The sequence below is a fragment of the Paramormyrops kingsleyae genome, chromosome 25 (genome assembly GCF_048594095.1).
Source record: "Paramormyrops kingsleyae isolate MSU_618 chromosome 25, PKINGS_0.4, whole genome shotgun sequence".
In the NCBI taxonomy this organism is placed as follows: Eukaryota; Metazoa; Chordata; class Actinopteri; order Osteoglossiformes; family Mormyridae; genus Paramormyrops; species Paramormyrops kingsleyae.
Genome location: NC_132821.1, coordinates 17804848 through 17876936, shown reverse-complemented (window position 1 = coordinate 17876936; position 72089 = coordinate 17804848). Strand labels below are relative to the sequence as shown.

At 42.4% G+C, this 72089-nt stretch overlaps 2 protein-coding genes across 5 annotated transcripts; one reads left to right on the top strand and one right to left on the bottom strand.

The window, feature by feature from the left end:
- Positions 1 to 25655: 25655 nt before the first annotated feature.
- On the top strand, positions 25656 to 46164 carry LOC111845777 (polycomb group RING finger protein 1-like). 4 transcript variants are annotated; one of them, XR_011985769.1, is made up of 10 exons: positions 25656 to 25764; positions 26791 to 26896; positions 27723 to 27875; positions 28925 to 28996; positions 29083 to 29182; positions 34666 to 34711; positions 37039 to 37125; positions 39297 to 39467; positions 39929 to 40009; positions 45964 to 46021. XR_011985769.1 is itself a non-coding variant. In XM_023815438.1 (9 exons), the coding sequence occupies exons 1-9, from the start codon at positions 25678 to 25680 to the stop codon at positions 46012 to 46014; spliced, it is 780 nt and encodes a 259-aa protein (XP_023671206.1). In that variant the 5' UTR covers positions 25656 to 25677; the 3' UTR covers positions 46015 to 46164. The 4 variants fall into 4 exon arrangements, 2 of the variants coding, with proteins under 2 accessions (XP_023671206.1, XP_023671205.1); XR_011985768.1 differs by having other exon boundaries at positions 39297 to 40009; positions 45964 to 46024; XM_023815438.1 differs by lacking the exon at positions 39297 to 39467 and having other exon boundaries at positions 37042 to 37125; positions 45964 to 46164.
- Positions 46165 to 47700: 1536 nt separating this feature from the next.
- Positions 47701 to 50190, bottom strand: LOC111845815 (transcription factor LBX2-like). The gene is made up of 2 exons (XM_023815495.2): positions 49675 to 50190; positions 47701 to 48650 (listed from the first exon to the last, which is right to left on the bottom strand). Exons 1-2 carry the CDS (start codon positions 49994 to 49996, stop codon positions 48193 to 48195), a joined length of 780 nt encoding a protein of 259 aa, XP_023671263.1. The 5' UTR covers positions 49997 to 50190; the 3' UTR covers positions 47701 to 48192.
- Positions 50191 to 72089: the final 21899 nt, after the last annotated feature.

Below are 72089 nucleotides of genomic sequence, written 5' to 3'. Positions count from 1 at the left end.
GGGTACCACTCATCTCCACTACAAAAAGGAAAAAGAGGCTACAATTTGCACGAGCTCACCAAAATTGGACAGTTGAAGACTGGAAAAATGTTGCCTGGTCTGATGAGTCTCGATTTCTGTTGAGACATTCAAATGGTAGAGTCAGAATTTGGCGTAAACAGAATGAGATCCATCATGCCACTGTGCAGGCTGGTGGTGGTGGTGTAATGGTGTGGGGGATGTTTTCTTGGCACACTTTAGGCCCCTTAGTGCCAATTGGGCATCGTTTAAATGCCACGGCCTACCTGAGCATTGTTTCTGACCATGTCCATCCCTTTATGACAACCATGTACCCATCCTCTGATGGCTACTTCCAGCAGGATAATGCACCATGTCACAAACCTCGAGTCATTTCAAATTGGTTTCTTGAACATGACAATGAGTTCACTGTACTAAAATGGCCCCCACAGTCACCAGATCTCAACCCAATAGAGCATCTTTGGGATGTGGTGGAACGGGAGCTTCGTGCCCTGGATGTGCATCCCACAAGTCTCCATCAACTGCAAGATGCTATCCTATCAATATGGGCCAACATTTCTAAAGAATGCTTTCAGCACCTTGTTGAATCAAGGCCACGTAGAATTAAGGCAGTTCTGAAGGCGAAAGGGGGTCAAACACCGTATTAGTATGGTGTTCCTAATAATCCTTTAGGTGAGTGTAAGTGATGGCACAGCATCAGCCTGATGCTACAATGACAATGTTCTAGGCGTGTTCTAGGTATGGGAAAGTGTAGAACTTCAGTTTTGCAGTTAAATTCTGTGGTACCCTTTAAAATGATATTTTACAATAAAATAAAAGCTGGTAATGGCATGGTAATTCTTGTTAATTACCTTTTTGGATACGCTGAAAACTGATTCACAGAGGTGATGATTTTATAAGTATGTGAATAACCCGGAATTTGATATGAATCGTATGTGGATCCAGGTGTGTTCTTTGGAGCCCTTGTATATAATTTACATGATTAACTGAATGAATTGAATGTGGTGTACAGCTTATGCCGTGTAAAATGAATAAACTTCAGGTCACATGACATGCAGATGTGATGTGATTTAAAAAGCATGTAATGTGACTTTAAGAAGCCTATGATGTGCCTTTAAAAAGTATGTCTTTCTCTTAAGGTAACACGTGAGATGCAGGTGTGGCCCTGGTTCAGATTTAAGGGGGAAATTTGCATGCTGTTGCTCTGTGGTGTGTGCTGCTGATCTGTCATGTTTATAATCCTGTTCATTCATTGGCAATTCCTCTGACTGGAATCTCCCTTCCCTGTGAAGGCTGTGTATGCAATCATAACTATGAAAATACCATTAGCCAGATCATCTTAGATCATCTTATTGCACTGGCCAGGTAATACACTCATAGGCATTTCCCCTGCACAATGATGGCAGGCTGCTTGCGTTGAGGTATACCTGTGGAATAGTAGGCCATGTAAACAAGTTTCACAGGACACATGATTAATGTCATAATTTCTCCATTACCCTTGTTACAGTATCTTTTGTGATGTTTGTATTAGTTTCGGAAAGAAAAAAACGTAAATCTAACGTAATTTTAAATACCACTACATTGTATTAAATCAGTACACATTGACATGCAAGGTGATACTGACAACAGTGGAATTGATAGGAAGGGATTCTGGGAGATGGGGACTCTACCTGAACAAGAACAAGAGTTTGACAGTAAGTGACCTATATGTTTCTTTAACAGAAGCCCAAATCTATCCCTTTGGTCCTCTAACATTGGTAAAAATGATAAAATGTACTCCTTTTAAAAACGACAAAAGATTGGCTTATCGCGGGTTTCTCAAAGCCCTCCCCTGGTCCCTCAACCAAGGACGTGACTTTCCAATGCTGAAATTGGCCTCTAAAATGCAGTCGTATCTTTGATCCAAGCAGAACTTTGGAGTCAATGTGTTTTAGCAATATAATACTCAACTTACATACAAAGGAGGAGGAAAAAGCGAAACAGCACACACATTTCACACACTTGCAAAGCTGACAGCGTTAAGCTGCTATTCTCTCTTCCACGTGCCTCCTTTTCCACGGAAAGTGATATAGTAACACATTGTTTACAGGTTGGTACCTTTTGTCTGGCGCCATCATAGTTGCTCCATGTTTAGGCCAGTTGGTTGGATTCTTTGTGCAGTGGGGATACACAGTGGCTTTTATGTGCACTGACTCGGATCACTGAACAGGAGGGCAAAAGAGAAATAAATACTTTATTCTCCCCCCCAGTCTAGGTTCTTTTGACTTCTGATGGATTCTTCTTGCTACCTCATGTATGGAGTCTTTTCAGAGGCTGAGCCGGTGCTTCTTAGCAGAAAAATATTGTCTGACAAGGCCTTACGCCTTCAGGATCAGGTTATAAAATGAAGTTGGTAATTTACAATCAGGTAATCTCCCTTTTTGTTATTTATAAGCAGTTGTGCTTAATTTTAATAGCTCATTGCTGAGTGTCCTTCATATTATAAATGCCAAAAAGCAAAAACAGTCTCTCTTTTCTGGGATTTTCCATGTCTGCTTTTAGCTTAACCTCTTTTTTCCTCTCCCCCCCCCCCCTTCCTCATGTCAATCAGGTGTAAATTTGCTCACCCCCAAATAGACATTGTCATTGAAAAAAAGTGTAATTGATAATGAAAGAGCAGGCAATAATAAAATTCATTGTCATGGCAGAGTTCCTTTCATTGAAAGGTTCTATTGCCCCAATCCCAGCAGTCCCAAATGACCTTATACAGTTCAGGACTACATGACATTTCCCATTGTGTCCATATTATTCCCATTGTGTCCATGTTTTAAGTCCTCAGAACCCACATTTTTGGGACACGTGTGCAGATATCAAGCCAAAACATCTACCATGTGTAGTGGTTCATCCAAATCCCATGTCCTCGAACAACATCCCTCAGAGAGGACTGTGAAACTTGGTTCGCCACTCAGCTCACAATCAACAAGACCAGATTTGTCTAAAACTAATAAAGCTGACTAAGCAGGTCAGTAATTTTGCAGAGAACCACCAGCGACCTTTCTGCAGTGCCGCAGACAGTCAGCGATGTGGCCTTAAATGCTGGACTCTTCCAGCCCACCTTCTTGTCCACCTTCTCCCTCCCTTCTCCTTTCATCAAAGAGAATTTGCTCCCACAATCAATTGCTGGCCAGAGCGGGAATGTCTCCATACTGGAATGCTCTTTCACTCCTTGGCAGAATTCCCATGAGTGCCAATGAGCTAGAGCAGGGGTGGCCAATCTTATCCGCAAAGGGTTGGTGTGTATGCAGGTTTTTGGGATAACCTTTAGGTCAGCTGTTCAATCAGAGGTGTGAGGACTCTTCAGCCAATCAGTCCTCTAATTAGTAATCTAATTAGGGAATTGCAGCAAATTCCCACATACACACCAGCCCCTTGCAGATAAGATTGCCCACCCCTGAGTTAGAGGGTTGCAAACACAATTCATGGTAATTTATGTCAAAAATTACAAGGAGGGATTGTCACACACAGTCTACTGCCAGGCTAACCAGGGATCAGATTTTCTCCTGTCAGGTACTCAAGTAAGTTTTTTTCCCCACCAAATGAGATATTTTGGGTAGCACAGTGACTCAATGAACAGCATTGTTGCCTCAGAAATCCAGCGTTGGGGGTGTTAAATCGTACCTTTGTTCTTTGTGTATGGAGATTGCATGGTCTCCGTCTGTCACACACGATAGTCCAGATACATGCAGTTGTTGGTGTTTCTAACTTGCTAGTAGTGGCAGATTGTGAGTGAATGTCCTGCCTTGCCTGGGATAGACTCCGGACCTCATTGCGACCCTGACAAGAATAAGCATTTGAAAAATACCATTTTACAACAGTTTTTAAACTGTTGTCTGTTTTCATTTCTTCAGTAGGAATCTCTATGTAGGTAAAACCATGAAGGTTTATCCTTGCTTCCTGGTCAGCTATTGCTGTCAAATATTTAAATTTACCAGGTACACTTGCGTTGTAAATAATTATGGGATGTCTTGGTTGCTGGTATTTTCTAAGGAACTCTACCAAAATTTATATTAGGGTAATAATACTGTAATTATGATATGCACTGTGAATATACCACTAGCACTTTTTTTTACACATTTTACAGTCTGCTCCAGGAAAGGTTTCTATATTATTTCAAGTGTAAAGAATTAATAATTTTTATTTATAAATCTCATTAGTTACCAATGGAACCAGAGGTACAGAGGAATACAGTGAAGTACAGTGCCCACTGACAGACTTCACTGCTCTTGGCCATTTTCCTCACCATCAGGGAGCATGAGTGAGGAATTTTACAGTGATAAGGGAGCTACTTTTGTAGACATTATACCCAGCAACCTTGAGATAACGCGCGCAATCTAGGTTTGTTATTTTCCTGCAGAAGACTTCCTTCCCACTCAGTAGCTCCTCCCAGCACCAGCCTAAGTCAATATATACATACACCCCCTACAAGTTAACCTCTGCACTATTATTTAGGTGCATAGTGGTGACAGTGGATATGCACGTGTCATAGCAATAACCCGACAAGTAGTTTGTGCTTTTTTTCTTAGTTTTTGTTTCTGCTTTCGAGATCTACGCCTCACTTTGCCATGTCATCAGCAGCATGTCTATTTTGAATCCTCTTACAACACAGCAAAGTTGTTGGACATTTAACAAAGTATGACAGCCGAAGCAGATTTCTGTGTGGGCATGGTGCCGTCATGGTTACAGTAAAAAGCCGGGGCTGACAGGATGCATGTGGAATGACAACAACAGCAAATATATAAATATATACTCGACCATCGTTTTATTACTTTAGCTTTATGTACCTGCTCATATTCAGCTGCATTCACTGATTACTAAAACTGTCTCATTTAGGCAGGAGAAACAAGACTGTAAAGAGTTACAGGGGCATTGCTTTGATAGGCTGAATCATTTTGGTATTTAGTGATTGACCAAAGGTCTAAGTCCTTGGCCTGAAGCACTGATGTTGTATGAATAACTTACAGCAATTTCCTTGCTTTTATAATTTCCGTTAAATAATGTTACTTAGAATAAAGGATTATGATCGCGCATTGATTTATTGCAGTGATTCGCCCGGCCGGCACTACGTGTGTGGTTACAGAAAATTAATCAACACCCTTCAGATTCGAGAACTCCACAGTACCCTTGTATAATATTAATTAACTCTAATTAGTAAGTTAATATCACATGACTTGTCCAAATGATTTGTACCTCCAGGCTTTGAATAAGATCCAAAAGAAGGCGTAATGACAGTGATATATTGGTTAGACCTAAGAGAGCCATGACAACTTCATTGCTATAAGGGACAAACAAACTGAAGAGTATGCAGCCTCTTCATGTGGATGTCAGCAGGGCTGCTCTACATCTTACATCTGTCATATGTTTTTGATATGTGTTCACCCGCCCATTCCCCCGTAAAAGTCATAGTAAACAGTTGATCAGGGCTGCTAAATGAGCAGTTACTATAGTGTAACCAGGAGCTCCAGGGCAAACCACATTGAAGCACCTGTGTTTTTCATCTGCGGGAGCATCTGCCTGCACCACTAAAATGTTGCGAAAAAAAAAAGAGCTAGACTGATAAAAAAGCGATACTTCACACACGGTAGCATGCTGAAAAGCGACCTATGTCTACCTGCCGCTTTAGCTGCCACTCATGTCAAGCTGCAATTATTCTAGTCTGTTTTAACGGAGCACTGGCAAGCCGAGATGTGTTTTACTGTCTGGAAGCAATTTGAGGCTGCCTCTGTACGGCGGTAAGCCCCTCTGCCTGCAGCTGTTTCATTAGCGTTTGCTCCTCTTGCTTTTCCAAATGTTAAACAGACACACCTGGTAAGGTCATGCGGGCAGAAGGCACATGGATCTGAGATGAGCGCACCAGTAACCACTGGGCCAGTGCCTCGCTTCACATGGAATGATCCAGAGCTGAATTTAGTCAGGGACAAACTCATTAAATACATTTCTGGAGCAATTGAAGAAATTGTTCTTTATCCCTTTCATCTTACCTCCAAAGAATAATGCTTTGTTCTGAAGGCATTCTCTATGCTGCGTCTGTTTTATGGTGTTGCCTTTGAAACATTACGAGTTGTTTTTGTGGATGTAACTACAGAAACATTTATTTGGCTTGTTAGTTTATGGTTGAATGCCCACTTACACCAAATTAAGGTTCTTGTTTTGCTTCATAATGCTGACAATAATTCCAATAACAAAGATCTATTTGCAGCTGACACGTTCTTGCGTGTCAGATACTTGGTTCATAAATATTAAAGACCGTCTGTACATCTGAGAGCGATAAGGATGAATGAGGATTTTCCATTGATCTGTACAATGATAATGGGCAGTCCGAGTGGCTTTCACAGCAGCTCATGGCAGTCCGACTGGTAAATGTGAGTTTTACTAGCAAGTGTAGCACTTTGCTGTTTAAATGCTAAAATGTTCACATGAACTATTACAGAGGGCAAATTTATTCACAACATTACAGAAAAAGTACTGGGATTTGTATCTTGTTCAAGGGACCCACCATTCAGCACTTGTATTTCAAAATGCCTTTTCTTTAATGTTCTTTGACTCTCTGTGACATCTGAAATGGATATCAATAAGCTCTCTCACACGTCTGTGTCACATGGCTTTTCAAGCTGGACAACAGCCTCTGGTGAGCAGCAGGACAGTGCTGACCTGGCCGTGTTGGGGTACGCTGGTGGACGGCATTCCGAATCCCGGTGGAACCGCTGTCCTGCTTCTGCCTCATGCAGCAGGGGCCAAAGGCCAAATGTCAAACTGATTTCCCCATTTAGGAATGTGGGGCACACATAACCACAGCTGGAGGGCAGAGGGACCCTGGAGACACATAGGAGCTCTGTATTTCTCTCAAAGCCAATGAAAAGCAAGCACAGACAAAAAGGTCTGAAATCCAAGTGTCAAAATCCAAAGTCTTTACTTTTACCTGCTATGAAATTTGAAATGTGGAAGTATATCACAGCACTGAGGTCAACTAATTGTCCTCTCTTTAGTATTTATCAGATGTGTGAACCCTGATATGCATTATTTAAATGCTGTAGAAAAACAAAGGCTATAAACATTATTACTGCTAGATTATTTTGAAGACATAGAAAGTATTGGAGAAAATTAATGTTTTGTGCAACGAGTAAAGCATACAACAGCATTCTGCATAACTCAAGCTGTGGATGGTAAAATGGCCCCCAGGCTAGCTGGATTATTGGCGGTGTAGACAATATTGTTTGAGATCCACAAGATTTTCTATAGGTAAAGTCAACAAGATCAGCCCACAGGCACACTGTGCTGGAAGATTCTGATCTTGTTATGTTATGGGAAATATAAATGTTTCTAGCAACTGAAAAATTGCATCACAGTTTTTTTCCCCAGACACGTAAGACGTATCTGTGCACCACTTAAGACAATAAGTATTTGATGTGTAGCTGTTCACTGTGGATCTACAGGTAATACGTTTATTTTTATTATTAATAATTTCTTTTTGTTATGAAGATTAGTAGGCAGTATCAATCGAATTTAAATGATTACATACAGTATTTCAGAAGAAAATATGCTTCTGCAAATATCCTACCAGCAGCCTATTGCACTGGATATAAAACAATGGTCTTATTGTCAGAAGGAAACCATAATAGTCTTGAGGTAAAAAAAGTATGAGTTTGTTTCTTGGCATCCTGTAGAGACAGGAAAATCCCTCATTTGGGATGTGTTTCTGCAGTGAAAAGCTCTCTTGAAGTACTCTGATGATGCCCTTAATTAATGAGTACATCAGGAGTATCACTGTTCACCCATGTGCCCTTCTGTTCGTCTGCAGGGATGTAGCATTATTACTTGATACAAAATAATCTAGAGAATAATGTTGATACAAAAGCAACCTAATGTTTAGTATTGTTAAATAAAAAAGCATGTTGATTATGCAATCATCTTGCTTCTTTTTATGTGTAAAATTTTCATAAAAAATACACACACACACACACACTCAATATATATCAGTTATCCATACCCAGTTGCCCTACGCTGGGTCCCAGGAAAAAGGGCCGAACGGTAAAGGATAACCCAGGACAGAGTGCCAGCCAGTCGTGGGGCACACACGCCATTGTCACACGCCATTGTCACACGCCATTGTCACACGCACCATTGTCACACACGCCATCGTCAAACACACCATTGTCACATGCACCATTGTCACACGCCATTGTCACACATGCCATCGTCACACATGCCATTATCACATACGCCATCGTCACACGTGCCATCGTCACACATGCCATCGTCACAAGCGCCATTGTCACACACGCCATCGTCACACATGCCGTCATTACACCCGCCATCGTCACACACGCCATCGTCAAACACACCATTGTCACACGCACCATTGTCACACACGCCATCGTCACACATGCCATCGTCACACATGCCATCGTCACACATGCCATCGTCACACGTGTCATTGTCACACATGCCATCGTCACACATGCCATTGTCACATACGCCATCGTCACATGTGCCATCGTCACACGCGCCATTGTCACACACGCTATCGTCACACATTCCATCGTTACACACGCCATTGTCACACGTGCTACCGTCACACATGCCATCGTCACACTCTACACTCCATAGTAAAACCCTTGATTTCAGAATGAGATGTTGGACAAGCTGGTATCCACATACTATAGGCCATAGAGTTGTTGCAAATATTTAAACACAATTAATACATGACAAAAAACAGCTTTTTAAAAGGTAGATTAGCTTAGCACTACTAGAGAGAGAGGTCAGCTACCATGTTTGCTTGCTATTAGGCTATAAAAGACAATTGCTACATCTGGTTGCTGTCAGTCTACAGAGGAAAGCTACTACATTTTTTTCAGTTTTTAACCTGCTTGTTTGTGAACTACCAGACATTCCAGTGTGGCACAGAAGAAAGCTTCCCGCTGAGCTCTCTGATGAGGACTCCTGGCCAAACTGCTCAGCAGCTGAGTCTGACGCCATCCAAACATTTCTCTCCCACGCAATGTCAGAGTGATGTTGACAATTAAGGGCCAAAGTAGGGGCATTTGAAAACACTGTTGCTGATTATCCATCAGAGGTTTTCAGGATGCCAGAATCTTCGTGCAGCATCTGTTCAAAAGAAGTGCAGACTAGGTGTGCCTAAGATGAATAAGTAGGTGCAATGCCGATGATATTTTATTTGTCTTTTGCAGAATTGCACGAGTATTTTTGCATATGCCAGGTTACTGGTGCATAAGGCACTCACCAATTCAGGTAAGAGTGAAGCTTTGGGTCAGAGCACAGGGTCAGAGGACCTATGGAGCAGAAGTACTGCCTGGGATACACTGAGAAGGTTTAAGACCCTTGCTTAAGGGCCCAACAGTGACACTGTTACATTGCTAGCCATGGGATTCAAACTGATGACCTTCTGGTGAGGGGCACAGTCCTGAACTTCACACTGACTGCCCGCCCCCCCAAAAAAGTATAAGAAATAGCTGTCTTCCATAACCACTTATTCAGTGCAGAATCATAGTGGGCTGGTAGGGTATCCCAGGAAGATTTACTCCAATGTTAAAGCTACAAATGTGACAAACTTAAAACCAATCAGTAAGGCCTATTTATGGTAATGAATAATACTTCTTATAAAGTCTGCAGTAAGTTCTGTGGTAACTATAGAAACTATAACTAGTACACTTTACATTAACAGCACCTTCATAATGCATTATATATGATTATATAATGTTTGTTATTAATGTAGGCATATACGAAAGCTGTTGATGTATGTTATGATGTTAAGGTTTACTTACCGGTACATGCTGCTTATGAATGTTCTATGAATTCATTGTAAAGGCATTAATAATGTGCATTTAATGTAAGGCATGACCCTATAACCATATAACCAGTTACTTAAATTGGCTGTTTGGAAGAGATCAAAGTGTGTTTCATTGTGGAATTCTAAAAATCTGCAACAGCAAGTGTATTAAGACGTACTTAATATGGAATATGTGATTTCATTATATTCGTCATTATAAATAAAATTCTTGTAAAATTCTGTTTGTATTTTTAATCTATAAATACTATAATCAAATAATATTTTCTGCTATTCTATTACATAAAGTTTGTCTAGTTATATAAGTGTCTACAATTGCTATACTATTTTAGCTGATTCCTTGACTTCTGTAACTCAGCCCCGCGTTACTATAGGTCATCTCCTTAACTTTTCTCATTTTCCTCCTCCAGCATATTCTTATAACGTGTTTTTATGAACTTTTGAAGTATCACACAGTTAACCTTTACTTAATTCACTTTGTTGCCTCTTTAAGAAGAATCATTTCACAATAGCCTTGTGAAAGCGTATATGTACTTTGTTCATATGGAAACATTCAGTAGGAATTGTTGTGCAGTTAAAATCAAAGATAAAGACGCAATCAGAGGAGTGCTTATCCTGATGAGAAATTACAGATTAGTCTGAGAAGTCCCATCACAGCCAAAGTCCCGCAGTGCTAAAGAACTCTTTGTACGATTCTCCCTTTTGTTTCTTTTCTGGATGATGAATGAAGGTGTGCTTCATTGTCAGATGAAGCTGAATGAAGGTTTGAGTTCCATCTAGTGAAAATGAGTCCAGCCCTCTCTTCACAGCAGCATGGACTGTGGCCCTCTCTCCATTGGCCAGCTCCTGCACACGCCATATTTAAAGGCTACCGATTAGAAGACAAGATCTCTAGACTGTTCTGAACAAAACAAGGATGAGCAATACATATTTCCATATTCCATAATATCAATATAACCCCCAAAAAGCCACTCTCTCTTCCGTTTCATTCGCTCACATCTCCGACCATACTGCCACCATCTCTCTTAGCTATCAGAGCCCTCATAACAGCCTGCCGCTTTTATCAGAAGGGTGACATCTCTCATGCTACCTCAGGTACAAACTCTATGGAAATGGACCACAGCTGAACAAAGGAATTTCCCATAAAGCAATAGCTACAGCTGTCTGTTTTTAACAACTTTTAGTTGGAAGTAAGCCAATAGTTAATGTGATGCCCCCCACCATTTCCAAGCTATTGATTTAAAGTGCTATTTTGCCTCAGTACCCAGCTATGGTTTCTAACTCACGGCTATAGCTTCTGAATGTAAGCAGGGCCGTAACCGTCTCTAACCCAGGAAAATGAGCCCCTGTCATGAGTACTGCTTGCCTGACTTCACTCCTGGCAGGAGCGCACTGCTGTCAGCTCATGTTTAAATGGTGAGAGGTCCTGTCCCGCTTTACCCTCATCCATCTTGTAGTTCCTCTTTACGCTCCTTCACTCCATCAACTGCGCTGCGTCTGAACAGAACTGCTGTGACCCCCGCTGACCCTTAGCTCTCTAGACATCAGGGAAGGTGCTTGAGTTCACCGGGGCACCTGAAGCCCCAGCCAGCCATAAGCCTGGGAAGATCCACCCTCCCAGAAGTCTGCCAGCTTGGCCTCGCTCCAGAGGCCTGACGGCCTGAATGGAAAACACATTGTCTTTGGCACCCATCTGGCCGCCTGGTGATCTGCACCTTCCCCGTCAGGCACTCCCACCTGCTGACATGCTTCGAGGGGTGAGGTGAGCACCCTCAGCCCCAGGCGTCCCGGGCAGGCCTCATGCAGGCGGCGGGGCGCGGCGTCTCGGCTTTCTCAGGCTTTTCAGGGAGCTTTCATTTGAGAATTAATACTTCACCTCATGTGTGTCTTAAGAAAGATGGAAGTGGGTTTTTTACTTTGTTGTCTAAAAAGCCAAATGCTGTGGTTGCTTTACTCTGGATCAATCAGTGCTTGAAGTAGGGAAAAACAGGTGTTGGTACTCCCCTTGTTATTCAGTACCAGGTGCCGTTACTACCTTTGTTATTCAGTATCAGATGCCGGTACTCCCCATGATATTCAAAACCAGATGCCGGTACTCCCCTCATTATTCAGTAGCAGGTGCCGGTACTCCCCATGATATTCAGTACCAGGTGCCAGTACTCCCCTTGTTATTCAGTATCAGGTGCCGGTACTCCCCATGATATTCAGTACCAGGTGCCGTTACTACCTTCGTTATTCATTATCAGATGCCGGTACTCCCCATGATATTCAGTACCAGGTGCCGTTACTACCTTTGTTATTCAGTATCAGATGCCGGTACTCCCCATGATATTCAAAACCAGGTGCCGGTACTCCCCACATTATTCAAAACCAGGTGCCGGTACTCCCCTCGTTATTCAGTAGCAGGTGCCGGTACTCCCTTCGTTATTCAATACCAGGTGCCGGTACTTCCCATGATATTCAGTACCAAGTGCCGGTACTCCCCTCGTTATTCAGTACGAGGTACCGGTACTCCCCTCGTTATTCAGTACCAGGTGCCGGTACTCCCTTCGTTATTCAGTACCAGGTACCAGTACTCCCCTCGTTATTTAGTACCAGGTACCGGTACTCCCCTCGTTATTCAGTACCAGGTACCGGTACTCCCTTCGTTATTCAATACCAGGTGCCGGTACTTCCCATGATATTCAGTACCAGGCGCTGGTACTATCCTCGTTATTCAGTACCAGGTGCCGGTACTCCCTTCGTTATTCAGTACCATGTACCGGTACTCCCCTCGTTATTCAGTACCAGGTGCCGATACTCTCCTTGTTAATTAGTACCAGCAGATATTTAGAGGTGCTGGTACTCTGAAGAGAAAAACTATGTACCAGTGAGTACTGGCCCACATCTAACACGGAGTTTAAAGTCAAATGAAGTTAGGAGAATTTTATTATTTTAACCTTGGTGTATGTCCTCACTTTTTTGAATTAGTCAACATACATACAAAACATAAAGTACATTATTGATTGAATTGGGTTTTATGCAAACAGATTACACTGTTTTCCATGGGAAACCTCATATATTGTAACATTCCGGTCAATGTTAACATATGGATTGGCCTGTGACTCAATGCTGCCACTTTACTTTGCATACCCCAGGTGGACCTCGTTTTAGGAATAATTTCAATAAGTCAGAGAAACATACATATGTTTAAATTAAAATGGTATTTACATCACTTCTAAGTACCAAGCCATATTTCTTGTTCCAGTTAATGAAAGACATTGTTTTCCAGTCATTAAAGGTCATGTGCTCTGCAGAACACAAATGAGTGTGAAATGCGTTGAACTGCCTGAACTATAGATTATTAATTATAAATGTTCAGAGAACACCCAGGATAATCCCAGGCCATCATAGGCTACACCCAGCCACACTCACACAGGCAAATTAGAGTCACCAGGTTACCTAAGTGCATGTTGTTGGACTGCAGGAGGGAACCTTAGCATGGGAAGAACACGCAAACTCTGGGATTCAAACCCACAACCCTTGACATGTCCGTGCCATTTCTCCAGTGCTGTATAACGCATAAAGGACACATATGGCGAACTAGCTGAGACTGAGAGTGCTGCGACCGGAGGCGTTTGCAGGCGCTGCTGCTTCAGCTGTGTGACACCAGCCCACCGGGCCCTTGCATGCTACTCTGCGAGATACCTCACCGAGATTAAAGACGCCAGCGTGTAGGGTCTGGGAATGACAGCAGACAGTCTGAAGTATATCATCTCCAAAACAATGTCACTATTGACAAACCTCAGGCCATGAGGGCTCTTTTGCAAAGCTCTTCAAAGTGCTTCTCCCCGCCCCCAGAAGTAGGCCAAACAAAGCGCCTGGCATAACGCCGGGCATTATCTCCTGCTGACTTTTGTTACATTTCTGCTCATGTCAAGCCAGTGGGTTTTATCAGGCTCCCGCCGCAGGGCGGTCTATGTCTCCTAGAATCTTCCTGAGAATGGCCTGCCAACTTCCGGAGCCCTACCTGCATGCTGCGGGATCTGGCCACCTCACCGGCAGGCCTTATTTTGGTTATGCCGCCATTTCACTAAATACCCATGAAGATCATATAGATGTGGCACTGAAGAGGACTTCACGCCAATAGATAGGATTTCATGATACAGCTTTACATGTTACTTTCCATGGGACACAAATCCATTCATTGATTAATTAAAGTATAATTCGGAAACCTTATGATATTCGCATTGAAAGCAGAAAATTTAACGCATAGACTATATCGGTACATGCTGCCAGTGTTATACCAGAGATTCATAATGTGTTTGAGCACGAGGTGGACATTTCAGGTCCAGACAGTATAAATCCAGACCAAGATTTTGTTTCAACCAACCAGTTGTGTATAAAGAGTTACAGTCACAGAGTACTTAACTGGCTGGTTGAATCAAAATGGATTTGTACTCTGTGGACCTGAAATCTCCACCTCTGTTGAGGACACAATCCATCAACCAGACTAATGAATTCTTCCCTCCTATGCTGATATGGCATCCATCAAAAAACACCTTCCAAGCTACACAGACCACAATGTGCCATCTGCAGGAATGTGGGCATGGCTCGATGGGTACCTCTGTGGTCTCTTGCTTCCACTGCCCCACTTTGTGTGTGTGGAGTTTGCATGGACTCCTGTAGGCATATAATGATATATCATCCATCCATCCATCATCTACCGCTTGTCCGGGGTTCGGGTCGCGGGGGCAGCAGCTTCAGGAGAGGCACCCAGACCTCCCTCTCCCCAGCTACCTCTACCAGCTCCTCGGGGGGGACACCGAGGCGTTCCCAGGCCAGCCGAGAGATATAATCCCTCCAGCAAGTCCTGGGCCTGCCCCGGGGCCTCCTCCCTGTAGGACATGCACGGAAAACCTCTCCGGGTAGCCGCCCAGGAGGCATCCGCACCAGATGTCCAAACCACCTCAACTGGCTCCTTTCGACGTGAAGAAGCAGCGGTTCTACTCTGAGGCCCTCCCGGATATCCGAACTTCTCACGCTATTCCTAAGGGAAAGCCCAGACACCCTGCGGAGAAACCTCGTTTCGGCCGCCTGTATTCGCGATCTCATTCTTTCGGTACCCATAGCTCATGACCATAGGTGAGGGTAGGGACAAAGATGGACCAATAGATCGAGAGCTTTGCTTTTTGGCTCAGTTCTTTCTTAGCCACGACGGACCGGTTAAGCACCTGCAAAACTGTAGACGCCGCGCCGATTCGTCTATCCAGCTCCCGATCTCGCCTACCCTCACTCGTGAACAAGACCCCGAGATACTTAAACTCCTCCACTTGAGGCAGTACGTCTTCCCCGACCCAAAGAGGGCAAACCACCCGTTTCAGGCTGAGAACCATGGTCTCGGACTTGGAGGTGCTAATCCTCATCCCTGCCGCTTCGCACTCGGCTGCGAACCGCCCCAGTGCATGCTGGAGATCCCCAGCAGATGAAGCCAACAGGACGACATCGTCTGCAAAAAGCAGCGAGGCAATCCTTTTTTTTTTTTTTTTTTTTTTTTTTTTTTATTGCCCACCACCACCCCCCCTCTTCGGAGGACAACTTTATTTTACATTACATTCAAGAGCAAAGATTGTGGCCGCTCCGTACTCACCGGTACCGTGGAAAAGGAGAAAAACAGGGGGGGTACAGAAACAACAAGCGTAACAATAACAGACATCAATCACCATGGGGAGAGGGGGAGAGAGAAAAAAAAAAAGGTATACAGAAATAATAACACTAATAATGTAGGCGGGATGGAAAAAAAATGAAGTATAGGGGAATACAGAATACAAACAACCATAAGAAACATAACACTCATCAAACAACAAGAATTATAACAACATCAGTGATACTAATAATAATTAATACAAATCGGTATTATATATATGTAGCATACACACACGTAGGGCCCCACCCACCGGGACCACCCCCCCACCCCCCGGCGGACGGCCCCCCACACACCGGGGGAGCCCCAGCCCCCCCAGCCCGTCCCCCGGGAGGACGGGCCGCCGCCCACCGCAGCGACCCGGCACGCCTCCCCCCCAACACTGCAGGATGATCCAAGGGGGGCCCATACAAAGAGCCCCCCCCCACCCGGGAGCGGACCCGCGGCGACCGGGGAGCGGCAGACACCCCGCCCAGCCCAGACCGAACCCCCCAATCCGCCTAGCAGGGCCCAGAGTGTCCCAAGATTCCCCGGACCGCCCGCCAGGGCCCCACCACGGCGCAGCAGAGCCAAGCACCACCCGGCCCGCGGCCCAAGAGAGGAGGCCGCCCATACCTGCCAGGGCCGCCCGAACCCCCCCATGATGGGTCTTCCCCCCGGCGGGCCACCCCACCCGCACAGGGCCAGAGACAGAGAGTTAGGGGGGGCCCCTCAGCCCCCATCCCCTCCCTGACCCATGTTGGTGTGAAGTGTGCATGTACATGTGTGAGAGAGTTGTGTGTTTATGTCTACAATGCATTAAAATTAGTGGGTGCAGTTCGGGTATGAGGACCCCACCACTGGCAGATGGCAGAGTCCCCCATCCCCCTCCCCGCACCCCCAAGGCCCTAATGTAATATGGACTGCGTATATGACTAAGGTGCAAAAAGTGGGCGAGCAGTTGAGGCATGGGCACCCCACCGCTGGCAGACGGCAGAGCCCCACCTGCCTCAACCCACCTCCTCAGCCCTAGTGTCAAGTGGTGTCTAACATGCAAGTAAAAATTGAGGGGCAGTGTCTCGGCGCACCTCCCCACCGCCCCCTCAAGGCCCTAGTGTTGTGTGAAATGTGGTGTTGGGCCCAGGGGAGCAATAAGGGCGTGCCAGGAGTGGGCCCCCCCCGGCACCGGGGCCAGATCCCCGACTGGCCCCGATTAGTCCCCATCCCTGACCCCACACAGCCGGCAGGGACGGCCAACCGAGGTGTTCAGGGGCGCCACAGGCAGCCCAGCAGCAGGGAACGCCCCCCCCCCCCCCCCAGGCGCAGACCGGGAGAGACCCACCCCACCATGCCCGATGAGACCCCAGCTAGCGGCCAAGGACGGGACAACCCCAGACCCCCCCGGCAAACGGGGAGCCGGACCAGCCAGGCGGGGTGACCCCCGCCCCCCGGCCACCCCAGGCCCCCCCCCAGGCGAGGCAGAGGCTCCCCCCACCGCCCCCCCCAAACCACCCCACAGCGCCCGAGGGCCCCGCGCCGGAATCGCCAACGGCAGACAACGACCCGCCCCCACCAGGCAACGGGCCCGGGCAGACCAGGCCCCCCAGCATGCGGGCGACCACCCGCCCGGGAGCCGGAGCAGCGGCCCCAGCAGATAGAGCCCACGCCCCCAAACCCACGCACCCCAGCGCAGCGGCCCAGGCGGAACCCAGAGGCCCCACCCCCCGATCCCCCCCCAGCGCGCCACCCACCCCGCGGGGGCAGAACCCCCCCACCCCCCGCACCGCCCCCACCAGGCCAGGCCAGCGGCCACCCAGAGACACTGACCACGCGCCCTCAGCCAAGAGAAACACCAGAGGACCCCAACAACCCAGCCCCCCCACCCCCAGCCCCCAACCCGGGACGGTGACGGCAAGGCCCCACCACCCCTGACGACATTACGTTAAAAAATTCATTATTGGAGTCCAACAGTCTTCAAAATCGATCAATTGATTTGGCAATCCTGAGGCCACCAAACTGGACACCCTCAACTCCCTGCCTGCGCCTAGAAATCCTGTCCATAGATATTATAAACAGGACTGATGACAAAGGGCAGCCCTGGCGGAGCCCAACCCGCACCGGGAACACGTCCGACTTATTACCGGCAATGCGGACCAAGCTTCTGCTCCGTTCGTACAGGGACCGAATCGCCCACAATAGCGGACCCCATACTCCCGAAGCACCCCCCACAGAGCACCTCGGGGAACCCGGTCGTAAGCCTTTTCCAAATCCACAAAACACATATAGACTGGATAGGCAAACTCCCAGGCCCCCTCCAGTACCCTTGCAAGGGTATAAAGCTGGTCCAGTGTTCCACGGCCAGGACGAAAACCGCATTGTTCCTCCTGAATCCGAGATTCGACTATCGATATATCATGTGATGGTAAATTGCGGTGCATTTTTATGATGATTTGAATCATGGAAATAAAAAACATACTGCAAAATAGCTCAAATTATTATTAGGTTGAATCTGTTTTAGACAGCAGAAAGTGCAATTTACCTGCCCTCCTACCAGCCACCAACTAATGCAACATGCAGAAGTTCCACTATAGAATGCCAAAATGGTTATTAAGAAAATAAATATTATTAACTTTTTTCATAAAAAGTAGCATTCTTGATTTAATAAAATAAATATTTTAGTTAATAGGCTAATATATTGTATGCCAATCTTTACAAATGTTTGTCAATAATTATTGTTGGTAATTAAGAAAATAAAGCCATTTCTTTTTTCTTTTTTTTCAAATTTAGCAAAAGGAATATTTAAGTTGATAAAGAACATTGTCGTTTTTTGTAATAAAATTTTCTTAATTAAATTTTTTTTTCAAAATATTGTGAGAATATTGAATTGTGAACCCAGCATCTTGAATCGAACTGAATTGTGAATTGGGTGAATCATTATATACATAGACTCCTATTTTGTGTGGGTTTCTTTCTGTAACCCAAAGGAATGCATATTGGCTAAGGGGAAACTGGGAATTGCCCATGGCATGTGTCCTGTGCTGAACTGGGATACACTGAGCAGATAGAAGATGAATGGATCTTTTAACCATTACGATAATTTAATCAATTAAATTAAATGAATCAACATACATTTCACATTATTTTCCATTCTTGTGTTTTCTATAAAAAATTTTACATTTTCTATTAGTTTTAGTAAGACTGTCTGCTTTTCTTGGCATAGCTTTCTGTGTTAGCTCCTAAGTATGGACCAGCTTCACAGAGCCCAGCCTTGGTGCTCAGTACAATCACAACACTCAAAAGAAACAAAAACATATGATGTAATTATGTTTCTGCAGTGCTGAAGAACCTTGAGATATACCATGTATAAGATAATGTTGTCATTGGTATGGTGATTTGCGTTTATGTTCTAATTGCTAAGTAATATTAAGACAAGACAGGGGTTTGAAGAGATAAAGATGCTCACTTAAGTAAATATGCAAAACATAATTACTACTACACAGTCTATTCTTGGTCCCTTTCGTGATTATTGAATCACTCTACAGTCAGATGACGCACATGTTAGCTTATCTTATTGTCTGAGATGCATGTACGTTTCTACAATGAATCTCTGGCTCATTTGCGAACAAAAAAGAACACAGAACAGTTTTGTCCTTGTCTGCACTACTGAGTGACAGTGACTATGTGGCACCTTTATTGATAGCAGAGGGCAGCAGGTGTCTGAATCAGATTAAGACAAATCTCAGTGTGGATGAAGGCTTCATTCCATCAGTATGGCATTAGGTAAGGATCGGCGAATTAAAGGCGCACTGTTGTTTTGCTTTTTAATCTCTTCCTTTCTTCACCTCAATCCCCCCTTTTCCTCTTCCCTTTCCTCTCTAGCACTTTCTTTCTTTCTGATTACTTTCTTCTCTGACATCTTGGCCTTGCCAAGAGCAGCAGGAAATATCTTGCATGTTTTGTAGGCTGACAGTGCCATCAATGAGATAAGTGGCAACCTTATGGACCTTGAGATAAGTCACTGCACAGGGGAAGGAAGCAGAAAGACTCCTCTCTGGTTTGCCCAGCTCTGTAACTATCTGTTGCTTTGGATTTTCCAGTAACTAGGATTTATGCAACTTAATCAATCTTCACACAGTCTAATTATTTCAGGGTTATTGCAGGGTTTGCAAATAAGCAACAAAAATAACACAATAGTGCAAAATACATGGAGAAAAAAATAGCTGATTATTATGTGGCATAGGAAACACAAGCTTCCTGCTGTACCATGCTGGAGCTTCAATCCAAGCCACTCCTTCCCTGTGTACCAATACAAGGGGCTGTAGCTGGAGAAGCAGACGCCATGCATCTCTGTTAAGCTAAAGCAGCCCAGATCAGGCTAAAACCACCAAAGTGAGGCTAATACTGCCAAATCAGGCTAATGCTGCCCAAACAAAACCACCTGAATCAGGCTAATGCTACCCAAGCAAAACCACCCAAATCAGGCTAAAGCTGCCCAAGCAAAACTACCCGAATCAGGCTAAATCTGCCCAAGCAAAACCACCTGAATCAGGCTAATGCTGCCCAAGCAAGTCAGAATAAAGCAGACCACTTGCATCTCAGCTGCAGAGGCTCTGAAACAGTAAATGAGCGCTGGGTACGTTTCGATTAACGTCTGGTGCTGGATATTGTTGATGACACAGTTCAGAGGTCTACTCTTCTAGTTCACACAAAGTCAGAAACACCTGAGTTTATAGAAACCATTTAAACACAGTAACCCCAGTCTATCTCCTCAAACATTATGCATTTATTTGTTGATTTCCTGTGGCCCCTTTTAATTCTAGCTAAAATTTCGCCCAATATGTTAGCTAGGTCGCCTTTTTACCTGTATCAGCATTAAAAAATAAATATTTTTAGACTCATGGCAAAGTGTAATTATACCTAGTTTATTATGGTAATTTTTTTTTTTTTTTTTTCTTTTTTATTGCCCACCACCACCCCCCCTCTTCGGAGGACAACTTTATTTTACATTACATTCAAGAGCAAAGATTGTGGCCGCTCCGAACTCACCGGTACCGTGGAAAAGGAGAAAAACAGGGGGGGTACAGAAACAACAAGCGTAACAATAACAGACATCAATCACCATGGGGAGAGGGGGAGAGAGAAAAAAAAAAGGTATACAGAAATAATAACACTAATAATGTAGGCGGGATGGAAAAAAAATGAAGTATAGGGGAATACAGAATACAAACAACCATAAGAAACATAACACTCATCAATATGGTTATTACTGCTGTCGGTCCTTTACTAATTTAGACTGTGGAGTATTGCCGCCCCCTAGTGGCTATACTAATTATGTGCAGCATTTTCCCAGGTACCACACAATGGATCTGTGGTTAGGACTGTGACCTAAACACCTCCAGCGATGTTGGGTGATGCATCTGTATGCTTTTTTTTTTCATCTGGTCCATTTATTTCTGTAACTGCTTGAAGACCTCCACAGCTCATAGGCCTCAGCGCTTGTACATTCCTAGGGCAAGCCTCCAATATGGATCTCAACCATAAGATATGCACAGAACTGGGGGCACAAAACAAGTCAAAATGCAAAAAATAGCTAAATTGTCATTACTTCAATACTATACAAATATACATGCAACATTTAAAAACACATACGCTGTTTTTCTGTTGATAAATATTCCAAGCTTTCAATCTACCCTGTGCACAGTAACATTCTCCTGAGATTTGCTTTTGCATTGCATCATTATTATTTTATGTTGAGTGGTTATGACACAGCTGTTGTGAAAAAGTTAAAATACTTTAAAAAAGACTGAAGCAAAATTTTAGATGTGTAATTGCTCTGGTCATGTAGGACCAGCCTAAATATGCTGCTAAAAATCATCTAATGCATGCGGTAGGTAACCTGATCCTGGAGTATCCAGCATGTTCTTTATCCTACAGTACCTGATGAGTCACTATCTACCTGAGATCAGATGTGGTTCATCAAGAACCAGGTAGGATGGAAAACCTGCTGGATACCAGCACTCCAGGATTAGGTTGCCTACCCCTGGACTAATGTTTTCAATAGCACCCATGCAAGAATGAAGGTTCCTTTTCCAAGGCAGAAAGACTGAAATGCTGGGAGCAAAGCAGTACTGATTCCTGAGCTGTGAAATTAAACTATTGTTATACAGTAGTTATTACAAGTCATATCTGACTTCTACTGATGTATTTCAAAACAGCATAGGCTCAGACTGCATAGGTTAAGCTTATGGGGCTGTCACGTGATGAACGAACGACTCTAACCCGAAGACTCGAGAGATTAACTAATCAATTCTGTTTCCGTCTCAGACTGCATAGGTTAAACTTATGGAGCTGTGACGTGATGAACGAACGACTCAAACCCGAAGACTCGAGAGATTAACTAGTCAATTCTGTTTCCGGCTCAGACTGCATAGGTTAAACTTATGGAGCTGTGACGTGATGAACAAACGACTCAAACCCGAAGACTGGAGAGATGAACTAATCAATTCTTTTTCCGGCTCAGACTGCCTTGGTTAGCTAATTCGGCTGTCACGTGATGAACGAATGACTCAAACCCGAAAACTTGTCAGATAAGAGGCGAGGTGAGCGAATCATAGACTAAAGACCCAGGTAAACAATGAATTCATATTTTCTGTTTCTTATAGCATTATAGTTTTGTCTTGTTTGTAGTGTGATCAACAATTTGTGTAAGCAGTAGATGTGTTAGGGAGGTAACAGGTAACATTTTAATTATATTTTGCTAAAATGAACGAAATGAACGAAATGACTTGAAAAAAGATTCATTCATTTTGCTGAACGAGACTCAAAGGTCCGAGTCGGTAAAATGATCCGAACTTCCCATCACTAATAAACAGATGGGAAACACAAGGTTGTCAGATGCCGAACTGCAAGATGCACACACGGTGGGAGATTTACACAAGCTAAATACACGCGAGGATCGGACTGGGTACATATAAGACATGGCCAAACACACGCACAACAATAGGGAAATGCAAGCATTAACATTAACAACAACAACACAACAAGGGCTATTTACAATTTCATGTGGGGCATGCTGGGACATGCGCCCCGCCGGTGCTACAATATGAAAAATATCGAGGCTTTATGGATTATTAAGGGTGCTTTTTTGTGGCAAATGTTTAGAATATATGCTTCATTACACACAGGATTACTCTGGAATATTTCAGCATACAATGCTGCAATTTGATTAAGTTCTCTCTATTGCAAAGATTTGCCTCTGCGTTATACCTATCCAAAGTTACAAGCATGAGATTAATTGTGCGCAAATCAACACTCTTTTCATTTGTTGGGTTCTCAGGAATAACAAATAGATGAATATTAAGCCGTTGTGATAAATTATGAGGCGTATTGATGAGTGATCTTGACCGGTCTTGAAATAAAAGCTCAAGTCCTCTGTGTCCGAGATTAAGACAAGACCGAGTCAAAATAAACTTGATTCCAAGACCAGACCAAGACCGGAAAAAAGTGGTCTTGAGACCAAGACCAGTCTCATAATACTAGTAATTAGTATCACACGAGTCACTCCCTCACTTTCTGGAACACCCAAAAGGGCTTCTCTCGCTGTGTAACTAAAAAGATTAAAAAAAACAACTCAAAATAATGCATAATTTTGTTTGTCCAGAGGAAACCTGACAATCTGGGGAGAACCTGCAAACTCCACACATGGAGCCATGGTAGAGACTTGAATCCTGGTCCCATAGGTGTAAGGCAACAGTGCAAAGCGCTTCACCACCATGTCAGCCTTCAATGCTTTCAAACACACACATACATGCGTGCACACATGCACAAACACTCTGTAAACAGTTGCACTGGAATTTAAGTCATAATGGAATAGTAGGGCTGCTCAGAAGTGAGCCCTCTTGTCATCAGTCCCTTTAAATCACATGGTAAAATATTGTCAAACAATTAAGTTCATACATTTGGTTATGTCATGGCTTCTTACATTATTCTCAGAAACACAAGAAAATTTCTTTTAAATACTGTGCCAAAAAATAACAAATGACATCAGCCTTATAGATCAGATTCAAGGGAGAATATTCCTTCACTGGAGTACACAGAACATCCTTAGAGATATTATGGGACAGAAAGCTTCCCAGAAAAAGTATTCTCAGGCTGATATTTATATACCATAACAAAGTCAATCACAAAAGAGAGTGTCCTACTCCAAAGTTATTTTGAAGCAGTGGTGTAAAAATAAAGAGATCCAGATACAGAACAGGTGTAGACCAAGAATCGAGGGTCAGGAGTCATAATCGAGAGTGCAAGGGCCAAAAAGGCGAGGGATTTTCCCTGGGGATGGTGGGAAAAGCAGGCACGGGTGCCGATCTGGGAGGGCTGAGACACACACTCACACCGGGATATCAAACTCACAGGGCAAGGGATCACGATCGGACACAACAAACACATGGGAGAATACCCAAGGAGTAACTCGCAGACAGAGAAGAACTGGGAAGTAGCAGAATGCTCTTTGACTGATCATACGCGTAGGTTCAATTCCCCGCAAAGGATTGTGGGGGTTAACCAGGCTAAATGCGGTGGGAAAATAACGGAAATGGAAATGAGTTGAAGCTTTTAATACTCAGGCGAGGTATATCAGTATATCGTTATCGTTGTCATTGAGGAGGTAGCAAACTGGCACTATAATCAAGCTGACTGGGATAATTCTGCCTTCACAAAGAGAGAAAATAGGCCAGAACAGTATATTCCCTAGTTTATAATAATTTTTATCATTGGATAGCAGTTAGAGACATTTTAGGACTAGTTGTGCTGGGACTATACAGTAGTGACTGCCAACATGTCAACCTCAAGCTACCAGTAGCCTCTATGACGTAATGATTAGATTGCATAACACTACTACTAATATTATTGGATTACCACCCAGTCCCCAAAACCCGCAGCATTTCCTCTTCCACAAGCACTGTAGGGGGATCAGGTTGGGTTGGGCCAGGGGGCGATACAGTGTCAGGCGGTCCCTGTGCAGGACCACAGCCTTTCGTCGCTCGGGCAGCTGCACGTGATAAAAAATGTCAGAGAGGTACTTGAGGATCTCCCCCAGTCCACTGCAGTGGCTGTCCAGCTTGCAACTGCCCCTTCTTTCCAGTGGGATAGTATACCCAAGTCCTGCTTATGACAGTGTGCACTGTAGGTAAGCTTCTGTTGGGCAGTCACTGCACCTTGATGCTGAGCGACCAGCTTGCATACACCCTTCAGACGCTCCCGGGGGTAACACAATTACTGCATACCTGGTACCTCTGGCTTGAACAGCAGGTGGTGGAGCAGGAGGTGCTGGGACACCAGGATGGCAAGCTATGCATGCGATGAAATTGCTCCACCGGTCCATCACTTTGTGGGAGATGGGCGTGGTGCAGGTCTTCGCAATGCATAGTCTCTTGCAAACCTCGCCAAACAAATGTGCTTCTAAGTTTCACCCCTGGTTACTGTGAGCTCCTCTGGCACACCAAAGCAGCAGATGAACTCCTTGAACTTGCTGTGGTTGCTGCGCTCTGATTGGAAAGCACATACGTCTTAGGCCACATGGTGACATAATCCATGGCGTTTCCTGGTAGCTGGAACCGTCTGAGTGGTGCAGCAATGGACAAACAGGTCAGTGTCCGAGTTGCAGCTGGACTACCCCCCTGACAGCCTCTAGCTCCTCGCTGTCGCTGTCCTGTATCACTGCCTAATCAAATAGCCACTGAAGGGATCTTGGTTAAATGACTGAGACATCTCACAAAAAGTTATGATAATCATAAAGACATTTAAGCAGCGATGCTGGCAGTTGAGTATTGGGAGGCATAAGTATTCAGATTTACAGAAAAAGCAGCACAGCACGTGCCACTTAACAATACAAAATCATTTCTATTCTGCAGAAGTACCCAGAATACGAACTACATAATCTGCGCATGCTTTAGATAAACTTAAAATCATAATGTATTCATTGGGCAATATAACAACGCATTAATTATTAACTAATAGCTATTCGCGATTTCTTTTAGTTTAATACCCAATTACCCCAGGTAAAACACATTTTTTCCATGCTTTCAGTGCGCTTCATTGCTTGATGACAGTTGTTATGACAACCATTCCTAAAGCGGAAGTGAGCCTTAAACGGTCAAAGATGGCGGAGCGGGAACCGATGGCGACGGCGATGCGGTTGAGAAACCAGTTACAGTCGATGTACGGACTCGACCCTTTGCGAAACGAGGTAGGTACTGGGTGCCTGTGGGAATGCTGGGACGTGTGTGCCAATAGAAGTGGCCGTTACACACAGGAAGCACCTTTCTGTCAGTGAGTGAGTGAGTGAGGGGCGAAGGGGGGCAAAGCGCAATCAGCAGCGGGACACTTTCCACGGATTGCAGCAGCTGCGCACCGCTTTCACATATGCATGCTTCATGACAACAGGAAAAAGTTAAACAAATAAGAAAGCATGCAAATATATATCAATCTTCTTACCTAAACAAATAAAGGATGTACTGAGAGCTTCCAGTCACACCGGCGCGGCTGGACTTGCGTTGTCCCCAACGTGCTTATTCAGTATATTATGCATCATTTTGGTGTCCCCCTTTGTATGATAACAGTAGCAAAACGATCGAACTTTCCCTATCACCACGATGTCTAAAGGGGAACAAAATATCTCGACTGAGGGAGTAAAATTTATTTTACCAACTAGGATATATTATGACTGTCATCAAATGGACAGAGGCGAACCCGGTGTGGTTTCATTTCCTTAAGAACTTTTTTCATTGTGAAATTAAATGTACGAGTATTAGGAGGTTATTAAGAATTGATTTTTTTTTTTAAAGCACATGCTGCCCCAGTGTGCTCCCGTGTCGCGTGGTTACCCAGCATTTACCGTATAATACTCACCGCATTAATAATAATAATAATAATAATAATAATAATAATAATAATAATAATAATAATCCATCCATCCATTCTCTGCCGCTTATCTGGGGTCAGGTTGCGGGGGCAACAGTCTAAACAGGGATGCTGATGTTGAGGGGGAACCCTCCCCCCCTCCCTATTTCCAATGGCCATAGCTAACAGGATTTTAAAAATACTGACATGCAGGAAGTTTTCTTAAAGAAATAAAGTTCGTTATAAAGTTGTTAAGACTTAAATTTGTATTTTTCTGCTTTGAACATTATTATGATGTCTCACTCATAAATTTAAAGTCCTTTCTTAAAAAATAAATCTATAAATTGATGTCTGACTGCTATTTTTTTTACAGGAAGAAGTCAAAGTTAAGATCAAAGATCTGAATGAGCACATTGTCTGCATTTTGTGTGCCGGGTACTTTATTGATGCCACAACAATCACTGAATGCTTGCATACCTGTAAGTTCCATTTCGCGGTCACTATGGGCCACATTGTAATTAACCACTTGGAATTCATATGGTATTGACATGTAACAAAGAGTTATGTTAATGCAGTGTACAGACTGCAGGCTGCAGCTGCACTTTTGAACTGTATTCATCCATCATCCAACTGCCTATGCTAGTCTTGGGGCCCTGTCAGGTGGGGGGGAGGTATATTTTGAATAAGCTGCTCTATAAATTGGTTTATTAGCTATCAAATGTATTTTTGATCGAAGTATGTAAATGAAACTTAAAAATGGCTTATCACTACAAGTAACATTACCTCTGGCAGTGAAATAAGTAAGCAAAATAAGTAAAAAATACAAAAACATGGAACACATATCAAGGCATCATGTAAAAAATATCTCATCCAGTGGAGAATTTATTGTCTGGTCAGAGCTACTAATTTAAAATAACATTAATGCTGATGGAAAAAAACATGTTTATGAGCACAAAACTGACATTTTATTAAATTATTCACTTTTAATCTTTTACTAAATTTTGGGACAATAAGAAAAAAAATAAAAAATAAGAAAACATTGAAGGAGGTGGAGCTGCGCTTTGGCAAAGTGCGATTTGGACATAAGGAGGCAGAGCTGGGCTCCTCTGGGCTCTACATATATTTAAACCCTGAGCACAAGGAGCACTGCAGGGGTACATCCTGGACAGCAGGCTATCACAGTAACGGCTCTGGGGTTAATTAAGTACTGCAGTCACTTGCGTAACTGAACAACAAGTGTATCAGAGTGTTTATCCATAGGAAATCAATGTTAGAAAACAGTGTTTTTTTCCCTTGCTGTTACAGTTTGTAAGAGCTGCATTGTGAAATACCTGCAAACCAGCAAATACTGCCCCATGTGCAACATAAAAATCCACGAGACGCAGCCGCTGCTGAATCTCAAGTTGGATCGAGTTATGCAGGACATCGTATATAAACTGGTTCCTGGGCTGCAGGAACGTAAGTTTGCAGAAAATAGTTTCTGCATTTCTCAGTTTCATGTATTGTTCATTGTAGATGAGTACTTCTTTTCAATCCAGGGAATTTCAGTTAATATTTTTTTCCAAATCTTGACAGTTATCACAAATTGTTTTTTTTTCTGTTATTGTGCACATTGTTTCTTTTGCCTGATTTTATGTATATAACATTTTTCTTTGCATTATTAGTTGAAGCTTTTGAGCTTTTGGTTTTCCCCTGTGCTTCATACCTGTGTTAATACCTACAAGGCTTTGAAGACTTTGTTACAGTGTCTATTTGTCAAGTCTCAAAGTCTCTTTTCTCCTCTCACACTCATGGTGGATCCATCCATTGATCCATCCATCCATTTTTTGTGACTACTTATCCTATTCAGGGTGGCGGGGGTGCATGGCAGAGAACAACCCAGGATGGGGAGCCAACCCATCGCAGGGCACACTCACACATCATTCACTCACACACCATTACTCATACATCATTCACTCACACACCATTACTCACACACCATTTACTCACATGCCATTCACTCACACATCATTCACTCACACACCATCACTCATACACCATTTACTCACATGCCATTCACTCACACACCATCACTCACACACCATCACTGACACGCCATTCACTCACACACATTCACTCACACACCATTCACTCACACACCAGTCACTCACACACCGTTCACTCACACACCATTCACTCACACACCAGTCACTCACATGTCATTCACTCACACATCATTCACTCACACCTTTCACTCACACATGCACGCCTATGGGCAATTTGGTGACTCCAGTTAACCTCAGCATGTTGCTGGAATATGGGGAGAATCTAGAGGAAACCCCAAGTCCACATGAGGAGAACATGTGAACTCCACACACATGGAGCCATGGCAGAGACTTAAACCCTGGTCCCAGAGGTGTGAGGCGACACCACCAACATGCCACCCTCAAGAGCATATATATAATTTCTAAAATTACTGTTTTTTTGGATTAAGTGTTAACTGAAACACTGGAGCTTTTTCTCACCAGGTGAAGACAGGAGAATTAAAGAATTCTACCAGTCTCGTGGACTGGAACGAATTACTCAATTGTCTAATGAAGGTGCGTTGGTTAAATTTTTGGTTCAGAGCTAATGCTACTGAAGCATTTAGGTACTACAGGCTAATGTCACTTTGTGATATCCCCAGATGGAGTTGCAGATGCCGCTGGATTGCTCTTCACCCACTTTGATCGTCCAAAAGCCCATTTCTACAAAAACGACGAACAGGTCTCCCTCTGTTTGGAAAGGTAACATCAGCAGGGATTAAAGTTCTCCGTCGTTACGACGGATTTCCGTTAATTGTAGCGAGTCATCGACGGATTTCCGTCAATTACACTGTTCCGCCTGTCCTTAATGTTTTAAATTCACTTTTCATAATTTTAATGCTGTATATATAGGCTTACAATTCTCAAATAGTGTAATAAATGTCTTAATTTTAGTTTAAATAGGTCTTAAATTAAGGAAAGACAAAGTGTATTCAGCCTGCTGAGAAGGATGTGATCAAAGCCTGGAGTGGAGCGAATGCACGTTCCTCTCTCCACTCTAAGCGTTTTGTTATCACTCCGGTATGAATCCACTCCGGGTTTTGGTTTAGTTTTGAAGAAGTACATGTCAGGCTACGGCTGAGGTATAACTATATTTAAGATAGCATGGACACACTTATAATGCAGGAAGGCTCCGATGTTTCGGAGATTGATAAAAGTGTAAAAAAATAAATGGAGATGCGCTTGGCTTAGCGAAATTGGGGAGAATGGCAAGCCTTTTAGTTCGCGGGCTAAAAAAATCAAACAACCAGGTATGTGTCTTTGCACAGTATGCCACAGGAAACTTCAATATGGCAATAATGGCAAAAAAGTGCTAGCTCGCCATCAATCAGAAGCTAGTCACAATGCTGCCGTTCGTGCTCTACAGTACACATGCTCCCTGCCTGGTGCGACAAGTACCACAATGGAGATTCATGCATCTATGGCCGACCGTGTGTGCGATGTAAAAGTGCGCATATGTTCTTTCATAGCGGAGCATGACCTGTCGTTCACAGTCTCACAACCGCTAGTTAATTTAATGCAATCAGTTGTCAAAGACAAGAGTGCACTTTCAAGATTTTTTTTCAGAGATTACAAATAGCTTTTAAAATATGCAAATTGGCAATATTAAAGCGGTTTAATCTCCCCTTAAAACGCTATTGGTCTCGACTATTTAAATAAAGTGTTTGTTAAAGGAATTTGGCTTGGCCTGAAAAAAGTTCAGTCAGAAGATTTTTTTTCACTTTAATCCCTGCATCAGTGATGGCATAACTCCCATATAAAAAAAGAGTTTATTGATCTCAGAATGAACACATTACCCATGTCAACATAATCATTAATGTTCCCAGCTTTGGAAGTAACATGTAACTGTGCTGTCTTTTTTACGGAGAAATGGGAAAAATGTGAACGTGAGTTAGAAAGGCTTGTAAGAGTAATACATTATACTGCGGTATTTGCATTTTGCGAAATGTAACATTTGGCGAAAACCCTGATCAGCTAAATTTATTGTGGGGGGGGGGGGGGGGGGGGATTTTATTGTATCCAAGCAAGTCAGTGGTGGCACAGGAAGGAACAGGCACAGATCTAGGGAACCTGATTGCATTAAAACAGTCACATTAAGTGCTTCCGGGGTGACAGATATATAGCCTGATCCTGCACTCCTAGCTTTGCTCTCAACTGTATGTGTGCGTGTTTGTCTGAAAGGGGAATGACTGAAAAAATACTAGCTATGTCTGGATTTGAACCAATAAGGGATGTGATTTGTCTCGTAGTTTCAGGCTGGGTGAATGACCCCACCCCCAGCAAATTTTATCTCCAGTTAGCCAAATGCAGTGACATGGTAAGCAAAAATCATAAGATCCTGAAAAGGCTGATTAATGTGATTTAATGAATGAATGAATGAACAAATGAATGTTATCTTTATATAGTGCTTTTCAAGACACCCAAAGCGCTTTACAGAACCAATGGGGAACCACGTCAACCACCACCACTGTGTAGCCCCCACCTGGATGATGCAACAGCAGCCATTCTGCGCCAGTACGCTCATCGCACAGTAGCTAAGGTGGTGAAGGGGCAGGAGAGATTATAACAGTTAGATATAGGAGATGAGCAGGTGGCCAGTTTTGAAGGGCCACAGTGGGCAGGGCATTGGGTTACCTGTTTCAGATACCTGTTTCAGATTTAATCCTTGGGTAGTCAGGAGCGAGAATCTGGGAGACACAATGAGGGTGAAAACTGAGAGCAAAGGACACTGTAGATGTGCTTTCTGGCTGTGATGGTGTTCTGCCTCTTGTTGTGTGTTTGTGCTGGAATGTAATGTACAGCAAAATAGTAATGTAATATATATACTCAATAAAGTAAAAGGCAAATTGATAAGAAACTACCTGATATTTAATATGTAAATTGTAACTAAATTACCACAAAGCCAATTTTTTTCCATTTAGTAAAGGCCAGGAATGGGAGATATGCATTATTATGCAGAAATGGGCTCAGAGATATATGCACATATTAATTATTACCATGTGCAGTATGAAGAATTAGATAACCATAGCTGCTAATTTCTGCCATAGAATTTATTGTCTTTCACATTTCCAGTTGACCCATCCAGTACTTCTATAAATTGTACAGGTTGGTGAATGTGTGAGGAGTGTGGGTTAGATGGACGGAGCAGGTGACAGGGTTACCCAGGGATACAGTGCTGTCATTCTGACAGCCCCCCTTTCTTTTCTTGCCCATTAACCACACTACGAAGCATGAATATTACATCACCTGGACCATTTGGCCCGAGGCTTTGCTGATATTACCAGTGACTGCTTATTTTACTAAGGCTAATTAAAGAAAACCAACATGCCCTCTAATCAGAACAATGCTAAACTGATTGCATGATCATAGATATATAATTTTGTAGGGTCTAGGGCTGGGCGATATGATTTTCTGTGAAGTGGGATAAATGTTCGTTCACTAACAATGTCACAAACACTTTTATTAAAAGTGTGCCCAAAATGAAATGCAAATACAGGGTTTCCTTCCCTGTTTGCAAATGTGCAACTATTCCGTATTGAAATTTATTCTAAATTGAAGTCTCAAAATAAAGATTAAAAAAAAAAGTTTATGATTTAAAATTCGGGGACAATGTCACAACCCTAGCTCTAATGCTTTGGGCCACCATTAAAATAATTTGCTCATACTAACTTCAAAATACAGCATGTTAACTCAATCAGTGGAATAATGTGTTATGTCTTTAAAATTAGCATTAACACATTAACTTTGACAGGCCTAATTTTAATGCAAAAATATATCATTAGAAACGCTGATATATCACACAGCCTGAAGTTTAAAACAGTCATATTCAGTTTTTTTTTGATTAGTTGGTGTAAGAGCATATAGTGCAGCACTGAAATCTGATAGAAAAATCTACACCAGAAACATAAATCTCTATAGTTTGTACCTCAAAAATATGTCCTGCTTCATATTGCAACTGTTGATCAAGATACAGTTTTCACTGTTACCATGACAGCCTTCCCTCACAAGCCCGACAGATGCATCCCCTCTTCCCAGTTAGGACAGTTCCTTGACTGGTGCCAGGTCAGCGTGTTCCACAGCATATTTTCTCCAGCGTACTTCTTCTCCCGAATTTTACCAGAACTATAACAACATACTGTGGCCCGAAGCCTAGGACCAAGTTTTGTTCCTACATCCCCAAATATCACATCTTCCCAAAGGCCTAACCACAATCCCAGAATGCAACAGCATCTTCTTGCCTAAGACAAGACATCACCCCATAAGTCCCCCTACCCCAGTATCATTCTTCCACAAAATGTCTGGGGTGTGGAAATACTTCAAAGTTAAGAACGAAAACAAAATCATAGCAAACTGCAAACTACTCACTTCACTATCAAGAGGAGATACAGAATCAGGTTCATATAACACTATAGTAACCCAATTAAACATCTAAAAACTAAACATAAGAAAGAGCATGAGAAAACTTCCACCAGCAGTACGCTGCAACAACCCACTGTGTAGCAAACACTACTACAGGGACAGAAATTGCCAAATGATAACCCTCGTGCAGTGAAAATAGCAGAAGGTCTTACCCAGTATATTGTTCTTGATGATCAACCATTATGACGGATTTAAGCACTTTCTTAAAAAGTGTTGCAACATTTCTTTCAGGTCTGAGCCTTGTATTTTATATTTGATTATATATAATGGTACTACAGTCTCTTCTATGTAAATCACATAAATTTATTTTTGAAAGACTTTATTCCAAATTACAAGCCATGTATTTGATATTGACAGTGGAGTTAAAAAATAGTATAAAGTGGGATTGACATAACTGGTACATTAGTATGCATTCACCTTTTAAATCTATCTGGCATTGTGATAACAGAGCAAGTACGTATTTATTTTATGTGCATGTACTATTTACGGCAAGAAATTACCTCATGACGGGCCAAATCATTATGGCCAAACCGCTGGGTCAGAACATTTCTGAAACGGCAAGGCTTTTGGGGAACTGGTGGTGAGTAGCAGCTGACAGTGGTCTGAGGAGGGAAAAACCACAGACTGCTGACTGGGTGTTGGTGGCCAGGGTCCATGCTAGATGTGAACGCAGGCTGTCCTCTGGTACAAACCAACATAATTCTGATGGTGTTTGTGGGAGTAATGTGGCTTAGGGCTACATAGGCTGAGGCCAGTCAAAGTGCCCATGCTGACCCCTGTCCACTGGACCTTGGAGCAATGGAAGACGGCCACTTAGCCTGATGAATCCTGTTTTCACTTGCATCTTGTGGACAGCTGGGTACATCCCGAGCAGCTGTGGGGTTCTAAGGACCAACAAGGCTGATCTGCAGCTCCATAGCTCCATGTGTAGCACAGCTCGATGCCCAGTGTGTCGCGACACATCACTCCCGTAGGGGTGTTTCATTAGTCCATTAACGAATAACAAGATTACACCACTTTTCTGCCATCCTTTAGACTTTTCTTCCATACATCACAAAAATCTGCTTTTAATAAGGATATGTAGACTTGAAATATTGTATCTAGGTACAATATCCATTAAATAAAAAGGGCCTTTTGTGACTATTATGAATTACTGTATAAACATTTATACATTTGTATAAAAGCTTTATCAGTTGCCCAAGCTGTCATCTATGTACATTCTAGGGGAAAAAAGTAACAACCTGGGTTTTATACAAAGAATTTGGCAGAAATAAAAATTTAATTCTGTCTTTAGTACAATTTTATTACAGTTTTATAAGCAGCTTTAAAATGATATAACGGAATAGAATTTCCCTTTTAAAAAGTATAAAAGTTCTTTTACTTCAGCTGAATATTGTTAATTAGTGATGCTGTAACATGTTGTATATTAAATACAGTCTCTCTCAGTATTACATCAATTAAAGGTGAATGATAACATCTCAGTGCTATCTGTATATCTCCCTTCTTTGTCAATTATACATCTCAGTGGATCTAAACTTAGGGACTAGATCCTGAACTATAAACTTGATCGATCATTTCAAACTAGTTATCTAACTAAAAAAAAAACTTTTATATAACGTCGGACTATGAAAAATACTGCACCTGTCACATGGTCCATAGATGGATATGCTGTCAAAGACAGCCAGGAATATAATAGGTATTTAAGTCTTGGCTTATCTTCTTATTGGCCTTTAATCATATTGTGCTTTTCCCCCTTTTTTCTATAGTTCATCATCGCTACCTGGCAAAGACAGAATCAAGCTGGTACAACAGGTAAACGATAAACAATTCTGAACAGTGTGCTTTAATTCATATTATACTACGGGACCGTTGAATGCTTGAATCTGATTGGCTGACGAACGTTCTGAGGTGTGCAATTATTTTCAGGGAAACGCACGGCGAACGTAGTTCCAGGCAGCTCTCTTGACCGTATTACAGTTCCATATCACTTCGCATAGTTAACTTTAATAACGGAAATTAGCATACAGTACCTATACAGCACACAGGACTAACAAAAACAACAACATGACAGACGATTTTCCGAAAGTAAATTTTGATATTTACGGTGAATATGAAACTTTCAACAACTGGGCTGCAGCAGTATTAGACAGTCCAGATGAAAAACAACATAAACGGAAGCGGACATCAAAGGCAGCCAGCAACAACAAAAGACATAAAACGATCAGCGAAGAACAGCTAGACATACTCGAGGGAGAAAAACACGAAGAAAACACCAAAAAAACAACAGCTAATGACGTTTTGGAACTAGCAAAAGAGTCGTTGGATGAGATGCGGAAGAAATAATCCTACTCACAATAGCGATTTAAGTAGAAAAACCGGACGAATCCCTTGAAATATATCATCTGATCGATGTCTTGAGGTGTGGCAACCGTAGTATAAGCGGAATAATTGACTCCGGACCGTTGAATTATTAGAAAAATAATGCACACTCGAGGTGTAACGGCCACTCCGCTTCGCGTCGTGGCCGCATTACCACCTCGGGTGTGCATTATTTTTCTAATAATTCAACGGCCCGTCGTCAATTATTCCTTACTTAAAATGTATCAGCTACTTATGTTTTAGTTAAGGAGCTGAAGACTAATGGGTATGAATGGTATGAATGAGAATGCAGTACATATCACTTTCACAAGTTTAAGTGCGAAGGTTTAAACTTGTACATTGTTCAAAGATTATGTGGTCCAATTTCAGGCATCTTGAATATATTCAGCAGCAAACCTGGTTTAATCTACACAAAAATCACTGACTGATCCACACTAAAGCCATGCCATAGTGTGATGACCGTGTTTGGGCATCAGGGACCTGAAGGTATTCAGATGGAGACAAATCTTAATTTTTCTTAATTTTAAGAAACACTTAAACACTTAAGAAACACTTAAATTGTGGTAGTTTTTTTTTTGTTTGTTTTTTACACATTATTTGCTGATGAACTGGTTTTACATTTTAAAGTAACCCTTAGTAATGCATTGATATAAAAATACCTTTTTAATCGATTACAAAAACAATATTATGGAACATAATTTCACATGCACATGAGCTATTTTGTACAAAAAATAGTGGCAGGAATACTGTTCACAATTGCTGTTTTAGAAAAAAATACACTGCCTGGCCAAAAAAAAAAAGTCGCCATTTGCTTTTAGCTTTGATTATGGCGCATATTTGTAATGACATTGTTTCCACAGGCTTATGCAACATCTCACCCTTTATTTTCATCCAGATTTGCATTCATTTCTCACCGAGATCCTGTATTGACAAGTGAGTTGAACCTCCATAAAGCCTCCTTCAGCACATCCCAAAGACCTTCAATGAGGTTAAGGTCACAACTCTGTGGTGACCAAGTCACACGTGAAAATGATTCCTCATGCTCCTTGAACCACTCTGACAATTCAAACCCAATAAATCTTGGTATTCTTGTCCTGGAATATGCCCATGCCAACATCCATTGATGATGGATGGAGGTGTAACCTGGCCAGTAGATTCAGGTACTCAGCTGACTTCACTTTATTGCTGCATAATGTTGCTGGGCTGTAATAATGATCCAGTCATTGGCTCTTAAGTATTTGCTGATATAAATTAAAATAGCGACTTTTTTTTTACCCAGGCTGTGTATATGTAAATAGACCAACAGAGGGCGCACCTTGTTAGCTGTTTGTACCGGCGAATCAGGGCAGCCAGCAGCTCTCTGACATAGGCTCAGTTTTATATTTGTACTTGGAGGGGCAAAAAAATGCCTCTTGCTTACCTTATTTGTTAACACGCTTATCTGATGCACACATAACCTATTATTTTGGCTACTTATAGGGTACCAACAAACCACTTATGCAAAGGTACAAAGTTCTGGGAGAATGCTGATCTTGCCAATTAGTTGCAATTTCAACTCAGGTAACTGGAGGGGCCCTGCCCCCCCACTGCCTCCACCCCCCTAAACAGCACCCTTGCTCTCAGGACACCAAAAAAAGACACACAAAACACAAAAACATCACATAATCACCCCCTAGAGGAGCCCCAGCATGGAATAAGCTTGGCCCCCATCTGTGATTGCGCGGCCTTGGGGGTGCAGTGATGTCTCCCCGTGTCCCCAGCAGAGGTTTGTGCGGTGCTCCGTGAGGGCAGAGGTGCAGCACCTGCGCAGAGTGCTGTGTCGCCGCCTGAGGGTGCAGAAGCAGCAGGTGAGGCACTGCAGTCCCGGGGGGGGGGGGGGGGGGGGAGAGGCGCTTCCCACATAGCTCTGTGTGTTAAGGGCTCCCTTCTCGGGGCCCCTGGGCTTTACATGTCCACTGTTGCAGTTAATGCTCAGGTAATGAAGTGCAGCTGCATTGTATTGCCAGAGTCCACATTGACTGGTTGATTTTTGGCAGTTAATGAGTCTTGAGAGTAAATTGTACAGGTGCAGGTAGCCAGTAATTCATAAAAACACAATTGTCATCAAAATACCTGGTTAGTAATTAGCAGAAAAACGCTTAAAGCCAACTTTACCTAATGCAGGAGAATGTTAGTCCCCCCCCCCCCCCCCCCACCCCGACAAACTACGCCCATGCTCTCAGGAGATCAAAAACAAACACACAAACACTTAGCATAATATAATTACAATATAGTTATTATTAATGGTTATTAATGGGTATCTTACTGTTAACAGAAATTATCTAAGCATAGTAGAGCTCCAAACTTGACATTGGACTCTGTATATGTTGCATATTACCAGCTCTTCCCCCTTGGTGTATTAACCTTATTTAATTCAGAACCTGGTGTGGGGAACTTGGGGAATTATTACACTAGATCAGGGGTGCGTTTCTCGAAACCATCGTTGCTACCTACGTTAGCAACTTGCGTGGTTCAAACTATGTAAGTACGACGCAGGTGTTTCTCGAAACCATAGTTCAAACTACATAGGTAACGATACTGCGGACTTACGTGGTGCGATGTATCGTTGAACGACGCAGGTGTTTCTCGAAACCATAGTTCGAACGAACGTTCGCAAACACTGTCATTAAGTTGTGTAGTTCGAACTACAGCTCACGAGCTGTAGTTAGAAGCGTAGTTATATGTAAATTCGTCAGCGATGGTGGAAAATACAGTGCAATAAGGGTATAGTCACCGTGTAAGTAAGAAATTTAATAATCTTTAATACCTAATAAGAAATAATTTAGCTCTACGATCACATATAATGTGAAGTTGTCTGAAAATGTAGTTTGAAACGTAATTGTTGTGTGGGTCTCTGGTGATAAGTACGGTAACTGTCTGTAGTGAGCAAATCTCAGACTGCAAAGTATTAATTAGCACAGGGGTGGGTAATGTTAGCAGAATGACACTACAGCGGCCAGATACGAATCCATGCCTTTGTTCTCGGGAAATTACGTCTGTAATGTTTGGTTATTACACACACCTGTGTATTCCAGTCAGCCAGTATAACAATATTCTGTAAGCGACAACGTCGGAATAAAAGTTATTCTGTTTATCACTCCAAGGAGCGTCGCATTATTTTTCCGCGATTGCTAACTTTCATTTTATTGGCGTTATGTGACTGACAGAAATTGATGTCACAAATAAATATACATGTGTGTGTGATTATTATATATTTTACACAGTTCGCGAGTGTTTGTACGCGACCGGCTGTGAAAGTGCGTTGTTAGTTGTTGCGCACGACTTGCCGTGAGTCTGACCAATCAGCGCTGGAACCATTGTGGTTTAAACTACGGTAGGTTAGCCGTGAGTCTGACCAATCAGCGCTGGAACCACTGTAGTTCCAACTACATAAGTCCTAACTAACTAACGTGGTTCGAACAACTGTGGTACGACGGTTTCGAGAAACAGTCGTTGGTCGGATGTTGGTTAGTTTGAACTACCATAGTACGATGCATCGTTAATGCTAACTTCCGTCGTTGTTCGAGAAACGCACCCCAGCATGATTTTCTCGTATATCAGGGTTTCCCTGCTCTGACAGCTTATTCAGCTCAACAGCTAATTACCAGGCTTATTAGATGTATTTCAGCAGGGAAATCTGTGAACTGTGTTACAGACCTGCCCTGCACTTCCGGAATTAGGGCACTCTGTCATATATAATAACTCAATACATTACCAGGTAACCTGCTGATGACGCGGTCATCTTTGAACATTTGGCCAAATCAATAAACAGGGAATCCAGGTTCAGAGTGATATCGGTTGTTTCTGGGGCCGCACTCCATAAGTGCAAGGGCATTGTTTGACAGCATGCCAATGGCATAAAAAGTCTTATGAAAATCTTATTTTTATTGTAATAATCAGATTTCTTTATTGATTTTCAAACTACATGAAAAGTAATTCACTGAATAATACTTCTGCGAATATATTTTATATTTTGGAGGTTCTTCCAGGCAGCACAGGACAGAAGGCCAGAGGTGGCAGACACGCCAGTCCGTTGTAGGGCACACGCACAGCACACAGAACCTCTTTGGCCAATTTTGAGACACTACTTGCCTGACTTCTTATCTCTGAAAGAGATTAAAACAGCATAAATTATCAATGTTGATACAAGGTATTCCCTTTCCATTTATCAGTGGGCATAAACACTGTATGGTTAATATTTATTTACTTAAATTTTTTATGTGTTCTCTTCTGGAGTGAGCATAGTTGTCCAGTGGTAGCTGCCTTCCTGCAGCTCTCACTCTCTGTGTGTGTTTGTGTGTGTGTGTAGTTTGCATGTCCTACACATGTCTTTGTCACTCTCTTCCAGATACTCCACTTTTCTTCCACAATCCAAAGACATATATTTAGGTGAACTGGTATCTCAGAATTGCCATCTGTGTGTAACCTACCATGAACTGGATCCCAGGGATCCCAGTCTATCACAATATGTTAAATTCGATTCCAGTAACAATGCAGCTGTCAAAACTTGTAACTGGTTTGGCAGGAATTCATGGAATTTAAAGAGAATAAACTATTGGAAGCTTTATATGTTTAATTGTGCATGCTTACTGGTCTTTTTTACTGCTACAGGTACAGATGTTGTTCAACAATGAGTGTTTACCGGATCATATGACTATGAAACAGCTCTGGCTCTCACGCTGGTTTGGAAAGGTACTGTATGTGAAGGAATGTGTTATGCATTGTGATAGCATTGGCAAGGTTTACACTCAGCTTTTGTTAAATATGTTACATATTTTGTAGGAGAAAGCTCTCTCAACCATCTATTGGCCAATGTTAGCACAGTTGTATACATTTTATCATTATATCTCTGTTTGTATGGCTGTGTTAAAGTGTTTATAGTTACATATTAAACATAATGTTAGTACCATTCTCAATATGGTGGGAAATCAGAAATGAGGTATGGAAAGATTATTTTACCCCCCCCCCCCCCCCCAAAAAAAAAAGGAAGAATAAAAACAGTAAAACATTCTAATGTCTAACTAGAAAGGGGGGCTGTCGGAATGCCAGCATTGTAGCCTGGACAGCCCCTTCACATGTAGCTCTGAAAGTATTCTTATTCATTTGTTGCCCTTTACACTTGCATGACACTTTGCAGAATCTTTCCCCGGCAATTATGTTGTTACTTTTATGCTTTTGTGTATGTTTTAATGTCCATGTCTGAAAATCTCATTTGGTATTATTTACATATTTTTATGTTTAAATATTTATATTGTATTCATGTTTTGCACCGTGACCAGCATTTTCCGTAACATAACAGTAAGATAGTGTTGTAGTACTCAAGACCAGTGTTGGTCTCGAGACCTCGTTTTGCGGTCTTGGTCTGGTCTTGGAATTGACTTTAGTTTGACTTGGTCTTGTCTCATCTTGGCATAGAGGACTCCAGGTTTTATCTCAAGACCAGTCAAGACGCCTCAGTATTTATTACAATGGCTTAATATTAATCTTTTTGTTATCCCTGAGAACCTAACAAATGAAAAGAGTGTTGATTTGCGCACTCATTAATCTCATGCTTGTAACTTTGGATAGGTATAACGCACAGACATGATTCACATATCTTTATGTACAGTATTATATTTTTATATATATATATTACAGCATCGCGCACTAAAATATTCCAGAGTAATCCTCTGTTTAATGAGGCATATAAAAAGCACCCCTATTAATCCATAAAACATACTTCTCATTAGACCAAAAACAATTAAAGTGCATATTTGCTTCGGCAATGATCCATGCTCTACTCTTCTGGGGGAAAAAAATATTTTTAAATCTCTTTATTATAATAGCATAAATAAAGGCGTAGAGAAACGCTTAAAATGGGCAGGAGTTTTACCAGAAATTACAAAAAAATGCAGTATTCTATTTATTAGGAAGACAGTTACTAGATATTTTTGCAATATTTATTCACAAAAGTTTGTATATGTATGTTTGATGTCGAGCTCCGTCAAAACAGTTTAAATAGAACGTATCCATCGTGTAATTGGAACACCTCTCACATGTAAACACAATGACGTGCTACAGCATTGGGTTGTTGTTTGAGGCTAATATACCAACTAAAAGTTTCATTCACAAATTTTAATCATAGCGTATATAGTGAGAAAAACGATATCAATAAACATTAAGCATTGGACTTTAAAACCATCTGTTATGTTTGTGTTATTCAGTGGATCATAAACTAAACAATGCTTTTCTATTTCAATTTCTTTCAAATAAGTAAAAAAAATATAGAAAAATATAAAACAATGCATTGCTGTCTATCAGACATAGAAAAGTCCCTGATGAAACCTCTCTATTCCCACATCATAGAGACTCTAATCTCAAAATTTATATTATATTTGTAGTACCTGCAAATTTTTATATTATATAAATTTGGAAATTTCAATAGGTGCATGTAGTTTTTCTCATAAGAAGGATGATATCAAGTCTGTGTCAGCATTTACACATAAAATTATGACATATCCAAGTAACCCAGAATGTCTTGAAAACAAAATCATAAACAAATGTGGCTAACTCACGTACATACAATGTGATAAGCCTAAAGTCAAAGGCATAGAAAAACGCTCAAAAATGCATAGGGATCAAAAGGTTAACACAGTAGGGGAGACTAGCGATAGCTGTCTTTTACATTTTTTCCTGTACCTCTGAGCTCTTTTATGGAATCACATTCAATATTTGACACAAACTACCTGCATGTGTCTTCTATTACTTTTACAGGTTTTATCTCTGTATCACAAACAGAGAACGGACGGTTTAGCCTCAAACACATGGAGTGAAATGTTAAAATTTATCCCATAGTCAGGGATAGTTGTAACAAAGTCCTGGGTTAAATGGAACATTAGAAATTATGTTAAAAAAAAAAGCCAAGTTTTTCAAAGTTTGGCATGGGCGCACGTTATATTACTTTGTAAGGACCAAATGTCTCACACAATGTAATAAAAACCTGCTTTTTTGACCATTTTTCAGGTCCCACAAAGATCTGTGAATACAATCAAAAAATAAAAATGCCAAAAGTATTTTGCATGGTTACTTATGCTTAAGGTTAGGGCTGGGTAGGGGTTAAGGTCGTCATGTTGTGATTAGACTTATCAACATAGAAAGGAATTGAGAGTCCCTACAAAGATATAATTACAAACCTATGGGGTGTGTGTGTGTGTGTATTGGACGGACATGTCAGTCACGATATACATCGTACCCCCACCCCGATGGGCCACATTCTGCCCCCCCACAATGTCAGTCTCCTTCCGACTGCACTGTAGTTAGCATCTTTGGGTTTAAAAAAGCACTGCATAAATATAATGAAATGTAATGCAGTGTTACCTGAAGCAGAGCCACTGCTCCTCCGGCACAAAAAGGAGCCAGCTGAGGTGGTCGGGCACCTATGTAGGATGCCTCTGGGCTTCTCCCTAGGGAGGTGTTTGGGCACATCCAACTGGGAGAAGGCCACGGGGCAGACAAAGGACACGCTGGAGAGATTATATCTTTGGCTGGCCTGGGGATGCCTTGGTATTCCCCCGGGGGAGCTACAGGAGGTAGCTGGAGAGAGGGAGGTCTGGGCATCCCTGCTTAGGCTGCTGCCTGCGCGACCGGATGGATGGATGGATAGATTTATTATTATTATTACTACTATTATTCTTCTTCTTATAATTATTATTTATTCATTATATTATATTATATGAATTTTATACGGTAAATACTGGGTAACTACGCAACACAGCAGCACACTGGGGCAGCAGGTATACAATAAACAAAAGGACAGAAACAACACAGGACTACACAAGTACAATTTACAGGACAACACAACACACAGTGCAGTCGGCAGTAGTAAGCGTGCTGCTTTAAATGGATATTTGAATAAATAGTATTATTGCAGATACAGTATTATGACTTATACTGTATATAGACTACTGTATACATAGACTAAACTGGGCATGTGCAAAGTGGGTTATGTGATTTGTACTTTGTTGCAACTAACCCATGTTACAATCATCCCCAGTCTCCCTTACTATGATTGGGTGCAAAAAGTCCTGCTTCAAGGTTCAAATGCAACCAATAAGGTGTCTTATTTGGAAAAAATTACACATTTATACAGAAGTATTTATATTGAAATTTTAAGAAAAAATGTCCATAGTTCAAATTATACTGTGACAAAAATTTTAGACTGTACTAATAAGATGGTGCCTATGTTCCACATTTTGTAGTGTGTTGTGTTATGTAGACTCAAACATTAGTCTGCTTCTGATCTTGTCTGGGCCTCGCCCTGCCTTGGTCTTGGTCTTATCTCGGCCTCACCCTGCTTTGGTCTTGGTCTTGTCTGGGCCTCGCCCTGCCTTGGTCTTGGTCTTGTCTGGGCCTCGCCCTGCCTTGGTCTTGTCTGGGCCTCTCCCTGCCTTGGTATTAGTCTTGTCTGGGCCTCACCCTGCCTTGGTCTTGTCTCGACCTCACCCGGCCTTGGTCTTGGTCTTATCTCGGCCTTGCCCTGCCTTGGTCTTGGTCTTGTCTGGGCCTCGCCCTGCCTTGGTCTTGGTCTTATCTCGGCCTCGCCCTGCCTTGGTCTTGTCTCAGCCTCGCCCTGCCTTGGTCTTGGTCTTATCTCGGCCTCGCCCTGCCTTGGTCTTGGTCTTATCTCGGCCTCGCCCTGCCTTGGTCTTGTCTGGGCCTCGCCCTGCCTTGGTCTTGTCTGGGCCTCGCCCTGCCTTGGTCTTGGTCTTATCTCGGCCTCGCCCTGCCTTGGTCTTGGTCTTGTCTCAGCCTCGCCCTGCCTTGGTCTTGGTCTTGTCTGGGCCTTGCCCTGCCTTGGTCTTGGTCTTATCTCGGCCTCGCCCTGCCTTGGTCTTGGTCTTGTCTCAGCCCCGCCCTGCCTTGGTCTTGTCTTGGCCTCGCCCTTCCCTGGTCTTGGTCTTGTCTGGGCCTCACCCTGCCTTGGTCTTGTTTCGGTCTCCATACACTCTGGTCCTCGGTTTAGGTGATCTTTGATGACATCACTACAGTAAGAGCTGTAAGAGATACATTAAAAACTTCACACTGTTCCATTCCATTTGGACTAGAGTGGTGCTGATGTATCACCCACTGCACGGCTGCACTCCGGTTCTTATCCCTGAGGTGGTTTGTTGGGTGGTGAGTGCAGCGACGTGCTGTATCTGTGTGCTCTCCTTACCTCTCCCTCTCTCTGTTTGCTATTCGAAGCCCACAAATTGATTCTTAATTTAGTCTAACATTTTGGCAATTTCTGTTCTTGTCAAAAAAAAATGTGTCCGCTAAGCCAGAAGCTGGAATGAAGTGTGCAAATACTATGGGTTTTATGGTAGTATATTTATTCGCTCAAATCTTGGTAATAATGCATAACATGTGTGCCAATACAACTTGATCTTATTCTGCTAGACTTGGCACGTCTCCAAACTTCAACTAATTATATTAGAAATTAGATGCTCTTGTCATCTAATTCTTAATACTGTGCATTGTAAAAATCAATATGAGTATCCATAACATTAAAATCACCTCCCTGGTGAAGTTACTTCATTGCAATGGGGAATATCAAGGGTGCCATTAATTATGAGGCAAGTGAACAGTAAGTTACTGAAGTAGATGTGTTGGAAGCAGGAATGTGGGCAAGCATAAGGATCTGGGTGACTTTAACAAGAGCCAGACTGTGATGGCTAGTTGACTGGGTCACAACATCTCCAAAAGAGCAGGTCTAGGGTGTTCCTGGTATGCAGTGGTCAGTACCTACCAAAAGTGGTCCAAGGATAGTCAACCGGTGAGCCAGTTTTATTGTAGTGATGCAAAAAACAAATAAATGGAATATAAATATTTAAACATAAACCATCCAGTACTTCTATAAATTGTACAGGTTGGTGAGTGTGTGAGCAGTGCGGCTTAGATAGACGGAGCAGGTGACAGGGTTTCCCAGGGATACAGTGCTGTCATTACCGACAGCCCCCCTTTTGTACTCTTCTGTGCAATATTACTGTAAATGAACAAAACCTGCCTTTTAGCCATCTTCAGTTTGAAGGCAACACTGGCTGATCCTTCCTACCATTCATACATGCATGCCATCCTTTTTTTTTATCTAGTTTTCTTCTTTCTTCAGTTGCAGTGTGTATATTTTATAGCTGTGATCTGCCATTGAAAACTGATAATTAACAGAGTGTGCGTGTGTGTGTGTGTGTGTGTGTGAGAGAGAGAGAGAGATACAAGAGAGAGAGTATATTCTTCCACTGTACTGTTACACGCATCAGACTTTAGTCATTGTACTTATCTTTTATTTACCTCTTATGCACACAGTAGTGTTCCCATGTTGTATCTTTTAAAGCAAGCAACTTCCTTAGAGTAATCATTCAAGTTTTAATGATTAAGCGTAAACAAGGAAAAAATAAATAAGCAGAAGTTCTTCTTGCTATTTATTTAAAAAAACAAAAACAAAAAACATTAAAGTATGCAACAAAGCACTTTAATCTGAAACAGTAAAAAGTGTGTTAGTCATGACAGAATGTACCAGGTAAAGCATATCAGGAACCCTGAGAGGTTCTGTACATGGTGACTCTGTATTGCATAGTGAGCAATACGCTCGCTGTTCTATCATAACGGTTTGATAAATGTCTCCTTTTTAGGCACAGCCTTTGGTTCTACACTACACAGTGAAGGACAAGCGCGGGAGGTAGAAGAAATGCCTGTTTTGTTTGACATTTTGTGATTGAATGCATTATCTTTTGTATATCTTGCGTTTTATATATGGTATTTTATATATTCTGTAAATATTAATACTTATTTTGCTTTTGTTTGTCTATTTATAAAATAAATTTTGTAAGTGATGAGCGGTGTTTAGTTTGTCTTTCAGTAATGATAGAAAGAAGCAGGTGACAGCTTTCAGTTGTATATGACCACCCCCACACTTAAAATAATGTGGAGAAAAAATGCTGGTAATTATTTTTTCCCCCCGAAACTTAATTTGGATCCTAGCCCTTTGTGCCAGGGGGTGTACAAACACCACCCAAAATGTGAAATTGCACACCAAAATAAACATTTATTTTATTTTTCGTACTTCATTGTTGAGGACCCCACGCAAATTTTATTTACTTTATTGTGTTGGAGTCCTTGCTCAGCCAAAGCCCATGTTCTGGCTACAACACTGCCATAGCAACGTGAACGTTCGTTTGAAAGACCGCTCGTATTGCCTCCAAATGCCACTTAAAATGCGCAGAATTAATTGCGGGTGAGGGTGGGGCATTGCCTTTACTTAAATTCCAATCGGGAACAACCGTGTAACTTCGTCAAATAAATTTAATCCTGTTCTGTTTTTCGTATTTGGCAGCATTACTAGAATACTGTATAAATCACACACACACACACACACACACGAAGACTTTTATAAGACGATCTGCACCTATCCCCCTATTGCATATTATAACCTACATCAGGACCTGTTTCTATGTATTTTCTCCGTGCCTATGATTCTCACCCTTCACAGGCGAGCTCATTTCTTCTACCCCCAGTGATTTGCTCTGCTACTACAGAGATACACCGTGTGTCTTTATATAACAATAAACATCTGTTTGACTTGCAACAGTTGTCCGCTGATGGGTCACGTCTCCAGTTTCATTATAACTGTCCTTTGACTGGTTAAGTGCTACAAATGGGTCGGACAATATCTTAGCGGACCACAGCCTCAGACAACAAGACTGCGACAGAGATCCTCCCTTTTCCTGCGGAATCCTATTGAGATGTATTCATTAGTATCCCCTCGCTAATCAATTGCTATTCATGGTGATTTCCAAACACATGCGCTTTAAAAGGACTCACAGATGCCTGGCGGCTTTCTGTTAAAGGAAACCGCCTTTAACAAATCAATCACGTCGACTTGCTTGTGTTAAGGACATTCATAAACCATATGGTATCCCGATGCTCGCAAGCTTTTTTACACAAGCCTGGGACCCGACCCCCCCTGCAGAACAATTGTTCTTTGAGACGCGATGAAAAGGAAATACGTGTCCACTTACCCTCAACTGGAACACAGGCCAAGGCAAGGAGTTAAAGTGACCCGTCTCTCTGAGAGATGAGCTGATTTATTTTAACGCCTAGGACACCCCCTGGCTAAAATTTACATTTTTGGCAGTTGCGTACTATACATGGGCTACAAAGGATCACTTTTCTACCAAGTCAAGCTTGAATGTTCAAGGGAAGTTTACGTGATCTCACTTGTTTGCTCACTTTTGAAAAACTTTCCTTACTGAATGGGTATAACAGCTGTCTTCTGCACAGAATACAGGCGCTACTTCTACCTGCAGAAAAACATACACGCGCGCGCGCACAGAAATGCAACAGCCATATATAAATAGGAAAATCGATGTAAGCTGTTCGGGTCCATGTTTCTTTGGCTGTCACCTATTCTTTATCAATATTTTTTTTTAATTATGATGCCTAATTTTGTTTGTTGAAATAAATTCCACCGCCTGCAATGGAACGTCTTCCTTGACAGTATAATTTTGAAAATATCTGGAAAACAGAGTTTGTGTAGATACACCTTTATTACCCACTATATTTAATTAAAGAGAAGGCATTTGTCCCCCATTTAGTGCTAACAAGTTAAACACTCAATTTGATAGGCTACTTGAAAAAAGTTTGACTTGCCACTGCTATGTTTAGTCAGTTTGGCAGCAAGTCATCTTCTGTATTTTGCTTTCCATTTCATTCCAACAAGGCTTGTTGGACCCTCTGCAAAATCCCAAAAATGAAACGTCAAATGTCAGTTCCTTACAGTTATAAAATGCTTTTTATATTATCCCAATACAGCTTGGCGTAAAACTGAAAATACCCGCAAATCACTTTCTCGTCCATTAGATTCAATCGTCCACCTCAATCTCTTCGTCTTCTGAGAATTCCTCCATGGTTTGGGTTCTACACATTAAAGAAGGTCGAAGGACAACGCCATGGTCTCGGGAAATGGGAAACTTGCAAGGGGAGATGTCCCCTGAGTTTCCTTTGGTGTCATCAATGTCTACCATGGTAACCAGCTTCTGAAGAGTCTGCGGAGGGACTTTCTTAAGTGACTCCACGTCTGCTTTCATCTCCTCCAAGTCCCTCTTAAGCTTAGCACGTCTGTTTTGGAACCAGGTGATGACTTGTGCATTAGTAAGGCCTAGCTGTTGCGCTATCTGGTCCCTGTCTGCGGGGGACAAATATTTTTGGTACAAAAACCGCTTTTCTAACTCATAGATCTGATGATTACTGAATGCGGTCCGGGACTTCCGTAGCTTTTTTGAAGGATGTTTCTGGCCGAACGTATTCACATGTTCACGACCTTAAATGTCAAAAAGAACAAGAATTAAATAGGCCCACTTTAAAATACTTATAAAATAAATTAAACGTAGCGTAGTGCTAATAATAAATAAACCAACGAATGAATGAGTGAAACATCGCTGTCCGCTTACAGTTTAAACATTGTGACTTCAAGTGTTTGCCTGTATTTCTTCAATGTGATTCGGTTTCTGTTCATAAAACATGCGGTTCCAACAAAATAATTACCCCAAAGTCTTTATTCAAACGTACGAGATTGGATGATTTACACCTGCTTCAATGCGATCATAATGTTGTTGCTGATTTCGATAAAACGATAATAGGCCTATTTGTCGGAGCTTTCTCATTCATACCCAACTTCAAAACTGTACAATAAAAAAAGTTTTTGACGTATTACTTATCAGATTATTAGTGACATTCATTGTTAGATAATGGGCATTTACAATGTACCGATAATGTCACCATACAATCTCTGACATCATTTTGTAAATATGATCACATTATAAATATTAAGCCATTTCTTTAATTCGTTAATCTCTTTCTTTTCTTTAAAGAGCGGGGGCGGCATGGTGGTGCACTGTCGCCTCACACCTCTGGAACCCGGGTTCCAGTCGCCGCCTGGGTTCCATGTGTGCGGAGTTTGCATGTTCTCCCCGTGTGGTAGTGGGCTTTCCCCGGGTACTCCGGCTCCCCCCACAGTCCAAATACAGGCTGAGGCTAATTGGAGTTGCTAAATTGTGTGTGTGTGTGTGTGTGTAAGAGAGAGAGCCCTGCGATATTCTCTTTCAGAAAATGGATGAACTATGCTAGTCCTATACATCGTTTGACTTACGACTGCTGTCTAAGGCTCTAAGGTTATCTAAGTAACAACTAAATGAAAAGCAAACCCACCCGCAATATGTAGCCTACGCATCGGTAAGTGCAACCGATGGAAAACGGGATCCGTACTGGATATTTCTATTCCCGCAGAATTTAGGAATAGGTAAGGGGATACAAATGGAAGATTAAAAGAGGACAAAAATGAATACCTTCGGCAGCTTGTATTACGCTGACCTCCAGACCTTTGAAAGTTTTGCTGGCCAGTTCCTCCAAAGCGCACAGCGGAGATGACGGGGAATTAATTCCGTTATTGGCTGCATTCAAGACAGCCGCTTTTTCCAAGGACTTGGATGGACAGAGAGCGGCTAAGGACTTCTTAATGGACGGCTTGTTTAAAATATCTTCAATGCTAAATGGAGTAAGCGGCTTGCTGGAGTTTGCGGGCGGTGGAAGCCGATCCAGGAGGCATCTCCTCTGATCGGTGCTGGGCAGCAAAAGGCGGTCTGCCGTCGCGTTGTGACCGGACGTCATCGCACTAATAAGTAGGCTATTATTATTAGTACCGAGATATTATGCTATATTCAATAGCCCACGTAATAGTTCCACAATCTAAAACGCTTCTTCAAAGCCATCCTGCTTCAGCGTGGATGAAAACTTCTCAGACAGAATTGTATTCCCTTGGAAGTCTCTCAAGCCTCCTAAGGTCCTTATAAAACAGAAAGAACCGTGTGGATTTACTCCAAGAGAACAAACGGTCTCGAGGAATAAGAGAAGCATGTGGATGCTAACAAGTTAATGTTGATTGGGTGAAGGCGAGTAACACTAGAGCAATCGGTGACTGGGTTGTGGGTCTTAAAGAGCAAAGCACAACAATTAATTGAATGCAGAAATAGGAGGAGTTTCCTCAGAGACACCAAACTTTAATGACACGTACGACTTGACAGCTTCTTGCTCCCACAGCTCCAGCCCCCACTTAATGGATCCACGTGCTCTCAGCGTGTATATAAAAAGGAAGGGGCTACCATCATCACGACAGTAGTGAACTGGAAATGATTGCAGTTAATTTACAGTGGGATTTAGCTCTGTTCTTCACTCATAAAGAACAATTTGTAATTATTTTCATTCTGTGCTTGTAGCCAGCTTTTATAGTAACATAATGGCAACACTGCTGCCAGTTGTTTACTGTTTCTTACAAGATTAATTGTTTACTGTTTCTTTTACAGTGAATGGTCCCATTTGCTATTCCCTTACAGGTATGTGCATTTGAAAACATACAGGTGAAGACTAATCAAATTCTTTTGAGCGCCATGCAACATTTATTTTGTTATAATGCTCAATCGTTTATACTGATATATACATTTAGGATGTGAAAACCTGAGATAATAGTTTCATGATGTCGATGAAGACGATTACAACAATTAAGTACTCGCAATTAAGCAGATTGCAGAAAATTCCTTTAACTTTTTGTATTTTTTGCGAGCAAAGGCGTTGTTTTAAAAAAAATTTTCAGCATACGTAAAAAAACATCTAACCGTTGAGCGTATATTATCTTCTAGGGTGCGTTTTAAAAGCTGGAATCTTTGTTTAAACTGAGGTCAGTAAGTAAATTACCTCCCAGTCTTTCCCAACGGATCATAAGACCACTGCGATGCAATCTGGAAAGGATTATGGGATAATATATATATATATATGTCTTTATATGGGTTAATGTTATGTTGAAGTGTTGGAATAAGGGTTGCTCTTTTACCTAAGTAACCCTACGCATTTAGCATCAATGCATACGCATATAATCAGTTATAGGAGAAAGATATTTCAGATACAACGCGGGTTTTGAAGGATTCGTTTATTAAAATGCTTATTAAAAGACATTCGGAATAATTAATTAATAAAAGTATATTTATATAAAATATACGCAAATAATGCAATTCTGTAATAAATGTGTGAAACGGAGAGACCATGAGGAACTGGTGCTTGAAGGACATGTTAATGGTGCCAATTTCAAATTTCTCATAAAAATTGACTATAAACAGTATAGCCAGAAGAAAGTTTTATCATTTTTATTTTTCATGCAATTAGAACAATGAAAAATATTTCTATTGATTGATAACACTATAAAATATATTACGAATGAATACATTCTGCTGTATAGGCCTATCCCGCACTTTCAGATTGTAAAACTTTGTTAGCCATACTCACTAAAACTAATATGTAACATTTAAATTGTTAATTTAAATTGTTAATGCTCTGTTAAAGTTGCAAATCCCGATCTTACACCATCAGAGCCTCCTTGAAGTATCGCAGCTTTGGCCGCAGCGTTTGACTTTCAATGGAGACGAAAAGTAATAACATCCGAAAACGATAGATGTTCTGCCGCCCTAGGAGAGATTCTGCTGAACCCATTCCCTCAAGCAGCAGAAAACAAATTAACAAATGCTGTCAATTACTATGTATATAAATTATATATATAGTAATTATTATAATATATATATAGGCATTGACACATATATGCATACCTTTGTTTTTCATTTCATATTGTTTGTTTGTTTGCCTAGGCTACTGAATTGGGTGTGGCTCGCTATGGTGCTGAGTGGTGGCTCTGAGGTTAGGGATCTGTGCCGGCAATCGGAAGGTTGCGGTTTAAATCCCGTGAATGCCGTTGTTGTTATCCTACTCCACTGTGCCCTTGAGCCCTGCAATTGCTTCGTCCTGTGTATTACGTTAATTTACACCCAACCCTGCAAGCAGGTCCTGCAACTTATAGGGAACATTTGGGGGTTGGTGGCAGGATTGGTACGAGTACTCCAAGCCCTGGAAAGAAAAAAACTCACACTGTTCCATTGGACTAGAGTGTTGCTGAGGTAGCCTATCGGCCGCTGCATGGCTGCACTCAGGTTCTCATTCCTGAGGTGGCAGGTAGAGCGACAGACTCTAATCAGCGCGTGCTGCTTACCTCCTTACCTCGACCGTGCAGCGTACCAAGGATTCGCAAATAAAACAACGGGCATTCTTCAGCAGGGCATTAACACCATATGTTACAATGCATTTTGTAAGAATGCCGCATTGTGTGTGTGTAATAACTTGACAGAATGTAACACATTTTCATCACATAATGCGATGTTATTGCATAATGTGTTGTCACACACCATGTAACAACACATTACGTAATAACACCGCATTATGTAATAACTCGTCAAAATGTTACAAATTTATACGCCATTACGTGATGTATTATTTAAATTATTGTAAATTATTATTTTACATAAAATTCCAAAGACAACTGTAGCTGAAACTTTATGCCAGCAGGTGGTATAATGGTTAGAAAAAGTACTAAGATGTTACCAATTACAGTGCCAAATATTACCATACAGTACAAGGAAAGTTAAAACAGCATTAAAAACAGATGAAATTTCAAACAGTAGACAATAAAAAACAAATATATTGATGACCGCAGAAATTAATGTTATAGGCAAAAGGCAAAAATCGCCGATGAACATTTATTCGGATATCTGGTACTTAATAATCTAAACGATCGATTCATAATAATCTTATCACTTACTCTAAAATACGCATATGGTAGGCTACAACATTCTCAATCTTGACATGAAATCGGTACGTCTACATTATTTTTGTTTTCTTTTGGTTTCAATCGGTATAGCAATGCATTTTCTGTATGACTCGAATTAGACATTTTTAAATGTATTAGGCCTACGCCTAAAGCACTTAGGAATAAAGTTTATATTGTATTTTTATTGATATAGAGAAATTTGTTATTAACAATACTGGACATAACATAGCACTCAGACCTGAACACGCTATTACTAAGTTCCAATGTAATACTAAACCTTTGAGTTAGATGGCAAATCTTATGATTTTTCTTCGTAAATTCCACATACATAAGCATTTTCTTATTGACTCATTGTGTGTGCGTGTGTGTATAAATATATAATTTATAGCTTTTAAAATTCAATTTAATTGAGCTTTTGTTTATATGTTTGAAATCTGGAATCTGTGCAAGATATCAACAGCTCAATGTCTATAATTATGATGCTCATTAAAAAAAAAAATAGATTTCACATTTAATTAATCCATTTACACTTTTTTGCAGTGGTGCTGATCTATTTTATATCATTTACCATTTTGCACAGTATTTATCATAATCTAAATTTATGATTAAATTTTTTCTCTGACCTATTCTTACCTTATCTATATCAAATAACCACACTCAGAGTGCCCCCAGTTTAAAAAAAACAGCCCTGTGAGCAAAATCTTGTATAACCCAGGACAGCATAAAATCCTAAAAGCTCTCCTCTAGCTCTTGCCTCTTGCCCTGTATCCTGGTGGGCAGTCCTTGTAGCGAGACTCGTAGCATTGTAGGCATTTGGTGATGATGTTGGCCTTCCTGTATTCATCCCTGTATTTGCTTGAAAAGATGTTCCAGGTGCCGACACCTTTTGAAATGCAAAATTAAAAGAGAAGGTTTTAGCTAAACAAAATAAAGACCAGATGAGTGAAAAACTAATTTCTGTAATACTTGTCCTGCATCTTCCATATTAAAATAAATTCTCTCTATATTTCACTAAAAGAACAAAGGTAGCACATACTGTCTATAGCCAGGCAAAGTCGACTTCTCGTCTAAATGCATCATTCCCAATAACATCTCATAATTTTCAGAACAGAAGAGAGGGTTTGGTATGCATTCTCCCCATCGCTTAGAATTACCTCATTCAGTATTTTTGTAAGAATTTCTGGAGGTACCTAAAAATAGAACATAAGAATACTTACATTTTACAAAATTCAGTATACAAACATCTCATAGATGATTTTAACTGGACAATGTTAGTTTAACAAACCTGGCACACTGTAGTTTCAACTTCATGTCCTGCACCTGGAATGAGATTCAGGACAAATATTATCAGTGAGAACAAGTTATTGTAACAGCACAGTGAGAACAAGTGCATTTAGAAATTGTTCTGAGTCTTAATAATTATGTAAAGATTTTTTAAAAAACATTGTATGTGCATGGCTTTTTAAAATCACTTTTAACAGTTTCACTGAAGTTCTTCTCAATGTGTTTTTTGGATAGGCCATTTCCCTCTTATGTGTTCTTGCATTAAAACACCACAAATAAAAAAGATTAATATTGTTAAAGTACAAACCAACATAGTAACAAGCATGAAAAAGTAAACGTTTCCAAAGACAAGTTGTCTAGCAGAAGAGCAGACGACCATCTTCAGATCATGGGCATGTCATCCTGAGAATGAAATAAAGAACTAAATGAACAATAATTAACAATGGTATAAATAAGCATAAACAAATACACAATAATTTAAACAAAATAACAAAAAACGACTTACTTGTTCAAAATCAAACTGCAGCCTCAAAGCAATACTTAGGGTATACTATCAGAGTATGCAGAGGGACATTTTCAAAGAAAATGTTAAAATGAATTCAACATCTGAAATTGTTACAATAATAACAGTCAGTCATCACAATATGAACTTACCATCAATATGCAGAGTTCACAGTCAATGTCTCTCATTTGTTCTGGGATTTGCTGTTAGATTCGGAAGAATACATCTTAATAAAAATGGCTTATCTTTCCTATCTGATAATCTGAATGAAAATCATAAAGAACAAACGAATGAAAGAATAAAATGAATGAAAGAATAAAATACTTTACTTCAAACAAAGCCACAGTTCTTTCAGTCCATTCATCATTATGAGTATTATTTTCCATTTTCCTATACAGACAAAATCATTTACATATGATTATAAAGTGCATGGGTTTGTTAGTTCGTGCAACAAAACGATTACACCTTTCCTATATTTCTGTCACTATTCACACCTTCTGACAGAACCTGCCTATGAATTGAACAGAACATTGAACTTTAACAGGAAACAGAAAAAGAAAAAAAGGGAGATTACTGATTAAAACAGAACCACTGCGATCTCTGAACACATGCTGAACAATTCATGAACATTCTTGAACATGACAATGAGTTCACTGTACTAAAATGGCCCCCACAGTCACCAGATCTCAACCCAATAGAGCATCTTTGGGATGTGGTGGAACGGGAGCTTCGTGCCCTGGATGTGCATCCCACAAATCTCCATCAACTGCAAGATGCTATCCTATCAATATGGCCCAACATTTCTAAAGAATGCTTTCAGCACCTTGTTGAATCAATGCCACGTAGAATTAAGGCAGTTCTGAAGGCGAAAGGGGGTCAAACACCGTATTAGTATGGTGTTCCTAATAATCCTTTAGGTGAGTGTATATATCTCAGGGTAACATTGAACAATTGTAAAGGATGAGTAGCCAAATATCTCCAGCGAAAATGTGAAAGACATTATGACATTTGAAGGGGGATTTTTTTTTATTGTAAAGTGTATATGCTATAAAGTATTTATTGGTAAATGAATTATCGGTGTAGTAAGGTAATTACAACCATGCGCAGTTTTACAGGGGTGCTTAGTCCCTTCCCTACAATTTTATTATTCACCCCAGATGCCACCCCTAAATTTCAGCCACATCACTGGCTTTCATCTCGCTATGAGTTGGTGTTTGACCAGCAAGATTGTTTCTGTACATCAGGAGTCTGTATCACTGAGCCGGATTACTCACATAGCTAGACTTAGTGGTAACTCTGGCTTTTTGATATCACGACAATGATTCTCTTCTTAGCAGGATACATTAACACGGTAACTCATGCTACATGCCAAATCTTCTCCGGAGATGGTTATGTTTCGGGATCACGGATCTTAAACATTTCTTGGACCAATTAAAGAGAAGAAGTCGGTATATTATACAAACAAATTTGCTTTCCCACAGCTCTTGGAATGGCTTTTAATAAATCCATTGCCACAAATACTCGTACAGAGTATTATTTATTATAATAAAGTTCAGGAGCCTGAAGATGATAATACAAATTGTTACTTTATGCTGGTTTCCTCAGATTAAAACAACTCTGTTAATTGGTGCTAGGTTGATGACCCATGGCAGGGATTGCCCAGCACCTTGCAAATTGCTCTGCAGACAACCGTAAATATGGTCAGAACCTATTTTTTAATTCTTTATCCATAATATCTAGGCTAATTGTCTTATTATAGTACCATACCCCACTGAATGTGTGGCTCAGTAGGCTAAGCCTCTGTGCTTGTGATTGGAAGGTTGCCAGACCAAGCCCAGCATTGGCATCTCTGTGAGCCCGATAACTGGCAGCCCCCTGGGCACCAGAACAGGTGGCTGCCCTTTGTTGGCAGCTTGCTGTCACCTACAGAGAGCAAGTTGTGGGAGGTGTAAAGAGGATTTCCTTACAGGGATCAATAAAGTATCAATTATTATACAGTATGGTATATTATATAATTTTAGTCATTTTGATTTAATTTAGAGGAAGGAACACTAAATTGCCAAAGGTATTGGGACACCTGCCTTTACACACACATGAACTTTAATGACATCCCATTCCTAATATATAGGCTTTAATATGGAGTTGGCCCACCCTTTGCAGTTATAACAGCTTCAACTCTTCTGGGAAGGCTGTCCACAAGGTTTAGGAGTGTGTTTATGGAAGTTTGTGACCATTCTTCCAGGAGAGTATTTGTGAGGTCAGACACTGATGTTGTATGAGAAGGCCTGACACAGTCTCTGCTCTAATTCATCCCAAAGCTGTTCTATCCGGTTAAGGTCAGGGTTCTGTGCAGGCCAGTCAAGTTCCTCCACACCAGACTCACTCAACCATGTCCTTATGGATTTTGCTTTGTGCACTGGTGCGCAGTTATGATGGAACAGAAAGGGGCCATCCCCAAACTGTTCCCACAAAGTTGGGAGCATGAAATTGTCAACATGCTGCAGCATTAAAAGTTCCTTTCACTGGAACAAAGGGGCCAAGCCCAACCCCTGAAAATCAACATCACACCATAATACCACCTCCACCAAACTTTACACTTGAAGTAGGACCTTCCCGTCATGCTGTGAGAGAAGAACCAAGCGACTCCATCCACGAAGAGAACCCGCTCGGACTGTACTTCAAACAGCCCCTCAAGCAGCCCTTCATCGCCGGATAAGGAATACGGAGATATCCTAGAGTCCATTAATAACAAACTTTCCAGTTTTGACGCCCGACTGGCACTTGTAGAAATCCTACACAAGGAATTTCAAGCACTACGGGAATCTCTGGAGTACAGTCAACAACAGGTGGAATCGCTTGCATCTGAAAACAAGATTCTCAGAGACTCCGTAAAATCCCTCACGGAAGGTATGGCGGAACTCTCCACAGAAAATAAGCGCATGAAAGAGTCCCTGCTTGATTTTCAAGCAAGAAGTATGCGGGACAATTTAGTGTTCGCCGGAATTCCGGAGCGCGCAGAGAAAGACGCAGAAGCTACCATCAGAAACTTCATGCAACAAGAACTTAAACTTCCTCGGGACACCGTCAACAACATCATGTTTCATCGGGTCCACCGCATAGGAGGGGTGAGGAAAGAAGCTCAGCGTCCAAGACCTATCATGGCCAAGTTTGAACATTTCAAACAAAAGGAGCTGGTGAAAAGCCGAGGCAGGGAGCTCAGAGGAACGGACTTCAGCGTCAACGACCAATTTCCCAAAGAAATCCTGGATTGTCGCAGAATCCTGTTCCAGCTAAGGAAAAAATTCATTGCGGAAGGAGCCCGGGCTGTCATCGCAGTAGACAGACTGTATGTTAATGGACAACTATTTCGCGACCAGAACACCACCGCTTGGCTCTACTGAAACCACTTCCGACTAAGGTAACACGCATTTAATAAACTAACTTTAAAAGTTTGGCAGTTAATACAGGTTTTTAGCGCACGCCGCACACTAGACGGCTTTGTCTAGGACTATTAAGGCCGGGTCACTTTATACCCCTTACTGTTCCTCAACCCCCTTGTTTAATGTCTCACCACAGTCGCAGTTGTTGTTGTTGTTGTTATGGCCATCATTGTCATTGTTATGGTAATTGTTGCATATCGATATTGACGCTCAAAAATGTTTTATCTGGAAGCAGTCTACCAGATACTATACACCCACACCGACACGTAGATAGTCACACACTCGCATGCATAGACGCCCACTCAAACATACACGCACCCCCTCATCTAAACATCACACATGTATGCATTCATACACTCACATATACACATGCCCACTCAAACATACACGCATCCCCTCATCTAAACATCACACATGTATGCATTCATACACTCACATATACACATGCCCACTCAAGCTCAGACAGATCTCCTCACCTTAATAGCACACATGGAGACATTCACACATTGACATTTGCACACACATTCATCCTGACACATTCACACTCATACACACACAGTCATTCACATACACACACATCCGTCCATTTTAACATTAGATTGCACTCAGGGGGTCTAAGTTAGGACAGCATGAATTCACTACGCTTTGTCACTTCGAACGTGTGTGGTATTGGCTCATTTGCTAAGAGACGTAAAATCTTAGAATATCTAACAACAGTACATGCAGACATTGTCCTACTGCAGGAAACTCACTTAGCCAAAACAGGACAGTGTACATTAAATTCACCAGAATTTCCACACGTATACTTAGCTAGTTATAATTCAAAACAGAGAGGTGTAGCAATTTTAATCAACAAAAGAATATGTTTCAACTGTAAAGACACTATTGCAGACCCAGAAGGTAGATTCATAATTATTAAAATTTCAGCATATAACAAAGAGATATGTATTGCCAATATATACGGTCCAATTAGTGATGACCCCTCCTTCTTCCACCACCTTTTTGCTGCAATATCATCACACTCAGACACAGAACCTATACTGGGAGGGGACTTCAACTTAGTACTTAATCCAGAATCTGACAGACGTAGTACAGCAGCTAGTTGCCGTACTTGCCAGTCATCCGAAACAGTAAAACAATATATGAATGATTTCGGCCTATGCGATGTATGGTGTACTTTTCACACCACGCTCTGAGAATACACGTTTTTCTCACCAGTCCATCATTCTTACTCCCGGATAGACTTTTTTCTTGTCAGTAATACAGTCATGAAAGATATACGTGACACACAAATTCACCCTATAACAATCAGTGACCATGCACCTGTTACTATGACGGTCACTGTAAAAGTTAGTGCACCACCTTTTAAACGGTGGAGACTGAATACATCATTACTAACGGACTCAGAGTTTCTAGAAGTTATTAAAAAAGATTGGACAACATTTATTGAAACAAATGACCTGCCAGGTATCTCTGCGTGCATTCTCTGGGAGACAGCAAAGGCTGTAATACGAGGCAGAATGATATCATATTCAGTACATAAAAAGAAAAAGGAAAAAGCACTCGAGACAGAACTAGAACAGAAAATTAAAACTTTGGAATCAGCACATGTTGCCTCCCAAGAAAAACACCTTCTTGCAATGAAATTGCAAGAATTAAGAGACAAAAAAACTCAGTTTCACATACAGAGATTACGCTTGGACAATTTTGAACATAGTAATAAATCAAGTAAGTTTTTAGCAAACCAACTAAAACAGAATAAAGAGAAGGCAGCAATCTCTTCAGTTACAGACCCCAATGGGAAGGCAACTCATAGCCTAGGAGAGATAAATAGGATATTTAGGGACTTCTATAAAAAATTATACTCACCTAATATTAATCCAACCAATTCTTGAAATAGAAGAGTTCTTAAACAACATCGACCTACCAAAATTAAATAATGAACAAATATCGGCATTAGAATTACCTCTCTCAATATTGGAACTTCACGAGGCACTACAATGTATGCCTAACGGGAAAGCCCCAGGTCCAGATGGATTTCCAGCAGAATTCTACAAAACATTTTGGCCTCTGCTAGCACCACAATTTCATAGAATGGTTATAGAAATTAAAGAAACTAGCAGCATCCCCCCAAATATGAATTGTGCAGACATTAACCTGCTCCTCAAACCTGACAAAGACCCTGCTCTCCCCTCTAGCTACCGACCAATATCACTCATAAATGCGGACCTTAAAATCATCAGCAAAGCACTGGCTAGTAGAATTGAAAAAGTGACACCTTATATAATACATTAAATTAAAGGCAGACAGTCCACTAACAACATGAGGAGACTAATTGGCGTAATAGACTACTGCAACATTCAAAATAAGGAAGCCATAATCATCTCATTGGATGCAGAAAAGGCTTTTGACAGGGTCAACTGGAAATTTCTAATGGCAACCTTACTAAAATTTGGATTTCGCGAGAACTTCGTAACCTGGATTCAAATTTTATACAGTTCACCTAAAGCCTGCGTAAAAACGAATGATCAAATCTCCCCAAGCTTCACTCTCAGAAGGGGCACTAGGCAAGGTTGTCCACTTTCTCCATCACTATTTTCTATATTTATTGAACCATTGGCAGCAGCAATTCGGAATAATAATAATATCAAAGGTATTCAAACAGCAAGTATAACCCATAAAATTAGTCTTTATGCAGGTGATGTATTACTTTTTCTTCAAAATACACAGGGTTCCCTCACGGAGACGATAAGACTCATAGATAAGTTCTCCTCCATTTCAGATTACTCTATTAATTGGAACAAGTCGACTACTCTTCCAATATCTTGTGACTTCCAGTCCAATCCAACTATCCCACTTCAATCTGGGAACATTAGATATCTGGGTATTAACATTTCTGCCAAGCTGTCAGATCTGACGCGATTAAATTACAGTCCGCTACTTAAAAAGATAGAAGATGACCTTGCACGGTGGAACAATCTACCCACATCACTTCTGGGAAGAGTAGCAACAGTCAAAATGATGATCTTACCAAAAATTAACTACACGTTCTCAATGGTTCCGAGTCAACCTCCGCGGACTTGGTTTAATTCACTGGACTCCTTAATCTCAAAATATCTATGGAAATCTAAACCACCACGAATAAGTTCAAAAACTTTACAGAAACCCAAAAACTGTGGGGGTTTGGAGCTTCCCAATTTCTACAACTACTTTCTTGCCAATCGATTGATATATGTCCTAAAATGGACTACACAAAATAACTTAGACCTTAACTGGCTGGATATTGAGCAAATGTTCTGTAATTATATTCGAGTCCAAGACCTGCCATTTATCAGTCAAATACTTAAACGACATTGTTGTTTTAAGAGCATCAACATCAGCACATCACTGACAGCCTGGTGGGAATTTCTTAAAATGAACCAAACCTCACTGGTCCCATGCAAACTGACACCCATCTGGAACAACCCTGACATCTTGTTAAATAAAAAAATGATAAACTTCCTGGCTTGGCATAATAAAGGAATCAAGCGCCTCGAACATATAATCCAAGACAATCGCAGAATATCATTTGACAAAATAGCAGAAACTTATAGCATTGAGAAAAACAAATACTTAGAATATCTTCAGCTCAAATCAATAATACATAATAGATGGTGCCGTAAGCAATTAGAGCTGGAGCTTTCACCTAAAGTAGCAAACTTCTTAATAACACCAACTAAAAAACTACTGTCTAGGATTTACGTGCATCTAGCAGAATCTGATACAACGCTCTTACTCCCTACCCACAAATGGGAAAGGGATTTACTCATCAATCCAGACACTAACTTCTGGAGGCAAATTTGCTTGAATACCTTCCGAATGAATCAGAACTCCAACCTGCAGCTATTACAGTACAAATTTTTACACAGAACACACTACACAGGGCAGAGGATGTTCCAGATGGGTATCAGAGATACTGACATATGCCTAACTTGTAAGAAGGACGCACCAGATAATTACCTGCATGCTTTCTGGTACTGCACACCGGTCAACAAATTCTGGCAAAGGATTTGTGAAGACTTATCGACACACCTAGGGCATCCCATCCCACCCTCCCCCTCACTCTGCCTGCTTGGGGACCTCACTGACACTAATATAGACACGAATAAATCTTGCATGCTTCTCACAGTACTAACCATTGCCAAGAAAACAATCCTTCTGAACTGGAAGTCAAAAGAGAATTTAAATATAAATCTGTTCAAAAATCTACTCTTGGATTATGTTTCCATGGAGAGGATGTCTGCCTGTAAGAAAAATCAATTGATCGATTTTGAAGATATTTGGGCTCCAATAATTAACTTTTTTAATGTAATGTTGTCGTTGTCTGCTGTTGGCGATTCCGGCGCGGGGCCCTCGGGCGCTGTGGGGTGGTTGGGGGGGGGGGGGGCGGTGGGGGGAGCCTCTGCCTCGCCTGGGGTGGCCGGGGGGCGGGGGTCATCCCGCCTGGCCGGACCGGCTCCCCGTTTGCCGGGGGGTCTGGGGTTGTCCTGTCTTTGGCTGCTAGCTGGGGTCTCATCGGGTGTGTTGGGGTGGGTCTCTCCCGGTCTGCGCCTGGGGGGGGGGGGTCCCTGCTGCCGGGCTGCCTGTGGCACCCCAGAACACCTCGGTTGGCCGTCCCTGCCGGTTGTGCGGGGTCAGGGATGGGGACTAATCGGGGCCAGTCGGGGATCTGGCCCCGGTGCCAGGGGGAACCCACTGGGCCCAACACCACATTTCACACAACACTAGGGCCTTGAGGGGCAGTGGGGAGGTGCGCCGAGACACTGCCCCTCAATTTTTACTTGCATGTTAGACACCACATGACACTAGGGCTGAGGAGGTGGGTTGAGGCAGGTGGTGCTCTGCTGTCTGCCAGCGGTGGGGTGCCTGTGCCTCAACTGCTCGCCCACTTTTTGCACCTTAGTCATATACACAGTCCATATTACATTAGGGCCTTGGGGGTGCGGGGAGGGGGATGGGGGACTCTGCCATCTGCCAGTGGTGGGGCCCTCATACCCGAACTGCACCCACTAATTTTAATGCATTGTAGACATAAACACACAACTCTCTCACACATGTACATGCACACTTCACACCAACATGGGTCGGGGAGGGGATGGGGGCTGAGGGGCCCCCCCTAACTCTCTGTCTCTGGCCCTGTGCGGGTGGGGTGGCCCGCCGGGGGGAAGACCCATCATGGGGGGGGTTCGGGTGGCCCTGGCGGGTGTGGGCGGCCTCCTCTCTTGGGCTGCGGGCCAGGTGGTGCTTGGCTCTGCGGCGCCGTGGTGGGGCCCTGGCGGGCAGTCCGTGGAATCTTGGGACACTCTGGGCCCTGCTAGGCGGATTGGGAGGTTCGGTTTGGGCTGGGCGGGGGGTCGGTCGCTCCCCGGTCGCCGCGGGTCCACTCCCGGGTGGGGGGGGGCTCTTTGTATGGGCCCCCCTTGGATCATCCTGCAGTGTCGGGGAGGAGGTGTGCCGGGTCGCTGCTGTCGCTTCCCCCGACGGCATCATATGCCAGCACATCCAATGACAAATCAGTTCACACGTACACTTACACATACATATAAGAATGGTTGAGCGATCAATATCATTATTATTGTTACTTTTTAGCGTGTGTTATAGACATAGGAATTGAAATATACATGTATAAGGGTACGATCACGTGTGTATGCTACATATATATATAATACCTATTTGTCACATTATTAATTATAATTATTATTACTGATGTTATAATGTTTGTTGTTTGATGTCCTTATAATGAGGGTTATTTTTCTTATGGTTGTTTGTATTCTGTATTCCCCTACACTTCATTTTCTCCATCCCACCGACATTATTAGTTTTATTTTTTCTGTATACCTCCTTTTTTTTTTCTTTCTTTTCTCTCCCCATGGTGATTAATGTCTGTTCTCATTACGATTGTTGTTTCTGTATCCCGCCTGTTTTTTTTTTTTCCTTCCTTTCCTCCACGGTACTGGTCAGTTCGGAGCGGCCACACTCTTTGCTCTTGAATTTAATGTAAAATAAAGTTGTCCTCCGAAGAGGGGGGTGGGGGTGGGCAATAAAAAATAAAAAAAAAACTTTACACTTGGCACAATGAAGTCAGGCAAGTACTGTTCTCCTGGCACCTGCTAAACCGAGACTCATCCATTGGATGGCCAGACAGAGAAGCATGATTCGTCACTCCAGAGAACATGTCTCCACTGCTCCAGAGTCCATTGGTGGCGTGCTTTACACCACTGCATCCAACACTTTGCATTGCACTTGGTGATGAATATTTAGTAGTGAGGAAATTTCACGAATGTACTTATTGCACAGGTGGCATCCTATCACGGTACTACGCTTGAATTCACTGAGCTCCTGAGGGCGACCCATTCTTTCACAAATGTTTGTAGAAGTAGTCTGCATGCCTAGGTGCTTGATTTTATACATTTGTGGCTATAGAATTCAATGATTTGGAGGGGTGTCCCAATACTTTTGGCAATATAGTGTATAACTCAGGGTTTTCATAGTGTAGTTTTGTTTTGGTGGTTTGATTAGAGCATTTGGCTACTTAATATCCTTAAATCTTGTAAATCGGCTCAGAAAAAGGTCATTTCTATTTGCCATTATTAATGCTAGTCTATTTGGCGATAATGGCTATGCAAAATAGGAGACGGACCATCAACAGTTATGTGTGTGCATTTAGCCTGTTAATGTTTCAGCCTGTTATTAGTAGAATATCAATGCAGATTAAAATGTGCAAATGTGATCGACACTAAAGGCAGACTGGACCAGAGGTCTGTGGGGAATTGTGGGTATGGGGACAAAGAGAGCTGCTGATAGAAGTAATCCAGCAAACTATAGGCCAATCAGTTTAACTAGCATTACTGGAAAAATAATGGAAGCTATAATTCAAGTGAAAATGGTAGATTACCTAGATGCAAATAACATTATAAAGGATAGCCAACATGGATTTAGGAGAGGTAGATCCTGCTTAACGAATCTGCTTGAGTTCTTTGAGGAAGATACAAGTGAAATTGATCACAAAAAGGCCTATGATGTGATTTACTTAGATTTCCAGAAAGCCTTTGATGTTGTCCCCCACAAACGGCTCTTGTTAAAGCTTAAAGCTGAAGGAATTTTAGGAACTGTGGCAGCTTGGATCAAAAACTGGCTAACTGATAGGAAGCAGCGAGTAGTTATTAGAGGCACTATGTCTCAGTGGGCATCCGTTTATAGTGGGGTACCGCAGGGTTCAATTTTAGGACCACTATTGTTCCTAATTTACATTAATGATATTGACACGAATACATACAGTAAACTGGTTAAATTTGCAGACGACACTAAGGTGGGCGGGGTAGCAGATACTAATCTAGCAGCAGAGAGGCTTCAACGGGATCTGGATTTAATTAGCGAATGGGCTGATACTTGGCAGATGAAATTTAACACAGATAAATGTAAGGTAATACATGTAGGGAGCAGAAATATACAGTACAGATATTTTATGGGTTCCACTGAAATAAAGGTAGCTGATTACGAGAAAGGTCTCGGTATGTATGTTGATGCTTCCATGTCCCACTCTCGCCAATGTGGGGAAGCAATAAAAAAGGCGAACAGAATGTTGGGTTATATCTCTAGATGTGTGGAGTTTAAGTCAAGGGAGGTGATGTTACACTTATATAATTCCTTGGTAAGACCCCACCTAGAATACTGTGTGCAGGTTTGGTCACCATACCTCAAGAAGGACATTGCTGCCTTAGAAAAGGTGCAACGAAGAGCTACGAGAATGATTCCTGGTCTTAGAGGAATGTCTTATGAGGAGAGGTTAGCGGAACTGAATCTGTTCAGCCTTGAGCAAAGGAGACTAAGGGGGGATATGATTCAGGTCTATAAGATTCTAACGGGTCTGGATGCTGTTCAGCCAAATGACTATTTCAATATTAGTCTAAATACTAGAACTCGTGGCCATAAGTGGAAATTAGCGGGAGAACATTTTAAAACAAATTTGAGGAAGCATTTCTTTACACAGCGTGTAGTCAGAGTATGGAATAGTCTTCCTGCTATTGTAGTGGAAGCTAAAACCATGGGTTCCTTTAAATCAGAGCTAGATAAGATTTTAACAACTCTGAGCTCCCAAACGAGCTTGATGGGCCAAATGGCCTCCTCTCGTTTGTAAATTTCTTATGTTCTTATGTTCTTATGCACCGGGCACCACTGCGCTGGCCGGTTTCACCATGTTACAGCCCGTCCTTGCTGGGCACGTGGGTCAAAACTTTTGAACCGTTTATTTCTGGAATTGTCCAGTGTTTTTTTTCGAACTGAACATTGTGACAGCATGGCTGCAGGGGCGTCAGATCTGGGCTGACAACCAGTAACTGGGCATATTATTGCAGGGTGGCACCTCCAGTGACTGGTAAACTGTAGATAAATTAAACCATGGTTACTGCAACCTTGGATACAGGGGTGCCACTGTACTGTGGGACGTGTTCCTGGAATATGGGGTGTCGGGGCAACTTCTGCATGCTATTCAATCTCTGTATGAACGCAAAAGAATTAGAGTGAACAAGAAATGTGTTGGCATACTTGGCACAAAATCAAAGCCATTTTGTGTGGTTGCAAGGGTAAGTTTTGTGTCCTGTTTGAGTTTCATGGAGAGGATGTCAATGAAGACCTGGAGATAACTTTAAACAGAGCTGTTACTCTTTCTTAGGAGTCAGCAGAGGTGGTTCTGTAGCCGTGCAAAGAGCAATCAGGTCTGACCTGCTCCATATGGTAGCACTGCAACCTTCACTAGGAGACGCAGGATAAAGAAGATGAATTTATATTTTTCCTCCAAACCATACAGTCTCAACATACATTCCTTTACAGAGGTTTGTCACCATGACAGTTAATGTTGAAAAGTCCCTCTAGTGTAAAAGAGATTTTCCTTCAGAGGCTCTAATAACAACTATTAAGAAAAAAATCATGGAATTTGCACACAAAAAAATTGTTGCCCACATTTTTGGACATTAGTTTCCAGGGAAGAAGAATAATAATAAAATTAGTATAATGTATAGCTCATTTGTGAAAAAAATCATACCACAAAACATTAGATTAGCAAATGAGTGATGATTCTGTAGCAGCAGAACATTTATTTTTAATCTGTGCTCTCATAGATGTCTTGAATTCAACTGGCTGTTTCCAGTAAAAAATCCTCTGAGGCATAATCAGCGTCTGTGCAGTATCCATTATCAAAGCTGAAAAATTTAGGTCAGGGAGGAGTTGGACATACCTGATTGCATTATATTATCCATTTTACATTGTTACCATATGGTGTATAGTACTTACTATCTTTCACTCCTAGAAGAATCAGGGACTCTTTCACATTGGTACAGTCCATTTTTCCTGGGAATGGTAGCACTGCAGTCTCCTTGCTTGATCCAGACACTCTCCAAGGGTCTGGTTGAGATCATGAAAATAAGGTAGGCAAAGGGCCAACAACCAACTGTTACAGTTGACCAGTAGGGTGTTCCACGAAACAGGACTTCTTGCTTAGCTGAATAACTTGTTGGATTTAAGGTAGTCTGAGGTAAAATTTAAGAGAATGAGGATAAAGTCCATGTAGACTATATCTGGACTAATGCTTTAAAAAAATGTTCTGGGAGTTTCTGAAGGATAAGACTTGCATCCACACTATAGTTATAACTAGCAAGTTTTCATTCACACTGTTCCATGTAAAATGCAAATGATGTGGCTTACGACTACACAAATAATTAGCTTTAGCATTTGTGTAATTGTATATATTGTCCAACCAATTTTTAAAAATAATTTTAGAAATGGCAAAGTATATATTTTGAAACTGTCACACCCTGCTCCGTCCGCTCCTGATGTGTGCCACGCCCCCTCATTATCCACGTGTGCTTTCCCGATCGTGCCCAGCTGTTCCTTGTTAGTTTGGCTTGTTTGCTGTATTTAGTCCGCGTCTGAGTATGTTACCCCAGATCCGTCATTAATGTTCGTGGATGTTCGTTGGTGTCTATGTCCTGTTGTCCGGAATAAACCCCGTTTTGCCTACATTCTCGGCTTGCCTCGCCTGCTTCCCGGCTCGCTCACCCATTACAACAGAATGACGGATCTCCCCAACGCACCTCCGCCGGTCGATGACCAACACATCGACCTGCTCCACGAGGTGCTCTACTGGCTCCACCAGCCGGAGGTCCGGGAGGACTCCGGACTGCTGGTTTTAGCCAGCAAGAGCGGGACCCTCCTCCAGGAGGTCACGCTGCTCACAGCAGCGCCTGTCATGGCGGAGGTTCGAGAGAACCTCCGGCGGCTCGTCGAGGGGGTAACAGAGAAGCGGCTCCAGCCACTCACGCTCCCTGTGGCAACCCCGCCTCCATTGACTGATCCCGGCCGCAAGAAAAAGAAGAAGCGGAGGGGGAAAGGGGAAGCAGCCGCCCCGACGCTGCTCTTGGGGGCCTGCTCCTTACTCCCCGCCGGGGATGACATCGCCGCTGCACCGCCTGCAGCAACAGCGGCTGCTGACGCCGCACTGCCCGCGGCTGCGCTGCCTGCTGCTGTTGCCGCCGATCTGCCCGCGGCTGCGCTGCCTGCTGAAGCTGCCACCGCTCTGCCCGCGGCTGCGCTGCCTGCAGCTGCCGCCTCTCTGCCCGCGGCTGCGCCGCCTGCTGCTGCTGCCGCCGATCTGCCCGCTGCTGCGCCGCCTGCTGCTGCCGCCGCCGATCTGCCCGCGGCTGCGCCGCCTGCTGCTGCCGCCGCCGCTCTGCCCGCGGCTACGCCTGACCCGCCTGTCCTGCCTGACCCGCCTGTCCTGCCTGTGGTCCCTGCAGCTGACGGCATGCCCAAAGCGCCCTCCGGGGCGCCCCCTGCTGACCGTACGCCCGAAGAGGCCGTCTCTCCCGTCCTGCCCGCGGCCCTGCCTGAGGCCGTCTCTCCCGTCCTGCCCGCGGCCCTGCCTGAGGCCGTCTCTCCCGGGTCCCGCCCGCCCTGCCCCCTGGCTCGCCCGTTCGGCCCCTGGCTGTGGCTCGGTGGCTGCCTGCGGGTCCTCCAGCTCGGGGTCGGCGGTCGCCTCCGGGTCCCCCCCTGGTTCCTCGGTGCCGGTCCTCGGTCCCGCCTCCGGCTCCGTGTCGGCCGCCTCTGGGCCCCCCTGCTCCGACTTGGCGTCGGACGGCGCCTTCGCCGGCTCCGGCTGCGCCTCCGCCTGCCGCGGCTTCCCCCTCCTGCCTGCCTGCACCGGTGTTCCCTCCTGCTCCCTCCATGTCCCCTCCGTCACTCCCTCGTCCCGTTCACTTGGTCCCTGGGTGCTCCCCTCCGGCTCCCTCCTTCCTCTCGCCTGCGGCCCCTCCGGCCGCTGCCCGTCGCCCGCCTGGGTTCCCTTGGGCTCCCCTGCTTCCTCCTCCCTTTCCCTCCGTCCCGCCTGTTTCTGCTCCTCGTCCCTCTGTGCCTCCTCCGTTCCCTTCTGGTCCCTTTGTCCGTCCTGTCTTTGCTCCTTGTCCCTCGGTGTCTCCTGTGTTCACTCCTTGCCCTGTTGTTCCTCCGTTGTCTGTTCCTTCTGGGTCTCCTTTCTCGGTCTGTCTGTCTGCCTTCCCGGTTCTTTGTCGTGTCCTGTCTTTCGTTTCGTCCTTGTTCTTGTTTTGTGTTTCGGTCTTGTTCCCTGTTCTTCGTTGATGGTTTTTGGTTTTGTCTTTCAGGTCCTGTTCCCCGGTCTCGTCTCGTCCGTCGCCTCCTCTCGGGCGCGCCCGGAGTGCGCGCCTTTGGGGGGGGGTTCTGTCACACCCTGCTCCGTCCGCTCCTGATGTGTGCCACGCCCCCTCATTATCCACGTGTGCTTTCCCGATCGTGCCCAGCTGTTCCTTGTTAGTTTGGCTTGTTTGCTGTATTTAGTCCACGTCTGAGTATGTTACCCCAGATCCGTCATTAATGTTCGTGGATGTTCGTTGGTGTCTATGTCCTGTTGTCCGGAATAAACCCCGTTTTGCCTACATTCTCGGCTTGCCTCGCCTGCTTCCCGGCTCGCTCGCTCGCCCATTACAACAGAAACACATATTTTGACTTTGATTAATAATAAAATTCAGTTTTTATAAATGCTTGACTGTTGATTAATCTCACACACAACCCTGTGTTTAAATGCACATATTTTATTTAGCAAAAGCAAAATATCACAGTACTGCAGTGTCACAAACACAAAGCTGTACATAAAACAAACCATCACAGCAACACAGAGATCCAGAAATTTAGTCACTTCACATCTCACTCTCTCAACCTCAGTTTCAATGCACTCTTGTATTACTCTAATGTTCGATGGCTGGATGTCTTCATCATAAGCTAGAGCTGCACTTAAACTTGGCTCAGGCACAGTCTCATTTTGAGCTTCACAATAGTTGGAAACTGGATACCATGTACACAAATCATGATTTAGCTACATACAAGTAAGCAAAACAACATTTGCCAGGTAGCGAAGGTCCTGTGCATCCTCCATGCTTACATGTGGCTTACTTCTGTGAAAACAGAGGAAAAGCATTCTTCATTCCAGAGTAGAATAACTACTCAGGAAAAGAGACATCAAAACGAAGAGATCTAATCAAGAAAGGGTCATAACCTAAGTACGAACCAATCGGAACTCACTGATGCAGGTGTAACAAAATTTTAACGTTTATGAGCGTCTGCACTGATGCGTTTACAGAAAGATTAGTTGTTGGACAGCGCAGAAATTTTTCTTTGCTTCTGGGAAATAAAGATCTATGGTATTGTGGACAGAAGGATAAATCAGAAGAAATTTTTTGCAGTACTAAACAAAAATGTATTAGTGTGGAGCTACCCTTAGACCACCTTATATCCAACAAGTTAACTGGCTAAGCAAGAAACACCACCCGGGACAACAACCATGGGCATTGTTAGGCTATAGCCCCAAGTATTTTAGGCCTTAGTCCAAAGTATTTTCGCCCTGATGCCAAACTTCCAAAAAAACAAAAAAAAGTCAAGCCTCAAGTAAACTTGACTTAGCCCCAGATTTTTTAATAGCTAGGAACTCCTCTGACAACAACTGAAATTTACAAAAGGGAAATAGAATGAATGGCTGTAAATGTAATTACACAATGGCAAACTAACAACAGTGAAAAGGACATCTTTTTTCTACTTCCTTTAATTTCATTCCATAGTCCAAAGACTTGCAGTTAGGTTAGTCGGCCCTTCATCATCATGTGCCCTGTGTCTTCTTCCACAGCCCTGACCAGGTTAATCGGATGCAGTTTGGATGGATGTATTTTTTCTTGTACTTCCTCAAATAATAGGCAGAACCAAAATAAATTTGCAGAAGCGTTTTTGTTTGTTTTTTTAATGATTTAATGCTTTGTTTTCTTTCTGGAACACTAACTTGAAAACTGTTTGTTACCGTTAGACACACCGCTATTTTCTTTTGAATCAATTCCTGCTCAAAGCGATATTAAGTGTTCTGATCACTCTGATTGATGCTAGAGATATGTCCAGCCAAGTCAGTGATATATATTTTATGTTTAATAAAAATAATAGCAAAAGTCAACTTTCGCAGAAATAAAGTAATGCAAAAACCCCCTCAAATTTTGTGTAAATAATAATCCTAATGGCCTTTCTGAACTTCCAGACATTGAAAAGACAGTAAAATTCCAGACAGTGAAATCCCATTGACTGTTTTTACTTTGCAGAATAAGGTATAAGAGCTGAGAATTCTCACTTCCTTCAGTATGTAATGATTATTCTGTCTGATCCTAATCCAAGGACACATAAGGAGTTAGTGTGACAGAAAAGATGCCCAGTGCCAGTGAAATGAGAGGCCCACAGATAGTTCAAGCGGACTAT

Excerpts from the sequence above, each read along its gene's own strand:
- LOC111845777 (XM_023815437.1), top strand. The coding sequence starts at position 25,678 with ATGGCGGAGCGGGAACCGATGGCGACGGCGATGCGGTTGAGAAACCAG. Across the intron at positions 26,897-27,722 it reads CACTGAATGCTTGCATACCT|TTTGTAAGAGCTGCATTGTG; the intron begins GTAAGTTCCATT and ends TTGCTGTTACAG. Across the intron at positions 28,997-29,082 it reads TACTCAATTGTCTAATGAAG|ATGGAGTTGCAGATGCCGCT; the intron begins GTGCGTTGGTTA and ends TGATATCCCCAG.
- LOC111845815 (XM_023815495.2), bottom strand. The coding sequence starts at position 49,996 with ATGACGTCCGGTCACAACGCGACGGCAGACCGCCTTTTGCTGCCCAGC. Across the intron at positions 48,651-49,674 it reads CGTAATACAAGCTGCCGAAG|GTCGTGAACATGTGAATACG; the intron begins GTATTCATTTTT and ends TTGACATTTAAG.